The sequence below is a fragment of the Chenopodium album genome, chromosome 4, assembly GCF_948465745.1.
Source record: "Chenopodium album chromosome 4, dcCheAlbu1.1, whole genome shotgun sequence".
Taxonomy (NCBI): domain Eukaryota; kingdom Viridiplantae; phylum Streptophyta; class Magnoliopsida; order Caryophyllales; family Amaranthaceae; genus Chenopodium; species Chenopodium album.
The window spans coordinates 43022722-43094810 of record NC_137837.1 but is presented as its reverse complement, the minus strand read 5'-3'; the positions used below and the strand labels follow the sequence as shown (position 1 = coordinate 43094810).

Below are 72089 nucleotides of genomic sequence, written 5' to 3'. Positions count from 1 at the left end.
CCTGGCAGGCGTCAAAGTCTATTTTCCGGCATTTTAAGCATTTAATATGGTCGGATAATCGGCTTAAAATTGTGAATCATCTGCGGCCCATGTTCGGGGATAATCGAACCACCATACACTTACCAATTTCAGCAATCGTCGGCTTTCCTCAGGCTTGGAAAGCGTTATCGGTGGATTTTTCTTCAAGTATAGAAAACCGCCAAGTCGGCTTTCCTCAGACTTGGAAAGCGTTATCGGTGGATTTTTCTTCAAGTATAGAAAGCCGCCAAGTCGGCTTTCCTCAGGCATGGAAAGCATCATCAGTGGATTTTTCTTCAAGTATAGATTACCACAAAATTCCTTTGTCGGCTTTCCTCAAGCATGGAAGGCATTATCGGTGGAATTCTTCAAGCATAGAATGACACCAAATTCGTTCGTCGACTTTCCTCAGGCGTGGAAAGTATCATCCGGTAGCTTTCTTCAGGCTTAGAAAACTACCAAACTCTTCAGTCGGCTTTCCTCAAGCATGGAAAGCGTTTCAACAAATGTCACTCGGTAGATTCCTTCAAGCTTAGGAAGCTGCCAAATTCGTTTGTCACCGACACACTGGTGCCAGATACGTATTCTATCCCGTTACTCTTTTTATCTGTGGAATTAACATTTTTCTGCAGGTATCGGCGTATACAGAATGATTTAGGATCGCAGAACGTCTAAAATCATTCTCCGTCCCTATCGGCTACTTTGACTATCGTTTTCGAAACTGACGTTTCTACAAACTCAGTCAAAGTGGGGGCTTCTGTAGACACCTAAAAATGTCTCCCCAAAACCAAACCCGATGATAAATAACCTTTCACCGCCACTATTGGTCGGGTTTAGTATTTAATCCCGAGAGTGCTTAAAAAATCGTATTTTATTAAATTCATACTTTTGAACGGTCCATGGATTAGTCTTGTTGTTTGGTAAAAGCATAGTTTTAATTTCAGCCCAACTTATTTTAAGTCCAAACCTTTTTATTTTATTGTTTTATTATTTATTTTTGGCCCAAACATTTTATTTATTTTATTAAATTATTTTCTTATTTTAGCCCGAATAATAAAAGTCAGAAAAAAGCCCGAAATTATCAATCGGCACTTAAAAAAGCCAAAAGAAATTAGGGTTAAAATTAAATTTAGACGAAAAAATGGACTGGAAGTTCCCGCGCCACGGCAGACAGCCACCGTGTCACGGGAACCCTTCCCGTCTGACGGTGGGACTTCCCGTGACACGGGAGGTCTACCGTGACACGGGACGTTCCGTGTCCTTTCCGCGTAAACCCTTAACGCGTTTTTCATTCCGTTTTCTGAAAATTTCCCGCGTCACTCCAAAACTGTACCGTGTCACGGGGAAGTGTACCGTCCGACGGTACAGTCTGACCGTGTCACGGTACAGTCTGACCGTGTCACGGGATACTTTTTTAGGGTTTTCATCATTTTAGGGTTCCGTGTGCTCCCTCAGCACATTTTCCCTATAAATACCCCCTCATTTCTGATGTACGGGGCAACCAGAATTTTATTTATTTTTGTTTTCTCTCTTCTATGCCATTAACCTAAACACTAGCCTACCCTTTTCCCTTCAAAATTCCTTCTTCAAGCACTCAAAGGAGTCCATATTTTACTCGAGGTTTTGTCCTTAAGCCAAGGCGTGAAAGGTAGAATCGTTTGAGGGTTTGGCCCTAAAATCAACCTTATTTTATTTAAATTAATTTAGTTATTGTTTTATTATTTCCTTGAAGTTACTAACTCATTTATTATTTTGTAGTTGCACACAAACAGAATCGAAGTAAGGATCATGCTCCTTTTATTTCTATTATTTTTCTAACGATTTTATGTTGTTGGAATTGTTATTAAATTGGTTTTAATATTACTATTTGTTCTATTATATTTATTTTGATCACCATATTGCATGTTTAAAGGGAATATGTAATTGAAAATCACGCCTAATAAGATAATTTGGACAACCGGTTTAGGATCCTTTTAATCTTATTATTAATTGAAGTGATCACAATATTTTAGAATTATGTGTGCATTAATATTAAACCAATTTAGTTAAATAATAGTTTGGAGCGAATTGAATTATTGTTTGTATGCCTTTGAGATCACAGGAATGCTTTTCAATATAAGAATTGAGTAGAGGCCAATACGGGCGAATGTGACTCCATGACTCACTTCGTACCATCATCCCCGATCCTCCTTTCGTGGTTCTGAACCATATGGAGTTAGTAATCTCATGGATTATGAATGGGGTGTAACCTTTACGGGTCAATCGTTGTTGCTTATCGTTGTCCCTTATCGTGGTTGCCTTTTTATGATCCGTGAACGGTTTACAAGTTCCTTAAAAACTTGTTGGCGGCTCCCTACTTTATTTGTCCCTAATCGTAATGTCAATTCCCACTTCCTATGAGTGCCAAGCATATTCACAACATGCTTTTAACGTAGGCGCACTTCGAATGACGCCTACAGATATATAGGACTTTAACATCCCTTTGTTGGCCAGACGGTCCAACGCCCGTTGAAGGCTGAAGCAGTCGTTGGTGTCATGGCCAACTTCCTCATGGTATTGGCAGAATTTATTTTTGTTCCTTGATTGAATGGAACTTTTCATTGGATTCGGCTTCTCTAGGGACAACCGATCCTTGATCTCCATGAGGATGGAGTTGCAGTCCTTGTTAAACTCGTACTTTGGAACGTACGGTTTAAATTCTTTCTTCTTCTTCTGAGACGGCTGGTCAGAATCACTAACCGCCCAGATTTCTTTTCTTTTCTTGTTCTCTTCTTTCTTCTTGGCCGGCTGAGCAGGCCGGCTGTCTTTCTGTTTGTCAGACTTCTTAGAGTCCGACTAGTTACCAGGCGAGCAGAGGTCGGTCGCTTGAATATAGCTTTCCGCCTCCCTCAGGACCGCTTGTAAAGTGAAAGCCCCTTTTCTGACTAGGTCGAACTTAAAAGTCGGCCCGTCTCTCAGACCCTTGAAAAAGTCTGTAAAAGCTACCTCGTCAGACAGTCCTTGAATCTGAATTCTGATCATATTGAATCGCCTGACATAGGAGCGCAATCCTTCTCTCTCCCCCTGCTTAATGGTGCTCAAGTCAAGACTTGTTTTCTTCGCAGGGATGTTCATCGAGAAGTTGGAAGCAAACAGGAAGGTAAGCTTCCTGAAACTATCAATGGACCCGGCTGGCAGGTTGCCAAACCATTGTTGGGCAATGCCCTTCAATGTAGCCGGGAAGCATCGACACCAAGTGGCATTATCCAACCCTTGTAAGTACATGAGGTTGGTGTAAGCCATGAGGTGATCTTCCGGGTTGGTGGTACCGTCATAGGTACCTACCAACACATTTTTAACCTTGGTCGGCTATGCCGCCTCGGTTATCTCCCAGGTGAACGCAGAAGGTTGTTCACCCAGGTGGAGCAGACGAAGCTGCCAGTCCAGAGGTTGGACGTTGTTGTATGCCGCTTGTCCTCCAAAGAGGGTCGGCTGCGTGAAATAAGGAGGATACTGACCGTAGACCTGAGAAGGTACATACGGTACAGTCCCAATCATCTGAGGACCAGAATGGACGGTATTACCGCCTGTCTGGCTCTCATGCAAGGAAGGTGCATTCCCTGTAGAGGTGTTGTTGAAGCTGTCTGGAAAGTTCGACGTAGAAGGCGACTCAGACAACTGCTGATTTCTCCTGCGGGTGATGATCTCCCGAGCGTCAAGAGTTGATTTTTTACTTCCCACCGGTTGTTGAGTCCGGCGAGGATTGTTGGCATTCCTCTTAGGCAGAAGAATTTTGGACCAATCAATGGTCCCGGCTGCCTTCTCCTTTGGATGAGGAGTTGGCTGCTGATCTCTGACTGACTTCCCCTTCTCCAGAGGAGTCTTTTTTTTCGTCTGACCCCTACTTGGGCCAGCCCGGCTCTTAGAGATCAGATCTTTAATTTCACCCTTGAAACTTGTCATGAACTTCATGAGTTCGTCTCGGGTGACAGGAGCTGATCCACTTACCGTATGGGTTTCCCCTTTCGGTTGCCCAGGGGGTCTATTTGTACCCGCCTGGCTGCCACCCCGCTTTAGAGTGTCTCTGGGCCGGATGCGCTTGGTTATCAGAGAGCCATCATCAGCTATATAAGTTTCAACCTGAGGATCTTCATCCTCTTGGTTTGTGAAAACTCCCAGGTCGTCGCCCAGACGCTTAGGAGGTGGTACAGACTCTTGAACCATCTTTGAGGTACTCTCCCCACAGACGGCGCTAAATGTTTTGGGTGTTTTTTGTCCCTCGGGAGAGTTACGTCACAAAGATTGGTCCGGCTAAGTTGTACCTGCAAAAACAATGGAGACTCCGGGTGGTTGGAGCTCCGCCTCCGAAGATCAAGTTAGTAACTTGAAAGAGAATAAAGAGTACGGAAATTTAGGTGGGGATCTGCTTAGATTCCAAGCTCAGGTGTTTCTCTGATGAGAGAGAATGTAGGTGTAATAAATGATTCAATGTGTCCCCAAAATGGGGAAATATCTACCTATTTTTATAGGGTCGTTGGAGAATGTGCCCCTATCTAGGTCACTTGACCTAGATTTTAGTGGGTTGTGCCGCTTTACAGCGCTCCTAGGGATTTGGGCCCTTGAAGGCCGCCATTTCAGAGGCTTATCTAAGGGGGCCACGTGTCAAGAGGATATTGGGCCATCCTGAGCTTACCACGTGGCCTCCTCTCATTGGTTCACTTGTCTAGGGTATTTTTACCCTAAACAGGAAGCTACCTCCTGAACGGCGTCGTCTCGACGGCATGTAGCCACGTTCCTCATCCGGACGAGCTGGCTCCGGAAGGCATCTATGCATCGTTCCATCGCCGTGACCACCTCGCGTGAGAACTGTCAAAAAAATAAGTCAATAAACATGCATAACATATATGGTCAAAAGTTGCAAATGAATAAGCGTACCCGAGTCTGGTGACGAGGAATCGACCGCTCCACAAAGCGCTCGCCCTCAGGAGCCGTAGGAATCATCTCCTCAATCGACCCGTATGTCCCCTAATAGTGGATAGACATACAACGTGGCACGAACTCAGCAGGACCACCCTGACAAAGCAAGTCAAAATCAGTAAAGCATTACTTGGGGGCTACTTAACTTAAGGTAAGAACTGAAAATCATACCGCCACATCCTCAGCAAGTACAGGAACTGGATCTAACAACGGTAGTAGCTCTTCCTCATAGCATCGCCCAGGGATCGTGTAAGATCGCCAAGGGGTACCGGCTCCCTCTAACATGCTCACCAACCTCGCGGCGTTAAACATATGACGTGGTGGAGGAGCAAGAACGACAAAGCTATCTGAGGAATGTTGAATAGCAACCCTCTCTCCAAGATACGCAGCCGCTCTATAGGTTCCTAAGAAATAGCGACGCTCAGCAGAATACTGCGCGGCTAGCCCAGAGACTGCCAAGTCGACCCACGATCGATACAGCACATCAGGCTTCTGCAAAGAGTGTCTATCAGACAAGGATCTATCTAAGGCATCACAAAATGTTCAAATAAGAAAAGGATCATACCGAGATGATCCAATCTCGGACATAGGCAGTGGACATCCCCACACGGCGGCTTCCCCAGGAAGCACTAACTGGAAACCTGCGCGGCGACGGTCTCGCCGGCGCAGCTGAGGGGGAAGTACTCATAGAACCAGATCTACAAGAAGCATAAGTTATCAGCAAGTGCTAACTAAAATGTAGAGCTAAACTTTACAGGAAATAAAGTATACCTCTACGACCCTCCAAAAGCCGGATAGAGCAACGTTCCACGCGAAGGACCGATGTCGACACAAGTCCCGCAACGCTCGGATTAAATCAGCATAGGCCAAGCTGGCCCAGTCGTAAGTCCCGATCCGGTGTAGATCACGGACAGCAAGAAGGTAGTAAAGCAGCGCCCTACTATCCTTGTCAGGGGAGAGCGTCCCTGACAGCAAGATAAGTGCAAAGATGCGCACCCGCTGCTCTCGGGTAGTCGCACCATCATCAAAAGCCGCTGCTAGAGTCAAGCGGCGAATCCCCCTAACACTGAACTGAGTCGACTCCCCCTCAGCTCGAGCCCGAACAGCAATCGGACCCAACAGCTCCTCGACCTTAGGAGAAAAGACACTAATATCGTTGTCGAACGGTAGCGCCACAGAGCTAAACTCCAGTCCCGTAATGAGACTGAAGTCGGTCGGAGTGACCATCATCTCACCCCAAGGGAAGTGGAAAGTGTTGGTGGTGTCCCAAAAGAACTCCACCAGAGCACGTACTACATGGTGACCCCCGCTAGAGGAAATCATGGCCTCTGAGGTCTCAAACAGTGTAGCCAGTCCGCAAGACTCCCATAGAAGTCTCGTCTCGTCGTATTTGGCGATGTACATCTTGTACAGGTCGCCCAAACCGTCGCAACCGAAACCGTGACAACGTGTCCTCCCAACTGTGACGCCTCGTCTCACCCTCTCAGAGATATGATGGACGGGTGAGAAGTACAAGGTCCGCTCATCCCACTCAGGGAGTCGGCCGAGCAAAGTGGACGGATTAGTGTCGTCCTCTACAAACTCATGCTCCCGTTGAACGTCTCAGGACCGTGAACCAGAGCCTCACTATCTAGCCATGCTACATTGTGCAGAATCATTATAAATTAAGGTTCTATGGTATCTAAGGTTCGCCTAGCCGCATGATACTATGTTCGCAAAAAACAGAGTACGTAGTACTAAAACAGAGCACAAATTCAAATTGAGCATACACGGCATTTTCAAGCAATCAAACAATTTCTTGCAATACTATAGTAATTATTGTGACAAATTGGACAAGAATTTCTAGCAAAAATATCAAGAAAAAGCCATATTGTCTTCCCGACCTTAAGAGGTTCAACAATAATGATTTGTTTGTTTCTTCATCAAATTGAGTTAAACAAGTCTCAAATTACTCCTAAGGCAATATATAAACATAATCAAGCAATTTCGTGGCATAAAATTTGATAAACAAAGAGAATTTAGCAATTCTAATTTCGAATTTTCAAGAAATTCGTGAACAAATGCATGCGAAATTCATTAAAACCGGCGTGAGTTTGGAGGAAACTTACATAGATCGGGAAAATGGATGGAATAAGCTTTGATTTGTAACAAATTTGAGCGAATTTGGTTGAAAAACGAGCAAGAACGAATCAAATGAAGTTCTGAGAATTCTCGAAGCAGAAATGCGAACAACAGCAACAGAAATGAAGAAGAGAAGGGTATTTCTGGAAAACCCGACTCTAGCGCCAAGCGTCAGACCTTGGCGTTAGTCGATAAGGCTTAGCGCCTGGCGCTAGTTCCAGCGTTTGGCGCTACAGCCAAATAAGCGGCGCTAATGTTATTTCAGTGGCGTCAGAACGTTCAGCCACTCAGTACGGTTGTTCCAACCTTGTGCAATAGATTTTGGGTTCCTTGGTACGCCAGTTAGCCCCTCTAAGCAATTTGACACGATTTTTAGTAATCGGCTTGATTACAATTACATAAAGTGATCGACCTGATGAAAGATCGTCTCACTTAGCTTAAAGCGCCTGAGCATTGGCTCATCGCAAAAGGCACCGACATACTGGCTCATTCAGAAAGGCACCGACATACTGGTTCATTCGGCGAAAGGCACCGACATACTGGTTCAAAAACAACAAAAGCGCCGACATACAGGCATAGCGGAAACAAAGTTCAAGCAAGATTTTAAAGATCAACAAGCGTGGGTCTTCGGTAATTTTCTTTGGGAAATTATCGCAATAAATAAAGGTAGCTTCAAGCGAGGATATCTTTGGCAGCATTCCCTAGCTTGCGGAGAGTTGTCACAAACAACTGAAGGTGATTTCAAGCGAAGTTGTCTTCGATTGTGTTCCCTAAGATGTGGAAGATGGTCACAAAGCGGAAGAGGATCGTTTCAAGGGAAGCAATCTTTGATAGTGTTCCCTGGCTTGCGGAAGATTATCAAGGCGGAAATTGGAGGCAGTTACAAGCGTAGCAGTCTTCAAGGGGGATGGAATTCTCTAGCTTGCAGGAGGTCATCAAAAATACAGAAATACAGCAATGTAGTAGCAAATCGGTTACGTTCAGAGACGTGTGCTCGACGGTGCAAGATACGCGTTTCATAACTCTTTTATCTGTTTAACTAACGCTAGTTTGCATGTATCGGCGTTACAAGAGTGATTTAGTGTAACACCCCAATAATTCTCTCTTAAAACCTGTAAATACCCTGAACAAAATCCAAGAGAATTACTGGCGTGCTACCGCCACGTGTTCAAACGTTAAGGCTTTTTCAGAAAATAGCAGCGGAAAACTAAATCAAGTATATATAAGTTTCAAAACCAACAACCAAAACCAAATTAAATCATACAACTTGGAAACATTAAGGCCCTTATTCAAAACCCCACAAAAGTAGTAAATAAATAAAACCAGAGTTTAAATAAATTCAAACTTATGAAAAGGAATAAACTGTGAATGATAACCAACTCTCCACTCAAAATCCCACAACCCTGATGCGAATGTTGCGTGTGTAAGAACCTGTGGTTAATCTGCTCCCCAATATTACAAGTGTAAAAATTGGATCGTCACAGGGTCATTGAAAGGCAAAGGCCATGACCAAAGAAAGACATATAAAGCACGCAATCAGCAAAGCTGAGTACATACAAGCTGCGAAATGAATTAAGAAATACCTAACATGCTACTAATAATCAAGCATAAGCATCATTAAATTATAGACTTAGCACATGACTCAACTATCAAATTTATTAAGACTTCACTAGTTAATATTAACTAACTCATTTATTTATTTCATTGGATTTAGCAATAGACAAGGTTGTCCAACCCATGTCCCATTTAAAACATCACTAAAAGAAAAACCCCATGCCTCCTTTCGGAAACATCAATAAACAACCAACGACCACGGGCGCGACTCCGTGACCGTAGTTAGTATGAGATCTCACCTAACTCCTAGTTTTAAAAAAATATATTTGAAATAAGAGACTCGTAGATCAGACGGCCTCGAGAAAAGTACACGGCTAATACCCCATGTACCCCAACCCCTGATTGTCATTACTCCAGATGTGGACCAATCCAGAGTTTTATTGCTCATCCATCTTTCACTTTACGTGATTTACAGGTCAAGACTTAGTGATGACTCATATGCATAACAATACAAACATTCTAAACACAATTCAATCAAACAAGGCAAGTTTTCAATTCTTGATTTATTAGTGACAAACAACACTTATTATTTATTCCTTTACTACCTCGGTGTATAAACACCTTGAGTGCATAAGGCACCCCAAAACCTTAACCTCGTCTTATAAGACTTGAATTCTTCCTTTACTCATCCTGTTTGCATAATCATGAATGAGTAATAAATTAATCTTTACACCAATCACATACCTTTGCCTCTAAGCGCACCTTGCATAATTAGAGCACAAATAATGCTTGCAATATAAAATAGTGCACATCATTTGAAATTCACAATGTATAACCAGACAATTTAACTCAGTCAATCCTATACATGATACTAAGTTCTCGATCCGTCATTAAACATGCACCTATAAGCAAGGTTTCGTAACTTGTACGTACCTTGAGCAAACGAATTGGTATGCCACTTTACTAACTAGAAATCACCTTCAATAAACTCCTCTCCTAAGCCAAATAATAACATCTCAATCAATACCCAATCAATCAAATTTACAGCAATACTAACTTACTTTAAAACCTTTAAAATCCAAATCAAACAACACTTTAAAACCTTCTATTTAGTTAAAATTAAAGGCTTATATATAGTTCTTTAAATTTTCTTCATAAAAACCTTAAAATACACTCTTATACATGAAATTACAGCAAGTTTAAAGTTTAATAAAAATCTGAAAATTATTTAAAAACCCCTAATAATCTCCCTTTTTAATGGGTGATTAAACCCTCTTTATAAAACATCAAAAGTAATACTTAGAAACTATTTCCAGCACTTAAAACTTCTATAAAACATATATTTATGCTTAATTAACTTTAAACATAATTAATTTTATTAATCAAACTCAAGGATAATATTTTAAGTATAAAAAAACTTCGTTAAAATCAAAAACTGCCCGAAAATCATATTTAGAGGCTGAATTTGGCCACGAGAGGGTGGTTCTCACTACCAAAGGTAGTGAGTCTTTTTTAAAACTTTGTTTCCACAGGTACTCACTACCAAAGGTAGTGAGTTTTTTTATAAAACGTTGTTTCCACATGAAAAACACTACTTTTTCACCAAAATCAGATGAGTTCGGAACCTGATCGGGATTAAAACGGGATTAATATTAACGAACGGAAATCTAAAAATTAAAACCCGAATTTAAGTGTTCAAAATAATCTGAAATTAAGTTAAACTAATCATTAGTTATAATCACCAAAATTTCAAAACATCATTACTATAAAAACCCTAAATCAATTGTTCATAAAAACCCTAAAATCATTATTTTCAATAATTAAAAACCCTAGGTTATAAAATTTACAAAATCTGAAAATTATGACACTTATAAAATCTGAAATTATAAATTTTAATCATCAAAATACAACTTGATACTGATTAAATTACTTTCAAACAATAAAATCAAAATCCATAAATCAATGATTATAATTATACAAATTAATAAAACAAAGGAGAGGGAAAATAAGACTAACCTTTTTGTGTGGGAAAATTTTGGGGATTAATGGGGTATTTATAGGGGAGAATATTGTAGGGTAAGTAAGAAGATTGGGCCTCATAAAATTAATGGGCCAATTAGGTAAATGAAATAGACTAGACTTTGTTTGTATGATCATGAATTGTAGAACATAGGTTCATAAAATAGTTTGTGCTAAAATAATTTTTGACCAATATTAATAATTTGAAACTTTTGTAATTAAATTCTGGAAAAGTACAAATAAATATTATAAATAAAATAAAATTTCATTTATAAAATATTTTAAAATACAGGGGATTACATTTAGGATCGCAGAACGTTCTGAATCATTCTCCGTCCCTATCGATACTTTGACTTTTATTTTCGAAACTTGCGTTTCTCCAAACTCAGCCAAAGTGGGGGCTTCTGTAGACACCCATTTGTGTCTCCCCAAAACCAAACTCGGTGATGAGTATCTTTCACGTCGAGTCATAATCGAATGAAGTGAAAGTGTGGAAAGTCTGGTGTTGCGGATAGTTTTAATTTCTTTTCTTTTCTCTCTGTTTTTGAAAACCTATTTTAAGAAAACAGCCAATCCAGTTTGGTTGGTTCATGATATGGGTTCAATAGTATTGTAGTTGGATGGGGCTTGAAGAGAGCTTTCCGATGAATATTGAGGAAGTTATGGCCAAATTACTAAACTGGGCCCAGTTTGAGCGTTATATGCGGCCCAATGATCTAGAGAAGGGCCTAATATGGATTTATCATTTTTAATACAATTAGGAATGGTTTTAGTCTTCTAGATTCTTCTATAAGGTTCTTTTTCATTCCTAATTCAATTAGCATTGATAAATTGACTTTTGTTGACTTTTTTAGAGTTTTAATCAGAATAAAAGAATGTTTTTGAGGAAAATACGATTTTATCCTCCTGTACGGTTAATTTCTATCTGATTTTAGAAAACGCGTCAATAATTTAATTAGCGCCAAACGCCAGCATTAGCGCCTGACGCTAAGCTTGGCGCCTGGCGCTAGCGTTAGCGCTTGGCGCTAATGTCAGCGTCTGGCGCTAGCCTTGTTTTTGCGCGTCAGAACTCTGTTTCGATTTTCTATCTTTTTGGCTGATTTTCTCTATAAATAGCCTTCTAAAAACTCCGTTTTCATTCACCAATTCTCACGAATTTTCATTAACTCTCATCAAGAAATTCTTGATATATTCTCTCTCTCTTTTCTAAACTAGTCTTTTCTCAAATACAAAATTTCGCATTCACAAGACCTAGATACACCTAGACTTATTCGAAGTTGCCTTCGCCCTAGACGTGAAAGGTTTTAATTTCTGAGGGTTTGGTCCCTAATCTTTATTTCGATTATTTAATTTAATTGTTTGTTTATTATTTTCCTTAAAGTTACTAACGTGTGTATTTTTTTATTAGAAAGAGATACGAGGCATCCAAGTAAGTACTTTAATGGTTTTTATTGATGTTATTATGTAGAAATCATGCTTAGGTTGTTATTATGATTCCTAGTATCATGTTAGGATGTTTTCCTTAATTTGATGTTTAGGGTGACAACAATAAATTCCTAGTTTCATGTCTAGGGTAACTTTAATATCAAGTATGATTAAAAGTATGATGCCTTTTATGTTCTTCCTAATATTCATGTTAGGGCTAAAGTTTTGATCTTTATTGTTTAGCGACATGCTAGGGTTTGTTATTAATCTTGTTAGTATCATGCCTAGGATCTTGCTATTAATATTATGCTTTAATATGATTTTGATTATTATTATAATTGTTATGATTATTTTAATTATTATTATTATGATTATTATTATAATTGTTATTATGATTATTATTATGTTGCTTAATGCTTTTTTATTGTTATTGCTTGATCACACCTTTTATGCATGTTTAAAAGGAATTTGTACTTGTAATCACGCTTAATGAGATAATTAATAATCTTGTTTAGGGTTAATATGATTATAATTCAAGTGATCGCCAATAATAGTTTTATTTGTGCATTAATATTCAACCAACATAGATAAACAGGTTTAGAGTTAATCCTATTGATTGCATGTTAGTCAGAAAGCGCACATGAATACGATCAGAATAAAGTAGAGGCCTATTATTAGGGCAGGTTCAATCTCTTTTAGGTTGGATTTGTACCTTCATCCCCGAACTACCAATCATGGTTCAAGACCTATTGGAGTTGACGATCTCCTGGATCGTTAAGGGGTGTAACCTTCACCTCGTGAACGGTTTATAAGTTCCTAAAACTTGTTGGCGACTCTTTTGCTCTATCCTCCTTCCCTTTGGACGCCACCGTACTTTAGTGTATGATCACAGTGGGGTTCTATCTAGGGATAATGCTTGAAATATTCCCTACACCTAACTTAAAAGAGCATGCGGCAATTTGCATTCCGGCTGCTCTTGCCCCTGGACGGCTGTGTGGTTGGTTTCATTTCAATATTGATTGATTGGCTTGAAAACACTTGATTCTTGGAGAAGTTTGAGGTGTTTTAAGGCCAATCAATCACAATGGTGATTGCCCCAAACCAAGTGCACAGCCGGTCATTAAACGGGTGCTTCGAGCCTCTTACACAGGCGGTAATATTCCGTCTGGGATTATTGCATAGCCATTACACAAAACTCTTTTGCCCCAATTATGAGAGAGTGTGCAATTTTGGAATAAATAATCTAAGTAAGAACTTCAGCCGGTAACCGTCTGATGCCTTAGGGCATCCGGTATTCGAAAACTTAATCGTTCTTGTAGACTATTCTGGTCAGACGGCTATGAATTGACCAATTTGGTCGTTCAATCTTTACTGCCTGCATAAGTACGTAGAGCTAACAAAGAGTCTGCTCTCTGCAAAGATTGCACCCGAAGGGGTGTCGCCGGACGCCATTGTCCATGTCGGGACAGGCGGTTTTGTAAATTAAGCAACCATCCGGCCATTGGCCTTTGGTCTTGTTTGAGACCGGTTGTATAGCTACTAAGCGTTTTTGTGCTTAGTTTTTTCAATCTGGCAATTGGCCACGTGTTATTTGATCATTGAATTTAACACTAAGTATCGAACTTAGTTGGTTAAGCAAATAAGCCGTCTGGGTATTACCCAGACGGATAAGTAATTATAAAGATAACAAAACAATTTAGAAAACAAAGCCTGATTTCTCATTAATAAACTCTTTGTTTACAAAAATTTACAATTCTCAGAAGTAGTACTTTTTTAAGTTATCTACATTCCAAGTTCTAGGTAGGCGTCTGCCGTTCGGGGTTTTCAAATGGTAGGTGCAATCCCTGACTTCTTCATAGATCCAGTAGGGGCCTTCCCAATTGGGGGTTAGCTTTCCAAGCTTATTGGCCCTACCTGTTGCCTCCACTTTTCGTAACACAAATTCGCCAACTTTCAAAGGGCGCTTGTGTACTTTCTTGTTGTAGGCTCTCGTCATTATCAGACGGTATATCTCATGGCGCAGGGCAGCATTGCCCTGCGTTCCGGGACGGAGTCCAACGCCAGCCGCATGGCCTCCCAATTTGCCTCTTCATCATAAAGCAGGACTCTAAGAGTCAGCTCGTAATGCTCAATGGGCAAGACGGCTTCAACACCGTACACCATGAGAAATGGGGTTTCACCGGTTGCCCCTTTGGCAGTTGTCCGGATGGCCCATAGGACATGAATCAGCTCTTCTGCCCATAAGCCACCGGCTCTTTCAATTTTCTTTTTTATGTCGTCTGAGGTAAGCTTGTTGATGGCTTCAACTTGGCCATTTGCTTGGGGTCGGCCGACTGATGCAAAACAATGTGAGATTCCCTGATCTCCCAACCAAGTCTTAAGGTGAGGCATTTCAAACTGAGGGCCATTATCGAACACCATAGACATAGGTACCCCAAACCGGGTGATGATGTTCTTCCAAATGAAAGAGATGACATCCTTTGTCTTGATGTTCTTGACCGGCGCAGCCTCTACCCATTTGGTGAAGTAATACACAGCCACCAAAATATAACGTTTTCCGCCTGGGGCAGGCGTATAAGGACCCAAGATATCCATGCCCCACTTAGCAAACAGGACTAGGTTGTGGATTGCCGTCAGATCAGTAGCCGCACAATGTTTAAGCTTGCTTAACCTCTAGCATTTGTCACACCTCTTCACCAACTCTTTAGCATCTACTTCAAGAGTAGGCAAAAAATAGTGTCGCCTGGCTTTGACGGCTAGGGACCTGCCGCCTATATGAGAGGCGCAGTATCCCGCATGCAATTCTTCGAGAACTTCTTTACCCTTCTTTGGGGTAACACACTTCAATAGAGGTTTAAGGAAACTCGCCTTAAAGAGCTCTCCATTTCTCATCTTGAAAGTTGCTGCTCGTTTCTTTATGACGGTTGCCTCCTGTGGTGAATCAGGAAGCGTGTCGTCTGTTAAATATGCCCGAATGCAATCCATCCAGGTAGAGCTTCGGTGCAGGATTCCAATGGCTTCTTCATATATACTTCTTTTTTCTACAACTTCCAAAAAGACTGACCGAGGCGTAACATAGCAGGCGGAAGATGCCAGTTTGGACAATGCATCTGCCTAGTTGTTATCTGACCTGAGAACTTGACTCAGACGGAATTCTTCAAGTGCCTCAGCCACTTCTTTGACTGCCTGAAGATACTTGATCATATCCGGATGAGTTGCCTCATATTTTTCCTCATACTAGCTTACGACCAACTGTGAATCAGAGTAAGCGTCAATTTTTGTTGCCCCTGCTGCCTTACACGTGCAGATTCTGGCTAGTAGGGCTTCGTATTCTGCCTCGTTATTTGAGGCCTGGAACTTAAACCGTAGTGCATATTCAAATTTTTCCCCCTCAGGGGACTTATATATTATTCCTGCACCGCAGTCGTACTTTGTCGAGCTCCCGTCTACATACACTTTCCAAACCTGATCAATAATATCTGGTGGTACCGGTCGTGTCATTTCAACAATGAAGTCAGCAAACTCCTGACCCTTCACTGCCTTTTTGGGTTCAAACGTGATTTCAAGACTTTGCATTTCAATAGCCCATTTCAACATTCTGCCGGATGACTCCAAGGTAGACATTGGCCGCTTGAGGGGCTAATCGATGTAAATTACAACCGGATGTGCTAGAAAGTACGGATTTAATTTCTTAAATGCCATATATAGAGCAAGGCCAAAATTTTCAACCATGGGGTACCAGAGTTCGGTATTTTTTAGCACGTGACTAATGAAATAGACCGGGAGCTGGATGTCGTCTCTCTTAGCAAGGATAACAGCACTGAGGGCATGGTCTGAGACGGCTAGGTACATATATAACGTCTCTTTGGGCAGAGGGCTAACAAGCCTGGCAAAGAGTGCAAGTGTTCTTTCAGCTTTTGAAAGGCCGCCTCAGCATCATCCCCCCATTCAAATCTGGTCTTCTTCCTGATTGCTTGGAAGAAGTAAAGGAATTTGTCACCTGACCGGCTGAGGAACTTCCCCAGTGCCGCCAGGCAACCGGTTAGTCTCTGTACTTCCTTAATAGTGCGGGGTGACTTCATGTCAATTACCGCCTGTATCTTCTCAGGGTTAGCCTCTATCCCCCTTTGATCAATAAGGATTCGAGAAACTTCCCAGACTCAACACCAAAGACGCATTTCTTGGGATTAAACATGACCTTATGCCGCCTGAGTGTGGTGAAGGTTTCTCGGAGATCAGCAAGGTGATCCGCCTGCTGCTTGGATTTGACTATCATGTCATCAATGTAAGCCTCCACATTCCTCCCAATTTGATTAATGAATACCGTATTAATCATCCGTTGGAATGTAGCCGGCGCATTTTTCAAGCCAAACGGCATCACAATGTAACAGAATAACCCCTGATCAGTGACGAAGGCCATCTTCTCTTGATCTTTTACCCACAGGGGTATCTGATAGAAGCCTGAGTAGGCATCCATAAAACTCATCAAGGCATGCCCGGCTGTAGAATTGACCAAGCTGTCGATCTTTGAAAGCGGATAACTGTCCTTTGGACATGCCTTATTGAGGTCTGTGTAATCAACACACATACCCCAGGTACCATTCGGCTTCTTTACAAGCACAACATTTGCCACCCAATCGGGGAAATTACATGGCCGAATGAACCCAGCGTCCAACAGCTTTTTTAGTTCGGCAGATGCCGCCTGACTTCTTTCCTCGCCGTGATTTCTTTTCTTTTGCCGGAGGGGCTTCTTTTTAGGATCCACGGCGATCTTGTGGACAGCAAGATCCGGGCTAACGCCTGGCATCTCCTCCACTTCAAAGGCAAAAATGTCTTTGAATTCTTTTAGCAATAGGTGCAGGTCTGCACCCAACTTAGCATAAGCAACCGTCTCAACCTTAACAGTACACTCTGGACGGCTGTCGTCCAGAGGTATATCAATATGTTCTCCAACCGGTTGGGGACGGAGCTCATCTGACCGTTCCCTGGTCAATGATTGCTATTTTTTCTCTTTCTTCACCTCCACCAGCTGAGGAGCCTTTCTTTTCTTCCAGGATGCTGGTAGGGCTGGGCCGGCGTCCTTGACATAGTCAAGGTCTATTGGTTCCTGCCATTGGCCGTCTGGGGCCACATGATCCTTGACGGCTGAGAGGTAGCACTCCTGAGCCGTCTTTTGATCCCCATTCAAGGAACCGACAAAGTCATCATCCCTCTCATACTTAATGAGCAGGAGAGAAGGGATGATCACAGCCTTGGCTTCGTTGAGGGTTGGACGGCCTACGATAATGTTATAGGCGGTCAGTTTCTCAACGACCAAGAATTTGACGACCAGATGTCATCCTTTTCCCTTTTCACCCAATCAGATAGGTAAGTCAATCCTACCGGCTGGGTAAACCATCCCACCCCCAAAACCAACCAGGGGTGGGGTAACCGGATGCATATTCTGAGGTAGTTTTTCAGCTTTTGCAGGCATCGGAGACTGATGATGTTCGACAAGCTGCCGGTGTCAATAAGGATCCGACCAACCAGCTGGTTGGCGACCTCACATTCAATGACGACCGGATCGTCATGCGGATGACGGACAGTGCCCCTGTCCTTCTCAATGTTCAGAACTTCTGGGAAGGAGGAGCTAGCTGCCACCTACTCATCATCATCATCATTATCCATCTTTCAAAGATGGCTCTTAGTGCCCCGGATGGTAGGGCCACCGCATGAGAACCCGCCTGCTATGGTGTAGACCAGCTCCTTATCGGTGTCCGAACTACTAGCAGGCTAGGGTGTCTTAGATGACTGCCCCGGGTTCTGCTTATTAGTCCTTTTGGACTAAGAAATGTAGGACTTTAACATCCCCTTTGTCAGTCAGACGGTCCAACGCCCTTTGAAGGCTGAAGCACTCGTTGGTGTCATGGCCAACTTCCTCATGGTACTGGTAGAATTTATTTTTGTTCCTAGATTGAATGGAACTTTTCATTGGATTCAGCTTCTCTAGAGACAGCCGGTCCTTGATCTCCATGAGGACGGAGTTGCAATCCTTGTTAAACTCGTACCTGGGGACGTACGGTTTAAATTCTTTCTTTTTCTTCTAGGACGGCTGGTCAGAATCACTCACTGCCCAGACTTCTTTTCTCTTTTTACTCTCATCTTTTTTCTTGGCCGGCTGAGCAGGCCGGCTGTCTTTTTGCATGTCAGACTTCTTGGAGTCCGACTGGCTACCAGGCCAGCAGAGGTCGGTTGCTTGAATATAGCTTTCCGCCTCCCTCAAGGCCACCTGCAAAGTAAAAGCCCCTTTTCTGACAAGGTCGAACTTAAAGGTCGACCCATCTCTCAGACCCTTAAAGAAGTCTGTAAAAGCTACCTCGTCAAACAGTCCTTGAATCTAAATTCTAGTTAGATTGAACCGCCTGACGTAGGAGCGCAATCCTTCTCTCTCTCCCTGCTTAATGGTGCTCAAGTCAAGATCGACTTGTTTTCTTCGCAGGGATGTTCATTGAGAAGTTGGAAGCTAACAAGAAGGCAAGCTTCTTGAAACTATCGATGGAGCCGGCTGGCAGGTTACCAAACCTTTGTTAGGCAATGCCCTTCAATGTAGCCGGAAAGCATCGACACCAAGTGTCATCATCCAACCCCTGTAAATACATGAGGTTGGTGTAAGCCATGAGGTGATCTTCTAGGTTGGAGGTACCGTCATAAGTACCCACCAACACATTTTTAACCTTGGCCGGCTGTGCCACCTCGGTTATTTTCCGGGTGAACGCAGAAGGTTGTTCACCCAGGCAGAGTAGACGAAGCTACCAGTCTAGTGGCTGGACATTGTTGTATGCCACCTTACCTTTGAAGAGGGCCGGCTGCATGAAATGAGGAGAATACGGACCGTAGACCAGAGGTGGTACATACGGTGCATTCCAAATCATCTGAGGGCCAGAATGGACGGTATTACCGCCTGTATAGCTCTCATGCAAGGATTGCACATTCCCTGCACATATATTCTTAAAGATATCTGGAAGCTTGATGTAGAAGCTGACTTAGACAACTGTTGATTCCTCTTGCGGGTGATGATCTCCCAGGCATCAAGAGGTGATTTCTTGTTTCCCACCGGTTGTTCACTCCGGCAGGTATTGTTGGTGTTCCTCTTAGGCAGAAGAATCTTGGACCAATCAATGGTCCCGGCTGCCTTCTCCTTTGGATGCGGAGTTGGCTGCCTATCTCTAACTAATTTCCCCTTCTCCAGAGGAGTCTTCCTTGCCGACTGACCCCTCCTTGGGCCAGCCCGACTCTTGGTGATCAGATCCTTAATTTCACCTTTGAAACTAGTCATGAATTTCATGAGTTCGTCTTGAGTGACGGGAGCAGATCCACTGGCCGTATGGGTTTCCCCTTCCGGCTGTCCAGGGGGTAGGTTTGTTCCCGCCTGGCTAGCACCCCGCTCCAGAATGTCTCTAGGCCGGATGCGCTTGGTTATCAGAGAGCCATCACTGGCTATATAAGTTTCAACCTGAGGATCGTCGTCCTCTTGGTCAGTAAAGACTTCCGGTTGGTTTACTAGACGCTCAAGAGGTAGTACAGACTCTTAAACCATCCTTGAGGTACTCTCCCCACATACGGCGCCAAATGTTTTGGGTGTTTTTGTCCCTCGGGAGAGTTACGTCACAAAGATTGGTCCGGCTGAGTTGTACCTGCAAAAACAACGGAGACTCCGGGTGTTGGGAGCTCCGCCTCCGAAGGTCAAGTTAGTAACTTGAAAGAGAATAAAGAGTGCGGAAATTTAGGTGGGGATCTGCTTGGATTCCAAGCTCAGGTGTTTCTCTGATGAGAGAGAAAGTAGGTGTAATAAATGATTGAATGTGTGACCAAAATGGGGAAATATCTCCCTTTTTATAGGGTCATTGGTAGGTGTGCCCCTATCTAGGTCACTTGACCTAGATTTCAGTGGGTTGCGCTGAATTACGGCGTTTTCTTGGGATTTGGGCCCTTGAAGGCTGCCATTTCAGAATCTATCTGAAGGAGCCACGTGTTAGATGGCTAGGGGGCCACTTGGGTCAGCCTGGTTTTGACACGTGGTCTTCTCATATTGAGACACCTGTCTAGGGTAATTTCCACCCTAAACAACTGTGGATGGTCGTCAGGTTTGTGGCCGGACGATGGATCAGCTTGCCAAACTTTTGACACTTGTCACATTTTTTAACCATCTCCATAGCATCCGACTCTAGGGTCGGCCAGAAGTAATGCCGCCTGGCCCTAACAGCTAAGGATCTGTCGCCTACATGAGAGGCGCAATATTCGGCATGCAATTCTTCGAGGATTTCTTGCCCCTTTTCTGGGGTCACACACTTCAAAAGAGGCTTCATGAAACCTGCTTCGAAGAGCTCTCCTTGCCTTATCTCAAAGTTTGCAGCCCATTTTTTCAGCACGGCCGCCTCTTGAGGTGAATCTGGGAGGGTGCCGTCTGTTAGGTATGCCCAGATGTTATCCATCTAGGTGGAACTTCGGTCAAGTACTCCAATGGGGTCTTCATCAGATATACTTCTCTTTTCCATGACTTCCTAGAAGACTGACCGAGGCGTTTCACAGGAGGCGAATGAGGCCAGTTTAGACAGAGCATCCGCCTGATTATTTTTTGATCTGGGCACTTGGCTTAACTTGAAGTCTTCAAGTGTCCCAACTTCAGCCTTGACCGCCTGCAAGTATTTGATCATAACCGGATGGGTGGCTTCATAGACACCATTGTATTGGCTTACGACCAATTGAGAGTCAGAGCAGACATCAATTCTTGTTGCCCCTGCCGCCTTACACATCCGAATGCCGGCTAACAGGGCTTCATACTCGGCCTCATTATTTGAGGCTTGGAACTTAAACTGTAATGCATATTCATATTTGTCCCCCTCAGGAGACTGACAAATTACGCCTACACCACAACCGTTCATCGTGGAGCTTCCGTTCGCATACACTTTCCAAACCTGATTGATATGATCCGGCTCAGCCGGCCTTGTCATTTAAACAATAAAGTCGGCGAATGCTTGCCCCTTTATTGCCTTCCTTGGTTCGAAAGTAATTTCCCGTCCCTGTAGTTCAATAGCCCATTTGAGCATTTGACCAGAAGACTCCAGGGTTGTCATTGGCCGCTTGATCAGTTGGTCAGTGTAGACCGTGACCGGATGTGCCAAGAAGTATGGTTTCAACTTCTTGACAGCCATGAAAAGGGCGAGACCAAATTTTTCAACCATGGGGTACCGAAGCTCTGCGTTTCTAAGAACGTGGCTAATGAAGTAGACCGGGAGTTGGATGTCGTCTCTTTCAGCTAAGAGTACAACACTGAGGGCATGATCTGAAACTTCCAAATACATATAGAGCACCTCTTTGGGCAAGGGACTGACCAACCTTGGCAAAGAGTTCAAATGCGTTCTCAGCCTTTGGAAGGCGGCTTCAGCATCATCCCCCCTAGGGGTGATAGTAATTCGGATTAAAACCGAACCAAAAACCAAACCGAATTAGTAATTTGGTTTGGATTTTTTTTGAATTCGGATTGGATCGAATTGGAAAAATTAAAAAATATGGATTACGGATTGGATTCGGTTTGGGGTTTAACAAAACCGAAAACCAAATTACAAACCGAATTTCGACCCAATACTTTAAGCCCATTTTCTTTTTCAAAGTATCCAACCACTTTCCCCTTTCATATATAAACTTAAAAAAAGAACCTAATTCTTAATTCTCCTTTATCAATATCTTACTCTCTCACAAAGAATGTAGTTAACAAGAAATGATTGTAGGAATTTTCAGGGTGAAGTTCGAGTTTCGGATTTGAATGTTGCAAAAGAAGGGAACAAATTTCGGTTTGGATTGGATTCTAATTTGAAAAACCGAATTAATTCGGTTTGGATTGGATTGGATCGAATCATAATTCGGTTTGGATTCGGATTGAGATTTACGAAACCGAATTAATTCGCATTGGATTCGGTTTTTGTTATAATCCAAACTGCAAACCGAACTTTCACCCGCTAATCCCCCCATTCAAATCTAGTCTTCTTCCTGATCGCCTAGAAAAAATAGAGGCACTTGTCACCTGATCGACTGAGAAATCTTCCAAGAGCTGCTAGACAACCGGTTAATTTTTGAACTTCCTTTACAGAACGGGGCGACTGCATGTCGATTACCGCCTGTATTTTATCAAGGTTGGCCTCTATCCCCCTTTGGTCAATCAAGAATCCAAGAAACTTCCCAGACTCAACACCAAAGACACACGTTTTGGATTAAGCATGAACTTGTGTCGCCTGAGTGTGGCGAATGTTTCTCGGAGGTCAGACAAGTGATCCGCCTGCTGTTTGGATTTGACTATCATATCATCAACATATGCCTCTACATTCCTCCCAATTTGATTAATGAAGACTATATTAATCATTCGTTGGAAAGTAGCAGGCGCATTCTTCAAACTAAACGGCATCACATTGTAATATAATAACCCCTGATCAATGACGAATGCCGTCTTTTCTTGATCTTTTTTCCACAAGGGAATCTGATGAAAGCCTGAATAGGTGTCCATAAAACTCATCAAGGCATGTCCGGCTGTAGAGTCGACCAGACTGTCGATCTTTGGAAGTGGATAACTATCCTTCGGACATGCTCTGTTCAAGTCAGTGTAATCTACACACATGCGCCAGGTGCCATTCAGCTTCTTTACAAGCACAACATCCGCAACCCATTCAGGGAAGCTACATGGCCGAATGAACCCAACGTCTAACAACTTTTTAACTTCGGCGGCTGCCGTCTGACTTCTTTTCTCGCCATGGTTTCTTTTCTTTTGCCGAATGGGATTCTTTTTGGGATCCACAGCGAGTTTGTGGATAGCAAGATCCGGGTTGATGCCTGGCATCTCTTCCACTTCAAAGGCAAAAATGCCTTTGAATTCTTTTAATAGTTGGTGCAGACTTGTGCCCAACTTAGCAAAAGCAGTCGTCCCCACCTTAACAGTTCGCCCTGGACGGCTATCGTCCAAAGGAATATCAATGTGCTCACCAGCCGCCTAGGGACGGAGGTCATCTGACCGTTCCCCGGTCAGTGATTGCTATTGCTTTTCTTTTTTTACCACCACCAGCGGATTAGGCTTTCGTTTCTTAATGGGTGATGGGGCCGGATGGTCATCCTTAACCTCATCAATATCAATTGGCTCTTTGCCCTGTACGGCTGCAGCTGCCGCAGGCTTGACGTTCGAGAGATAGCATTCTCGAGTCGTCTTCTGGTCCCCGTTCAAGGAGCCAACAGTTCCATCATCCCTCTCATACTTGACAAGCATGAGAGCTGGAATGATGACTGCCTAGCACTCGTTAAGAGAGGGTCGGCCAAGGATGAGGTTGTAGGCGATTAGCTCCTCAACCACCAGGAATCGGATGGTCATGTGTCGACCGCTACCTTTTTCTCCCAGTCGAATGGGCAAATCAATGCGTCCGACTGGATGCAAAACTCCTCCCCCAAAACCCACAAGGGGATGGGAGACATCCGTCGTACTATCCGGCCTATATTTTAGGCTGGATAGACATTTGTAGCTAATGATGTCTAAGGAGCTTCCTGTGTCAATTAAGATGCGACCAACCAATTGGTTAGCCACTTTGCATTCTATGACCACAGGGTCATCATGCGGCCGACGGACTTTGTCTCTGTCCTTTTCGGTGATGATGACTTCAGGGAAGGCGGATGTGCTAGCCGCCTGTCCCTCATCAACAGAATGGACCATCTTTCTCAGATGATCCTTGTTTCCCCAGATGGTTGGACCACCACCGGCGAATCCGCCTGCTATCGTATAGACTGGTTCCTCATCCGTTTCAGAGCTGATAGCAGGCCGAGGAGTCTTTTTGCTCGACTTCCCAGGATTCGATTTGGAAGCCACTTTGGACTTCACATAGGATTTCAACGCTCCTTTGTCGGCCAGTTGGTCAAGCTCCCGCTTGAGGCTGAAGCAGTCGTTGGTGTCATGGCCGACATCCTCATGGTAGTGACAATGTTTGTTCTTGTTCCAATTTTCAGCGGAACCTTTCATAGGAGTCGGCTTATCAAGAGTCAGCCAATCCTTAATCTCCATGAGGATGGAGTAGTTGTCCTTGTGGAACTCGTACCTTGGAACGTACGGCTTCCACTCTTTCTTTTTCTTCTAGGCCGGCTGATCGGAGTTATCAACCGCCCAGATTTGTTTTTTCTTTTTGATCTCTTCTGGTTTTAGAGACGGCTAAGCAAGCTGACTCTCCTTCTGTCGGCCAGACTTCTTAGAGTTTGACTGCTTATTAGAAGAGCAGAGCTCGGTCGCCTGTATATAAGCGTCCGCCTCCATCAAAGCTCCTTGGAGGGTGAAGATTTTCTTACGGACGAGTTTGAACTTGAAAGTCGACCCGTCCTTCAAACCTTTGAAAAAGTCTGTGAAAGCCACTTCGTTAGAAAATCCTTATATCTAGATTCTCACCAGATTGAACCGCCTGACGTATGATCGCAGCCCTTCTCTATCTCCCTGCTTCACATGGCCTAAATCAAGGCTCGTTTTATTTCAGGGATGTTCATAGAGAAGTTAGAAGCAAACAAGAACGCAAGCGTCTTGAAGCTATTTATGCAACCAGCCTGCAGATTGCCAAACCACTGAAGGGTTGCCCTTCAGGGTGGCTGGGAAGCATCGACACCAGGCGGCATCGTCCAACTCCTATAAGTACATGAGGTGGGTGTATGCCAAGAGGTGGACTTCGGGGTTGGAAGTACCATCATAGGTTCCAACCATGACATTTTTAACCTTAGCCGGTTGTTCGGCCTCAACTATTTCCCTGGAGAACGCAGAGGGTTGCTCCCCAAGGTTTTGTAGCCAAAGCTGCCAGTCCAAGGGCTGATAGTTATATGTCGCCTGTCCTCCGAAGAAGGCAAGTTGGATGTAAGGTAAAGCAGGCGGTCTGTATGGTGGTTGTGCTACATACTACGCCGAATTGATTAGGTGAGGTCCCGACTGTATGAGGAGGCCGCTTGAGGGAGTCCTTGGCCCGAAAGGGGAATTCCTCACCGAGGTGTTCTGAAAACTGTCATGATAAGTCGACGTTGAAGCCGACTCTGACAGCTGCTGATTCCTTAGCTGGTCGATGTACTGACGAGCATCAGGAAATGTTTGTTTGCTACCATCCGGCTGAACATGCCGGATGGCTTTCCTTTTCACCGTTTCAGGGAAACGGAGTCTTAACAAGTCGAACGGAGGCCGAGCCTTCTCCGAGTGAGGAGTCGGCTGTCGGTCTCGGACCGACTTCTGCTGCCCAGACTTGGCAGGCCTTGTGGTCTACTGCTCCTTTCTAGGGCAACCGTTCGCTTGTTGGTTAGTCCTTTGATTTCACCCCTGAGGCTACTCATGAATTTCATGAGCTCGTCACGGGTGACTAGGGCTGATCTAGGGATTAGGGCACGCCGTTTTGCGGCGCCCTCAAAGTTTGGGCCTTGAAGGCCGCCTTTTGATAAGGGGTATCTGAGTGACACGTGTCACACATCTGGAGAGGCCATTTGGGCGCCTCCTTGGGCGACACATGTTGCTCTCTCATTGGTCCACTGGGGGTTATTAAATACCCCAAATCAGGAGCTATATCTGCTTGACACGTGTCACCATCTGGAAGATCCGAGTTGGCGCCCCTTCTTGTGACACATGTCAAACTCTGATTGGGCCACTTGGCAGGGTATAAAATACCCAAAATAAAAATAGGGAGTTATTTATTTGAACCTCTAAGTTTAAAAACTTTTAGTTGATGTTGCATTAGGAAGAATGTTAAAAAAAACATATATATATATATATATATATATATATATATATATATATATATATATATATATATTAAAAAAAAAAAAAAAAAAAAAAAAAAAAAAAAAAAAAACTTCATTCCATTATAGTCATATTGAAATTGTTATAAATAAGGATCTTATCTTGTTCGCATAAGATTTCTCCCGAAATGTTTTTACTAATAAAGCATAAGATGGTTTTAAGGGAAAAAAAAGGAAGCATAAGCTAAGATGAGAGATTGTAAGCAGCACAGTACATAAGCCACTAACATAAGTTAAATACACATGGGATAAAATAGACTCTATTTGTGTTCCCAGTAAACCAGAACATGATTCATTTGATCCTAGTTGACTACAAATTAAAGGTAGATTATGCATAGATTAACAAGGAGAACAAGAGATATTTAGACGAAAGTGGTGGCACTAAATAAGTGCCCTCCTTTGCTTCCTTCACTTCCCTAAACGCTGCATTCTACAGGTTCAACTTTAGCTGGATGAAGAGGAGACCCACATATATTATTTCTGCTATTTTATATCAACCACGCAATAATAATCACTCCCAGTCTTGTTTATCATCTTTAAACACCACTCGAGCCACTCAAGCACATTTCCAATATAATATTCATCTGACAATTCCACTAATAATCTTGAGCTCGTTTAAACTATAATGGTGTCTCCAAATATCATGCATATAGCATATTCACCTCTTCCTATGCTTTTACAACATAAACAATTATATTACTCAAACTATACATTTCCTTCACTTTTTTAAAAAAATTTGAATTGCCATATAAGTACAAGCCAAGGGCATATTTAGTCAACAACCCATAATTCTATAAGCAAACGCTTGATCACCAAATTAAAAGGCCTTATAAAACTTGGAAAATATGTTTAATTTAAAAAATATATATTAAGCTCTGCAATTTAAGAAATTAACTTCAAAAACATTTAGCAACAATCCAAATAAAGCCAACACAACATGATCCAGACAATAATATTCAATTTTTAGTATATTCATCTTTACACCTTGAAAGCAGAGAAATAACAAACTTGATATATATCTTGAAAAAACCTAGAGTTCTTGTAAATGCAAGATTGTGTCGATTAAATTGATTTATGGAAATGTCATGATAGGTTTAGAGAAGCAGAGCTTACTTTAAATGTGATAAGGTTAATTAGATTGTTCTAGCACATATATTCACATGAACTATCATTCTATATGAAACTTCGGTAGCAGATAAATTCTAAGCACATATTATATAACTTTTCACATTCACATGTTATCTTAAGCCAACAAATATTGATTATATTCTTCCTCATACTATGACTCATACACTCCTTCAACCCAGGTTTGGTCTAGAAGATGAAAACTAACATTTATCTCATTACAACTAGCATACATTCTTCAATTATATGGAAAACAATAAGGGGGCGTTTGGTATAAATTCCGTAAACGGAATGGAAAGGATTTATATAAGTAAGGGAAAGGGTAATGATATACGTTACCTTTGATATATGTTTGTTATCTTTATAAAATGGAAACAAATTGAGGAGTTTATGATTGAGGAGGGAAACACATTTTGTTTCCACTAGTTGGATAAGGGTAACAATTTGGGGGATTTCGTTACCCTTTGGAAACGGTATTTGTTACTTATACCTCATACCAAACTAATAGAAACGGAAACACTTATTTGTTTACGTTTCCTATGTTACAAATTTTCATACCAAACACCCCTAAGAAGGGTATTTATCCCAACAACCAACACAACTATTAATTCAATGCAGAGGGAGTACAAGCAACGTCAAACATAAATTTACCAAATTTTTGTTTAAGGATTTACAAAAACATATTGTATATTCAACAAGAAGTCACCTTAATGCAATTCTAAGTTCTTAAACTGTCGCATTCTCCAGCTTTCCTGAGTCATTTTTTATGCTCAAAATTTCAGCTAATTTGATTCCAACAACATTTTCCTGCACAAGTTCACAACAAGCATTAATCAGCCCATCAACCAAAGATTAAAAACCCCCCAAAATGAAAACCCCTAATTTTTAATTATATAGAAAAAAAAAACAACATTTAAGACATATTTTTTTAAGAATTTGGATTAACATTAATCGAGAATTTTGCTGCTTTCTCGTTTTTACCGAACCCATTGCTCGTACTTAAATCGCAAATAACCCTTGAAGAATTTAATTTTGATATCCTTCGTAAATTTAGCAATCTGGCTAGATTGAGACATTGCTATTCAATAATTTTTTTTTTTTTAAAAAAAAAAAATCACCTAACCTTATTGTAGACACCTAAAAATGTCTCCCCAAAATCAAACCCGATGATGAACAACCTTTTACCGCCATTATTGGTCGGGTTGAGTATTTAATCTTGGAGTGCTTAAATCCATATTTCCATTTCATAAATCAACCCAACTTCTAGCCCATTTCCCCAAACCATAACTTATTTTCCTCTTTTCGTGCCTTTAAACCCAAAATAATTCATTTCGTGTCCTTTAAAATCATTCATTTCGTGTCCTTTTTATAAAAACGTTTAATACAGTTTATTTTGGTCCATAATATGGGTCCAATGATTGAATAGTTGGATGGGGCTTTAAAAGAGCTTTCCAACGATATATTATAAGCCCAAATCCGAGTTATAACGAATAAGTTATGGCCAAAATATTAAATAGAGCCCAAACCGAACCTAAGCCCACCTTACCTACGACCCAATGATCATGTGGAGGGTCCAAATTATTTAATCCCATTCCTAAACCAATTAGGATTAATTAGAGGCTTCTATAAGTTTCTAAAAGATCTTAATTATTCTTTTTGAAAAGATAAGATTAAAGAGTTTGAAATTGAATATTCGAATTGAAAGACATTAAAAAATAGACAGATATGATTTACGTGCCTCATTTTTTTATCCAAATTTTATATGGTTGGATATCCCTTGAAATTATCTTTCCAATTATATTTTATAATATCAATTCCGAGCTATAACGGAAAAGATATGAATGAAATGTCAAACTCTATCCAAAACTGACACCATCTCACTATTTCGGCCATATCTTTTATTCTATAAAATACTTTAATCTGATTATAATTGAGTTAGAAAGTAGACTTCAAGAGCTTTCCAACGATATCTTACTCATCTTATTCCGATTTCTAGATCAAAAGATATGATAAAAACAAAAACCGCAAAAAACTGTTGTCTATCGCAAGAGTTTTAATCCGATTCGAACTTGATCTTTTCTTGATTCTTCGACCCTCTTTTTCCCCTATAAATAGAGATCATATCACCCCTTTTTCAATCATCAACAAGCTTGATCATCAAATCCTTCTCTCTTCCTCTCTTTTACACCAAAATTCTTCTCTCTCTCTCTCTCTCTCTCTTATTCTAAACCTTAAACCTATATTCCTAATTACACCATTCTTCCATTAAGCACTCCAAGGAGTCCATACAATACCTGAAGTTCTATACTTTAACCAAGGCGTGATATGTATAATTGACTGAGGGTTTGGACTAAATCAATTCTACCTTTATTTAATTTAATTTCCATTAGATGTATATTTTTTTTTTTATTGAAGTTACTAACATTTTATTCATGATGTAGCAATTTATAGGAACGTGCGGAATGTGAGTAATTAATTAATTTAATTACTCTTATTTTATTTTTTTATTGCTAGTATCATGATTAGGTTAATTTTATATTTGATCTGACTAACGTTATTATTGTTAAATTGCTTCCAATATTGATTAATTCTATTATATTTATTGATCACCATATTGCATGTTTAAAGGGAATATGTAATTGAAAATCATGCCTAATAAGATAATTTGGACAACCGGTTTAGGTTCCTTTTTAATCTTGTTATTTAATTCAAGTGATTACAAATATTTTAGAATTATGTGTTGCATTAATATTCAACCAATTTAGCTTAATAATAGTTTGGAGCAAATTGAATCTTTGTTTGCATGCCTTTGAGATCGCAGGAATCATTTTTTCGCTATAAGAATCGAGTAGAGGCCAATACGGGCGAATGTGACTCCATGACTCACTTCGTACCATCATCCTCGATCCTCCTTTCGTGGTTCTGAACCATATGGAGTTAGTAATATCATGGATTATGAATGGGGTGTAACCTTCATGGGTCAATCGTTGTTGCCTATCGTTGTCCCTTATCGTGGTTGCCTTTTTATGATCCGTGAACGGTTTACAAGTTCCTTAAAAACTTGTTGGCGGCTCCCTACTATCCCTGTCCCTAATTGTATTATGTCAAATCCCACTTCCTATGAGTGCCAAGCATATTCACCACATGCTTTAACGTAGGCGCACTTCGAGTGACGCCTACACTTATAACCTGAAGCAATGGAGGAGAGAAAGCCCAGTTTGTGCTTTAATGGAGAACTCATAGGTTGCTTTAATTGAGGAGAGAGACAGAGGATGATAGAGAAAAGGGCGTTAGTTTAAGAATGAGAAATTGGAAAAGATTAAATTTAAGTATGAAATATTAAAGAGCGAGGGGGTATATGTAAATATACATTTTGAAGGATATAGTTGGAAGAACACTATTTATAAGTGTACCTTCATAAATTTAGCAATCTGACTAGATTGAGAAATTGCTATTCAATATTTTATTTTTTTTTTATAATAAAAATCACCTAACCTTATAACCTGAAGCAATGGAGGAGAGAAAGCCCAGTTTGTGCTTTAATGGAGAACTCATAGGTCGCTTTAATTGAGGAGAGAGACAGAAAATGATAGAGAAAAGGGCGTTAGTTTAAGAACGAGAAATTGGAAAAGATTAAATTTAAGTATGAAATATTAAAGAGCGAGGGTGAATATGTAAATATATATTTTGAAGGATATAGTTGGAAGAACACTATTTATAAGTGTATTCTTCCACTTTTTATAAGGTAGGGATGTTATATGCAGTCATAAATCCCTTTTGATAATGCAAGATGTTTAACATACTGAAATAAAATTATATTTTATTAAATTAAAATTATTTTTTACAAAAACTAAATTATTTTTCTATGTGAAATATTAGCGGTATATCAATAATAAAACTCTATACAATATTAATATCTTTAAAAATCTATCCAAACTTTATAAAGTGAATTTGACGATGGAAATAGAACATAGTTATAGGATATTTATATAGATTTATGTGTGTGTCTATATACATATATATTATAATTCCATCATAAAACTAGAGGTGTCCGTTTGTTTTTTGGTTTGGATTTAATCTAAATTCGATCCAATCCGAAATATAATTTGACTATCAATTTTCCAATTCTATTCGATCCGAATTTCTCTCCCAATCCAATCTAAATTAAAATTTGGTTATTTGGATCCGATCTGAAAATCTGAGTTATAATATATTATTTTTTTAGCGCCTAATAATATTATAAAAATTAAGGTTTAATATAAATACAAGTTTTCAAAATCATGATTAAAATAAATAGTTCAACATCAATTAATTAATACAAATTCCCCCCTAATTAATTTTATGTAGTAGAAAGTATTTAAGTTAAACTTCAAAATACAAAGAAATCCATATTTATACAATCAAAATTTTACAATTCGGTTTTCGGTTGATCCAATAAGGGCCAATCCGATCCAATCCGAAAATCAAAAATTTCAAAAAATCTCAATCCGATCCGATCCAATTTAAAGTTCGGATTCGATCTGAATTGATGATTCGGTTTGGATTGGATTGGATTTCGGTTTAAATCCAAATTATGGACACCCTTATATACAACAACTTTATCTTAGAAAATATATATACAAAAATCGCTTACTTAATATATGTATCACAATAATACCTATTTTTCACCTAAGTGGCATGACACTTGGCGAAAAACTGAATGTCAAGTGTAACAGTCTTATGGCCTGACTGCGAGACCGGTTTTATATATTAGTGACTAGTTATGTGCCTGGGCGATACCAGGATTGTTCTAACCTTTTTAGCTTTAATACAATCATATAACCCTTTTTGATAATGTAAATATTTAGACAAACGATATCATATTGCTTATTTATATAATAGTGTATGTACTTTTGTAGTTTTATTTGTAAATTGAAATCTATGTTATTATTACTATTAGCTTGATATTTTTTTATTGCACTTAAATTATTTCTAATGAACAGAAAGTATTTTTTATCAAACTAAATTTAATTTTTTGATTAAATCTTATTTAAAATGATTTTAAAATTTTTATTAACATATATTATAAATGGATCTCATTTTAAAGAACTTTTTAAAAGAAATTTTATGATGGAAATAGTACTAAAATTTATGATTAATTTTGTATATATGAAATATTAGAATTCTATCGATAATAAAACTTTATACAACATCTATACTATATATTACAAGGCGTTCACTCTTCAAAGTATGTGTGCTACGTCACAATGCCACGTCATCTTCCAAAGTATATATGCCACGTAAGCTAGCCACTTCATTTAACAAAATAAAATATGCTTTGAACAAGATTCGAATCCATAACCTCCAATACATATAAGTAATACATTCACCATCTCAACCAACTATTATTCATGTTTCAAGCTGCACATAATGTTATATATTCCTTTCATTTATTAAGTAAAATAAAGGTAATATAATTTATTTATTTTTTACAAGATTAGAATATAAAAACACATAATGTAAAAAAAAAAAAAGTGACATCCGAGACAACGCCCGAACCACTCACACACTGTAACACCCCAATAATTCTCTCTTTAAACTTGTGAGGACCCTGAACAACATTCAAGAGAATTACTGGCGTGCTACCGCCACGTGTTCAAACGTTAAGGCTTTATCAGAAAATAGCAGCGAAAAAACTAAATCAGTTATAAATAAGTTTCAAAACCAACGAATGAAACCAAATTAAGTCATACAACTTGGAACCATTAAGGCCCTTATTCAAAACCCAATAAAAGTAGTAAGTGATTAATTCCAGTGTTCGAATAAATTCAAACCCAAAAGAATTAGTGTCAAATAAAATCGAATTAAAATAAATTCAAACTTGCAAAAGAAATAAAATGCAAACAATCAACTCTCTACTCAAGATCCCACAACCCTGATGAATGCTGCATGTGTAAGAACCTGTGGTAATTCTGCTCCCCAATATTACAAGTGTAAAAATTGGATCGTCACAGGGTCATTGAAAGTCGAAGGCCATGACCAAAGAAAGACACACAAAGCACGCAATCAGCAAAGCTGAGTACATAAAAGCTGCAAAATAAATTAAGAAATCCATAACATGCTACTAATAATCAATCATCATGCATCATTAAATTATAGACTCAACACACGACTCAACTATTTATATTACTAAGACTCCATTAATTAATAATAGGTAAATCATTATTTTTATTCATTGGATTACGCAATAGACAAGGTTGTCCAACCCATGCTCCATTTGGAACATCAATAAAAGAAAAACCCCATGCCTCCTTTCGGAAACATCAATAAACATCCAACGACCACGGGCGCGACTCCGTGACCGTAGTTAGTATGAGATCTCACCTAACTCCTAGTTTTGAAAAATATTTGAAATAAGAGACTCGTAGATCAGACGGCCTCGAGAAAAGTACACGGCTAATACCCCATGTACCCCAACCCTTGATTGTCATTACTCCAGAAGTGCACCAATCCAGAGTTTTATTGCTCATCCATCTTGCACTTTACGTGATTTACAGGTTTAGACTTGGTGATGACTCATATGCATAACAATACAATCAATCCAATATCAATTCAATCAAGTAAAACAACTTTTCAATTTCAATTCTTGATTTATTAGTGGCAAGCAACATTTATTATTTATTCCTTTACTACCTCGGTGTATAAACACCTTGAGTGCATAAGGCACCCCAAAACCTTAACCTCGTCTTAGAAGACTTAAATTCTTCCTTTACTCATCCCGCTTGCATAATCATGAATGAGTAATAAATTAATCATTACACCAATAATATACCTTTGCCTCTAAGCGCACCTTGCATAATTAGAGCACAAATAATACTTGCAATATAAAATAGTGCACGTTATACGAAATTCACAATGTATAACCAAACAATTTAACTCAGTCATCCCTATACATGATACTAAGTTCTCGATCCGTCGTCCTTAAACATGCACCTAAAAGAAAGGTTTCGTAACTTGTACGTACCTTGAGCAAACGAATTGGTATGCCACTTTACTAACTAGAAATCACCTTCAATAAACTCCTCTCCTAAGCCAAATAATAACATCTCAATCAATACCCAATCAATCAAATTTACAGCAATACTAACTTACTTTAAAACCTTCAAAATCCAAATCAAACAACACTTTAAAACCTTCCCTTTAGTTAAAATTAAAGGCTTATATATAGTTCTTTAAATTTTCTTCATAAAAACCTTAAAATACACTCTTATACATGAAATTACAGCAAGTTCAAAGTCTAATAAAAATCTGAAAATTATATAAAAACCCCTAAAAATCTCCCTTTTTAATGGGTGATTAAACCCTCTTTATAAAATATTAAAAGTAGTACTTAGAAACTATTTCCAACACTTAAAACTTCAATAAAAACATATATTTATGTTTAATTAACTTTAAACATAATTAATTTTATTAATCAAACTCAAGGATAATATTTTAAGTAAAAAAAAAACTTCGTTAAAACCAAAAACTGCCCGAAAATCATATTTAGAGGCTGAATTTGGCCACGAGAGGGTGGTTCTCACTACCAAAGGTAGTGAGTCTTTCTTAAAACGTTGTTTCCACATGGAAAACACTATTTTTTCATCAAAATCGGATGAGTTCAGAATCTGATCGGGATTAAAACGGGATTAATATTAACGAACGAAAATCTAAAAACTAAAACACGAATTTACATGTTCAAAATAATCTGGAATTAAGTTAAACTAATCATTAGTTATAATCACCAAAATTTCAAAACATCATTACTATAAAAGCCCTAAATCAATTGTTCATAAAAAACCCTAAAATCATGATTTTCAATAATTAAAAACCCTAGGTTATAAAATTTACAAAATCTGAAAATTATGATACTTATAAAATCTGAAATTATAAAGTTTAGTCATCAAAATACAACTTGATACTAATTAAATTACTTTCAAACAATAAAATCAAAATCCATAAATCAATAATTATAATTATACAAATTAATAAAACAAAGGAGAGAGAAAATAAGACTAACCTTTTGGTGTGGGAAATTTTTGGGGATTAATGGGGTATTTATAGGAGAGAATGTTGTAGGGTAAGTAAGAAGATTGGGCCTCATTAAATTATTGGGCCAATTAGGTAAATGAAATGGACTAGGCTTTGTTTGTATGATCATGAATTGTAGAACATAAGTTCATAAAATAGTTTGTGCTAAAATATTTTTTGACCAATATTAATAATTTGAAACTTTTGTAATTAAATTCCGGAAAAGTACAAATAAATATTATAAATAAAATAAAATTTCATTTATAAAATATTTAAAAATACGGGGGATTACACACACTTACTATACAAATAGTCGAACATAATTGCAAAATTATAGCAAGAAGTACACAAACTAGCAACGCTGGACATCGCCCGGGGTACACACTAGTTTTTATGTTAAAAAGTTTATCTAAAATTTGTTTACTTAACATTATATATGTCACAATAATACATATTCATGTCTTATATGGCTCGACACTGAAAAACTAAAATGTCAAGTGTTAATGTCTCGTGACCTAACGGTGAGACCGAATTTATATAGGTCAATTAGCCAAATTGGTATAAAACTTAGCACCCTTGTGACATATTAGTATAAAAGTTATCGCCGGTGACAAATTGGTATAAAAGTTAGCAAGTTGTGACAGATTGGCATAAAAGTTAATCACCGATGACGTATTGGTATAAAAGTTACCATGTGATGACATATTGGTATAAAAGTTTATTAGTGATGACAACCCTCTTTCTTCTTAGAATAATAAGCGTATATTGTACAAAAGATAATTCTTATTTGTTGTAGCTTAAATCTATTGTTTTCCTTTACCTTTTTTTTGCTTTAAATATTTATTTTTGGAAACTATTAAAAGCCCCCAAAATAGTTAAAGAAAAAAAAAAAATGAGAAAAAAAAGGAATATATAGAGAAATATTCAAGATTATGCAGAAGAATTAATCAAGAAAATTTACAAGATCAAACTCTTTGATTAAATACTTTAAGATTATATCGAGCTTTTTTGTTTCAAAAATTCAATTTTATATAAATATATTTTCTCCCAACTTCATTAATATCACAACTTATTACATGACAATTTTCACTTTTGAGACACTAAATTATAAAAATGTCTCTTTCCATTCATTTTTTGAGATTTTTTTTGAACTCACGATTTTTTTGTTATTATTTATCGATTATCTTAAGTGAATGAGCATGAAGGAGAGAATTATTTATCATAAAATGAGAATTAACAACAAATTTATTTATTTTTTTATTTAAAAAAAAAAAACTCATTCGGCAAGAAAAGAAGGGTGAAATGTCACAGCTTGTTAATTTTTATACCAGTTTGTCGCAATTTGTTAAACTTTATACTAATATGTCGCTGGTGGCTAACTTTTATACCAATTTGTTACAAATTGCTAAATTTTATACCAATATGTCACCGACGATAACTTTTATACCAATATGTTACAAGGGTGCTAACTTTTATACCAATTTGGCTAATTGGCCAATTTATATATTAGTGAAATTATATGATGTGGAATTGAGATGGTACCATGGTGTGACAAGGACACATGGTTATTATTTAAATGTGATCGTGTCCCAAGCTCCTTAAATTTTTGAAAAACCCAAAACAAATTCCCAAAATTCAAAATCAACACTAACAGAGAGGAGAGAGGAGAGGGGTAAATGACGATGGACAGAGAGAAAGAGAGAGAAATAGAGCTAGAAAGCGCAATGTACACTAACTGTTTGCTCTTAGGCCTCGATCCATCCATCATCGGTCTTGCTCCTTCCAACACTACTCCTCGTGTTGGTCTTTTCCGGCATTCCAATCCTAAACTTGGCGAACAACTTCTCTACTTCATCCTTTCTTCTCTCCGAGGTCCTGCTCAATCTGCCAAGGTTCTAAATCAATATTCCTCTTTTTTTTTTTTTTAAACTTTATTATTTCTTCTTTATTTCGCCTAATTTTGTTTTGTTTTGTTAGGATTTTGACAAGGTTTGGCCGATTTTCGATTCTGCTCAGTCTCGCGATTTTCGTAAGGTGATTGATTCTAGTTATTTATTTATTTATTTATTTATTTGTTTTGATTTGGAATTGTGAATGATGGGAATTGTTTCACAGGTTGTTCAAGGGATTATTAGTGAACTTGAATCTCAAGGTGCTCTTCCCAGGAGTAATTCAAGGGTTTCGTCTCTTGCAACATGTTGTGGACCCAGGTTGGTGGCCAGTTCCTTTTCATACTCGTACTTTTTTTTTTTTTTTTTTTGAATTTTGCTCTTGTAAATGTGTTTTTGGGAGAAAATGATCATTACAGTACGAATCACGATTTCGGATCAGTGTTTAATTTGTGGTTTTTCAAAAAAATGAACCGAAAATTTAAAGTATAGGTTGAATTATCCTGTCACTTTCAGTTTTTTGATTTATTTGTTCTAAAATCTCTACATAGCACAAAAGTAAGAGACTCTAGATAGTAAAATGTTGAATTTGAGTCAAAGGCAATGGGTTCAATCCTTTTTAATAAGATGATAGTTTATGTTCTTCTTTCTTGCCTACTCATTTTCTATGTTCTTCTAGTCACCAATTTCATTTGAAAGGCTTTTGTCTAGATTCTAACATTATGTAAGTTTTAATGTAATAAAGCAAATGCTAGCTCTCACTAGAAGTTGTTTATTGAGTCAAGCTGCCATTGTGTCGTTCTTGCTTACTTCGTACAATGTGAGGTTATACGCTATAATAGGGGAGGAGCTGGTTGTGCATTGGGAGTATTGGTTTGCTCTTACTTATTGGAGTGCTCAAAAGTACCAAGGATAAGCTGTGCTTTTAAGGATATATTGTGTTTTATGTGGTTTGAACTTAGAATATGATTCTTACACCTCCAAATGAACACTTTATCGTGCAACTTAACATAGTAAATGGTTGCTCGAGTGGCATTGGTGTATCCAGGAGTTTAATATAGGATGTGCACAATTAAATACTTTGTTAAGTAACAATGATTAACACCTGATTTGTTAAGCTTGTTTATTTTTCCATGAAGACCTCTTGCCATCTTTGATTTAGATTGGTGATATTATGTAATCTATATAATTTTTGACTATTTATATGGAAATAATCAAGATTAAATCACAATATTGTCTAGTTGACGATGTATGAATCGAACATCAGACTCACATTAATAAGATAGAGCTCTATTGTATATTAGAACTAACCAAAATGCTACATTTATAATCTTGCATCAAGTTGCTTCAAATACTTTTTGTTAAAGCATTGAGATTGTACACTTGCACAACCTTGGTTTGTTATGGTTTTCCTCCGAGTGGTTAGATGAAGATTCTTCGCATTACTTGGTGATTATTTTTCTACTTTGATGACATCATTTTATTATATCTCAATTTTTATAAAAATTTGAGCTATGGAATGTAAAAATATCCTTTGACGACAATGCCTTTACTTGAATAGATTTCTTGTCAAGGTAAATTTGTGATGTTTAAAAATTTTACTTGAAAAAACATAGTTCAGATGCAATTAATTTTGTTTATATTGCTTTAGGATGTGTATGTTAGTAGGTGTCTCTTTAGGGGTGTAGTAACTTCAATTAACAATCTATCAAATTCTGTACACCTCTTCTTATAGCTCTAACCTTCTTGTCAAGTTTTGAGATAAGTTCATTTGTAGCATTTCTCTCACTGTCTTGGGTATCACAACATGGAAATTCCTTAATGGTGTGTTTGGATTCTAGAATTTCATTTGAAATTTCGGAATTGGGACAATTATAGTGTTTGGATGTCAAAGAATTTCAAATGAGGAATTTGCCCAAATTATACAACTACCAAGTAATAACCCATGAAGGTAAGGATTTCAAATGACAAGGTAAACCATGTCATTTGAAATACTCAAATTCAATAATTCAAATGATGCATTTGAAATGAAATCTATCTTCCCAAACACAACCTAATGGTGTTTCAATCATGTTGATTATTCTGAAACAATGAAGAGGATAGGATCCCAAGCTTTTATGAAAATCAGAGTACAAATAGTCTTCATGGGAGAACTTTAGCTATTTCATTAAGGGGTGGCATTGGCAATCGATAAGAATTGAGATAGTGTTAAGTCTATTATGCAACGTAGACTTTTGTTTTTGGCCGCTAACCTAACAAATATTGCGATGATGAGACATGAATTGACTTCTTCCTGGATCGACGCTATATTTCTATGAACTATGGAATGTGAAGGTAGAGATTAAGCCTAAATAGATTATTTATCCCTAAATGAACCAACTCTGTTTATTAATTAGGCTTAGAATACACTACCACATATTAGGCAGCCGTTAATAATGTATAAAAGCTTGTTTAAATACATCACCTTGCTTTATGCTTGCTTGCGGAATCAAGGTTGCACATAAATGTCAAGCGCAACTGTGAATGTTAGATCACGCGCATATATCTTAGAATATCCAATAAATTAAAAAAAGATCTTCTTGAACGCCTTAATCTCATAAGCGGGGTCAACTACATGAACTAACATGAGAACTTGACTTCCTAGGAGGTCGCCCATCATAGTACTACTCTCAATCATCGTGGCTCATGTTAAACGATGCGATAAAGTTTTACATTGGCTATCACTGGCCTACCGTAACCCTCCTCCAGCGGAAAACCCACTAACCCACTGGTGGAGTTTAAGCAAGCAAAATTGTGATTTAGAAAAAGTCAGTAACAATTAATAACAGAAAAATAAAATTTATATCAGCTTCAATCTGTATAGCCAACGAAATATGTAAATCATGTACCCATTGACCCTTCTTATTAAGCTATGAAATCCAACTGCCCTTATTGATATGGGACTCTTTTTTTTTATATGCAGCTATGTTACTGCCAGAACACTCGATTTAAGAAATTGAAAAGTAGCAAAATAATAAGCTTACAACTAAGAAAGAAGTATCAACACCATCAGCTTCCAGCTCTTTTAGTATTCCTCTCTACCTTGAGCATCATCAACAACAAAAAAAAATCTCGGATAAAAATAAATAAATATATAAAACGATAGATGCTTTGAGCACGAGTTTCATCCTTGCATGTAGGTGTTGCGTGTGACCTCAAGGTCTACGCGCAACATCCTCGTAAGTGGCGGAGCTTGATGACTTGTAAACTCTAATTTTGCATCTATATATACAAGCGTTCATTCGTTCGTAACAGAGGGCCGAACACCTAGAAAATACCCTAACACTTTCGAGGATTTCACAACCTTGACATTGTAATATCCTCTCATGTCTACATCTTTTGCTAAATCAATTTTCCCAATCGTTAGAGATTTTGATGTAGGAGTCCTTAGATGCGTGGTGCATAGATCTAGCAATGGAGAAGTGGTATGTTCCTTAATTGATCTAACGATGGAGAAGTGGTATAATTAGTAACAAAGATGTGTAGAGGCTTTGTTATTTTTAATGTTGGACTATAATTTTGGGTCACCTTGGCGGAAAAACCTTCCTAACTAATCTCTTTTTAATCAACTTTAAATCTTGCTTTGAGTTATTATTGAGGGGTACATGTGATAATAACAAAAGGGTATCAGAAATTAGCAAACTTCAATTAATGTAGCCCATTTACTATTACATGTCCCCCTCTTGTAAATAGGCGTACACCCTTTTGTACTTGCTCCGTCAGACCTTTTTTTTTTTTTTTTTTTTTTTTTTTTTTTTTTTTTTTTTTCTCTCTCTCTCAAATGGAAACGTAAATTTTAGAGTATAAAGATCTACAAATCATAGCTATGCTCCTTGTTTGTTAGAATTTTCCTGTATATAATTATCAATTCCATAGTATCTAGTGGGTTTGCACCTTATAACTTGCTTTTTTCTGATTGGGTTGGAAACTTGTTTGGTTTGTCTTAGCTCTTCAATTGGTGGAGTATGGATTTTTTTTTCAGTAACTGCTGATTTAGCAAACTGCTATGGCAACTTTCTGTGCATGCTTAGAGAATTGTTTGCTAAAAAGTCTTTGCTCTTATCTCAATTTACAGTTCTTAAGGATCTATTATTTGAATTGTGTGCAGTTCCTTACAAATTTGATATATTTGGTTTAAGAAGTTTTGGACTTAAACTTGAAACCCTCATTGCCTCCTAGTATTGCACGGCTTTGTATTTTTATGATGCAGAAAAGGGCACTATTGTTTTGTGCTATTTTCCTAGTGCCTTTTTTTTTTTCCCTTATGTCTGGGTGGTGGAGGCTCTTCTTGGTCTGTTCTCAGTTATGCCCTTCAGTTATTAGATAACTGAATTTATTTATTTATCATTATTTTTTGGCTTTGTGTATGATTTCAGATTCGTTGAATTATTATGGCAACTTTCTTTGCATGCTTTACGTGAGGTTCATCGACGAACTTTTCCAGCTGACGTTGCTTCTAATGCATTGCCCAGTTCCCTAACTGATGTGGCATTTTCTCATGCTGCTGCACTACTTCCTGTGACCAAGGTATCTTTGTAATATATATGCTTTTCTGTCATGCTTAACTCTAGTGCCTAGGATATTCGTTGGTGTAAGCGAATATGTAATTTACCTGAGTGGTGGATATGACACCCCTCATTTCATTAGGCCAGGATAGCTCTTGAACGACAGCGATTCCTGAAAAATGCAGAAACTGCTGTCCAGAGGCAGGTGATGTGGTCAGGTTTGGCTCATGAGATGACTGCAGAGTATCGGGGTCTCTGTGCAGAAGAGGTACGAATTGCTATTATATGAAACACTTGGAGGCCATCTTAAAATTACAAAAACTCATTTTCTTTCAATTTGCTGGTTTAGGCCTATCTGCAACAAGAGCTTGAAAAGCTTCAGGATTTGAGAAACAAAGCCAAGATGGAGGCTGAAATATGGGATGAACGTGCTTCTGGTTCAAGTCAAAGTTCTCATTTGGTCTCTAAGGCTACTCGATTATGGGAGTCCTTATTATCTCGTAAGAGTAAGTGGAGCTACTGTGAATATATTTTCATCTAATTTCTGTATGTGCTTCTTTATATGTCTTTTGCTATGCTTGAATTGAGATTTACATGGCTTATCGTCAAATATTCCCTATCTTGTGTTCCCTTGGAAATAAGACTTCTGTATATTTAGGCAAATATTGAATTCTTGTTAAATTGTTGATTTAGCTTTGCAGAAGGAAAACATTTTATACCATGATGTCCTGTCTAAGATCATATTATATTCTGTATATAAAATACTTCCTCCGTGCCATAAATATTGCAACAATTACCATTTTAGGAAGTTTCACAAATATTGCAAAATTTGCCTATTTGCACACGTTTTCACTCTTTCTCTCTCCTCAGCACATGGTTTATTCCTCTCTCCTCTTCTTAAAATTTGTGTCCCATCCCCATGTTGCAATATTTAAGGAACGGAGGTAGTAGTCAGTAGAATTAGCCCTCCGAATCTTTTGTGTGATATTGATTAGGGGCTTGTTCTGTTGACTTGAATTTATCTTATTGGACTTAATTAGACCTTATTTTCATGTTATATGTACACCTGATAGGACCCGATTAGCCCTGATTAGACGTGATTAACCCTGTAACTTATTTGACAGAACACACCTTACTCTTTCTACAACAATATCTAAATGATGTTTGTATGCTAATATTTATAAGTAAGAATTACTAACATGCACTTGTTACTAATTTAAAATTCAGTTTTGATATAATTGCTCTCTTCTAAGCATTAAGCTCATGCCATACCTTCAAAGTGGCTAGTTTAAAAAGTACTCCATTAGTCTTCTCCTTGTATGGAAGTGGACTATTTTTAAAAAAATTTGTGGTTCTTAACAGGTGTACATAAATTTCAATTAAAAACACAACTCTGATTTATATTGATATAATATATTGCTCACTAGAAGCATTAATCGGTAGCATGATTACCTAATTTGCAGCATTTCATGTTGCATAGCTCACGGGGAATTCAATTTGTCATATGCTATTAATGTGCTTTCCTTGGGACATAATACCCCCCACCCCCACCCCCAAACGCCTGCATACCTGCGAGGCCACTTCATATTTCCTTCTTCTATGTCAGTTAATGCTTTCAGTTCTCTGTATTTAAATCTATGATTTTATCCGCATAGCAATATTAGAACAGAAATCATCTTGATGGCTAATATCTTTTCGCTTTAATCAATATTGTGCTATGTTACCTTACGCTAGTGCTGCATCTTTTCATGTTGTCTGTCTAATTTCAAATATTTTCTTTTCAACTCTCAAATATGTATGACTCTTATTGGCTTTAGCAAGTTCTATGAGGTTTACTTAACTTCGATGGAGGTAATGTTCTGCTATATCATAATCACCTTATATGCTGCATTTAAAAAAAATAAAATTGATCTGCTGTGTCAAGAACAATTGATTTTGAATTTTCACCCAAAAAAATAAAATAAACAACACACTTGATGTTATAACATTGTTACTGTCGTCAGGTCAGCATGAAGTACTTGCTTCAGGGCCTATAGAAGATCTAATAGCCCATCGAGAGCACAGGTATATTTGGTTCTTTGCAATCATTATTGATTAGGTGCTCTAGTGTCTGAAGAATTGCACTGATTTATGAGTTATTTAGGTATCGCATCTCTGGTTCAGCTTTACTTGCTGGTGTGGATCAAAGCTCACAGGTCTTGTTAGGGAAGCTTGGTGACCAAGCTACAGCTCATCCAGATAAGAAAGAGCTGGTTGATGGGTCATCTGCCAATTTGAACAGAGACATGCCAAGAACAAGTGTGGATTCTTCCCATTCACAAACAAATGAAGAAGGCCGAGTGGACGACAGAAGTGGAAGAGGGAATCCCACTGTTGATGTTGCGGAGATTCTTAGGCGCTGGACACATGCTTTACAACGAATCCATAAGCAATCACTTCAGTTGGTATACTTTTTAATTTAATGTTGTCTTACATTAAATTTACGATAAAAAATGTCAATCTTGGTAAAATTTGTCTTTGAACATTTGGTACGACTATTATTGGGTATTTTCTAACTATATTGTATGCTGCAGGCAAAAGCTAATGATGGAGAGGGTCCAGAAATTCTTCGAAGCACACAAGTTGGTGGAACTGGTCATGCTGAATGTTTGGCAACAACCCTGGTTGAACATCGACAACACTTGGCCAGTATACAGGTGTAGTATTCATGGGCCTGTTAGTAATTTGGTGACTCGGTCCAAATTAAAGTTCCCACTTTTTCTTTCCCCTCTAATCTACTTCCTCTGTTTCCATTTAGTTGACACGTTTGATTTAGGCACACATATTTAGGAGAAGTGAGATAGACATGTGAAAGGCATATGAGCCACCACCAGCCCACCCCAACTCCACACCTATATCTAGTTATCTACTAATTCTACTCCACCACCACCATCGCCACCACCCAGATCGGCCAGACGTACTTCTCCGGCACCGCCTCACCTTCGTCACTACCTTCATCACGTAAAACCCACAAAATTACTCAACCTTAATAAGTATCTAAAAATTCAAAAGCATTCACAGCCCAATAACTGCTATTACCTTTAGGGGCTTTAGATCTCAATTCTCAAATACCCCGTGTTAGAAGAAGTAGACGACGATGACGAAGGATGACAAATATGATGCTGCAATCAAAGTTCAAGTAATTCAATATAAAAAGTTGAATCAAAGAATCCCAAATCTTCACCTTGTTAGTTTGTTATGTGGGGATGAAATTACTAGTCCCGCCAACGACATGATTGATGAAATAGAGATCTTAATCTAGTGGGTTCGATGATTTGAGGGTTTTTTGATTTATTGAAGGCGGAGGAAGAAGAGAGAAAGAGGTGACGACTGACGAGTGGTGGTGGTGGGGATGGTGATGAGGTATGATACTAGTATGTGGCCATGTGGTTGGTGTGTTCATTGGGTCAGGAGGAGGTGATAGAGAGAGGAGAGAGATTGGTCTAATAATCAGATATGAGCAGGAGAGAGGTAAGGGTACAATTGACCATTCATAATAGAAAATATGTCCAAAATAGAAACGTGTCAACTTAAAAAAAACTTCCCAAAAAAGAATACGTGTCAACTAAAAAAACGGAGGTAATATTTATTTCCTCATTTTCCATTCATATTAACGTTACTCTATCCATCACATCAACACTGTTTTCTTTCTCAATTTTAATACTTTTTTTTAGTTTTATATGTATTAATTGGTTCATTTTAATTGACACATTTCCTTAGGCAAGTTTGCTATTGTATGATTTCAAACATAAATATCTTCAATCGTCAAAAAGTAAAAATAAAAGGCTTATATTTATACATTTAGACAAATTTAACAAGACCAGGCAATGACTTTATTTTTAAAAAATAAATCACAAAAAAAAAAAGGTCAAAGTTACCTGTGTAAATAGTGTCCAAAGTCAAAATAAGTGTCAACTAAAAAGAAACGAAGGACAAGAAAAAGTAAAAACATTGAGCTTCTCCAATGGAGGACTCAAATAGGGAACCAAGATTTATGTCGAAAGAAGCCCTCCATTGGATGTGTTAGGATTAGTAAGAACACTTAATAAATTTCAGAACTTTTTAAAATAGCTCTCTTTCTACAAAATGGAAATTGTTTATGTACAGTGTACTACCTATACTTTTTATTTGTTTGACTTGCTTATTCCAGATACCTAGTTTACGAAAACTTTGAAAAAGATGACGGGGTGTAAGAAAAAGTAAAAAGGTTGTGGGTGTAAGATAAACTCTGAGTGTGTGTATGCGTATATGAGAGAGAAAGAAAGAAGGTGGGTGGTGTCAGATAATGTAAGAGAGTGTGAAAATGTGTAAATATTGTGGAGTACTATGGGTATGATGGTGAAAGGAGTATCCAAAATGGAATTATGGAGTCACCAGTGGACATTTTGTCTCTAAATATTGACGTGATTTTGAGTCAGACCATTGGAGCTTATAAGTTACCATTAAAATTCTTTGAAACGCAACTTGAATAGAGATACAAGCTTGGTTAATTAGTTTCAAATTTGGAAAGATGCATTCAATTTTTGTTGATAAAGTGCTAAGTATGCCTCCTTAGATTCACCCACCATTTAGCTTATTGACTTTTCCTCTGTTGGACAAAGACTTGTAAATGTGCTTGTGATTGGAATTGAAAAAGTGGCGATGTGGCATATAAACCTTTTCCATGGCTTCCTTTTCATGAAACTCATTGAGAATTTCGAAATACCGTTCTAAACAATAAGCTGCAACCCATCTCTTGTCAAATGGATTCAAGCACTCTTACGAAATCTCTTTTTTTAGTTTTAGCCGGCCCATAATATTAGAAAACAGACCCACTTAGTGGATAAGCATTAAAATATACCAATTAACCGACTGTGATATATATTTTTATTTTTGCATCCAAAGAGTTTGTATATATTTTCTTACTACAGAAGTTCCCTTGATCTCCATGCTCAAGTCAAGTATTGTATCAAGAAGGTTTATCTCTGCCTAATTTCTAGTTGTGAATATTTAACTAGAAATGTTTCTATTTTTCCGTTTTATAAAGCATTGACTTATAAATACTCAAATACTATAGAACAGTAATGATAATTATAATTTTGACCACTGCGGCGAGATCATTTCTATGTGAGAACATTTCAATGACCAACCGTGACTAGAGATCTTTTCTCTGCGAGAACATTTCAATTAAAGTGTATACCCAATTTTGGCAAAGTCATATTTGCAAGAATGAAGGGGTCTCTTCAGTTTACCAATTTGACATGGTTGTTTTTAGCCTCCATCCGAATAGGGTGGTACCTAGTCTTTGAGAGAAGGCGATAAAGATAAAGATGACTTGAGATTTGGTATTAGTTAATGACTTAATGTTACGAGTAATACACTATTCTTGTCAATCCTGCTTTAGTTATATAGCCCCCTGTTTGTATAATAAGCATGCATCCCATTTTCTTAGCTAATATTATGCCATCCCATTTTCTTAGTTTGCATTTAGAAGAAAGTGTATTATTGTTTTTCAGATAAAGACTCATTTATCTCTTATAGGGTTGTGACTTGGATTCATGGTCGCAAAAAAAGTTGACCTAGTTGTTCTGTTCATTTTGTTGGACATCTGGTTAATATTAAAAGTAATATATTTAAATTAAGGTACCATGATTGTCAGGTTTTAATAAATCAACTTAAGGAAGTTGCGCCTGCTATTCAAAATTCGATAGAAGAACTCACAGAAGAAGTTAACACTGTTTCTTCCAGCCTTCCTTTAATGAATAAATGTCCTGGCCAGTCTAGTTTGCCTATGCAAGCTCAAAGCAGTGGGAAGGTAATGGTAATTTTGTTTTGGTTTCCCAGTATATGTTAAAGAAGCTGATTTAAGCTTAGATGTTTTAATGTTTGATTCTTTGTACTTTTTCTTTATTAAGATTGGTAAAAGTGATGATACTGCTGAAGTTACGTCAAAAATGTCCAATGTTCAACTTGAGAAGGCAGTTGCAAGCCCTACTTTAAAGCTTCCTCCATTGTTCAATCTTACGCCAAACTCAACAGCGAAAGGGGGAAATTTACAAAAAAGTTTTACTTCTTCTGTCAACCATGGAGATAATTTATCTGAAAGGAAGAGTATTGATAGTGCTTTTTTGAATAATGCAATGGATATTCTGCCACAAGGTTTGCAGCAAGTCTTTTATTTTATTTATTTATTTTATATTGTTGTTTCTGTTTTTGATTTCTGCTATCTAATATGGCCTATATCTGAATAATTTACTTCTGCAGACTCAGAGTCTTTATATGTCCAGAAGTTTAAGCGGTCAGTCCGAGAAGCAGCTTTGGCTACAAAATCATGTGATTATGAATCATCACGTGATAGCCACTCAGAAGATGGTTCAGAGCACTTCTTTGTTCCTCTTTCAACTGCTGGAATTCCTTCTGTGGGTGTCGAACAGAGGGGATCTTCAGTTAGGAATAACCGATTTTTTTCTGAAGCCGAGTCCTTGTTACTTGGGAATTCTATTGTTGACAATTGTGGAGGCAAAAAGTTTGATGAAGTATCAGATGCTTTTAATGAGTTTGATTCACTTTCAGAGTATGATCGAGTAAATGGGTTTCTGTCTGCTTCCTGTTCAAATTATGCAGCTTCTGAATCGCAAACATCTTTTTATGACCATGATGAGGCGCCGGATCAAGTCTTCTCTCCACCTTTACTTATGGAAACATCATTGCTAGCAGATGCATATGAAGATTTACTAGGTATGTATTTTTAGTTTGCTGAAAGATTTGCTTCATCTTTCTTCCTAATGATTTTCTCCTATTCAAATATATTTCCTGGTATCAATGGTTTGTTTCATATGTTCATACATGTATGTACTTTGTTCAGTTAGTATGTGCAATACATATCTCAAAGGAAGTTGTACGTCTTCTGCCATACCCTTTTGTGTATATGAGCAATCTTCAATTTTTAAGTCTACATGCTACTAAAGTCTCTCATCATTTTGGCTGAGAAAATTGTTGGAACTTTTGACACTTGATGAACCTTCATTTTGTATCAATTACGGGTCTCCTAAATTATCCTCTACAACAGTCTCTTATTATATTGGAAAATTTGTGAATTACTACCTTAAAAATAGCGTCTTGTCAGTTACTACCCTAAAAATAAAAAAAGTTAAATACTGCCTTTAAATAAGTAATTAATTTGTAAGATTTACTACCCTTGTCATTTATTTTGGTGACCTATTAAATAATTTATCAACTGAAAGACGTAATTTATGATTTAGGGTCAATTGAGAAGCTCCTTAAAAATGAGAAGTATTTTATGTGTATAATCTTTATACTAAATGTGCATATATTTTGAATCAAATGTGCAAAAAAATCAACACAAATTTGACGTGCATAAAATTTGTACATTATGTGCACAATTTCTGTTCTTTCCAGAATATTGAAATTTTTTATTAGCTCAAAAATCAAATTTGCACATCTAATGAAGAAAATATGAACATTTATCCTTCTCATCTTTCTCATTGGATCCGAACCCTTTATATCATGTTATCAAGCTCCTTAAGGGTTCATCAATTTAGGTAACATTGCATAATACTTCGTATATACCACCTCCGCTTCGAGTTACTTGCAACAAAGTACAAGTTTGCGGAGGCCGAGGCAAAAGATTGAAGTGTAGTTAATTAAGGGGTGGTTATAGTATTAGGAGAGATAAAATGGAGGGAAAGCAAGTGGTCCCTTCTTTACTTTTTGGTTGCATGTGGGGGGAATCTTTTTAGTGGGTCTTCCCCCCCCCCCCCCCCCCTTTTTTTTTTTTTTCTAACTTTACAACAAGTTTCCCACTTGTTTTGGGAACTTTGTTTTTCCCTCCTAATTTTTCCACGAAAATTTAAACATTCACCCAAATTCAAAATTTTTCATTTAAATCAAACAAAATGACCTCTTTATAAAGAGGTCACCCCTCCAAATAAACCCATCTTTTTTTCACTTCATTTCAGATGGGATAATATGGGGGGGGGGGGGGTGATAATATCAAACTATTTTTCACAAAAACCAACAGTATTTAACTTCACAAAATACAGGCAGCCCTAGTAAATTACAATTTCACTAAGATAGTTGTTAATAATCCTAATTCTAAGTGATGAGTTAGTTCCAGCAGCATCCATATTTACTGAATTAGGCTCCATTGAAGACCGCTAAAAAAACCCACAGCCGCCACTTCATCACCTTCACTAGCTCTGCAAAAAAAAAAAAAAAAAAAAAAAGGGGACTCTTGGAATTCTTTAAATCTGATTTTTATGGCATGCCTCAATTGTATGAAGATGAATAGCAGCAATGGGACAACAACATGGGACTTCATGTTTCAGTCCATGAAGAATCAGAAATGGAAACTGAGCAACAGAATGGTGAACAAACAGATGGTGGGTATGATGCAGATCTTGATGATACACAAACACAGAGGGGACTCCAAATGAAGAAGTAGATGATGGCAGAAGGGCAAACAGAGAACTAGAGACAACTAGTTGATGAAATTTTGGTGAATATAGAAGGGGACTCATTACCATTTGGATTTTTATCCAAAATGGCCAGAAAACGCAATGTTCACAGATCAACAACTAGATAGTTCCAGGTAATTAAAAAAACATTTAGGGGAGGGGACTTCTATTGATGTTAGAACTAAAAAATTAGGTAAAACAGGGCATAAACCCGAAGAATATTCTGATGAGTGGTTAGTGTATGTCCCTCTGTATAAGAGGAGGACCACTGAAAGGAGCTATGGTGCTTCCCTTCATGAGTCTTCCTCAGTGATACACAGATTAAAGAAAAAAGGCAGACTTAGAACACACACATCAACTAATCACCCAGCACTCACAGATAATCACAAAATTGCAAGACTTAAGTGGGTTTTAAGCTATGTTTACCCTTTTCCATCTGTTGGGGATCCAACTTTCAGAGATATGAAGCACACAATACACATTGATGAAAAGTGGTTCTACTTGAACCAAAAAACAAGAACATTTTATCTGCTATCAAATGAAGACAACCCATATAGAGCTCAACAGTCTAGGAGGTTTAAATTGAAGGCTATGTTCATGGGCATGGTTAGGAAGCCACTCTATGATGAAAACAAGAATCTCTTGCATGATGGGAAGTTTAGGTTGTTTCGTTTTGTAAGTATGAGATAGCAAAAAAGACAAGCAAGAACAGAGCCAAGGGAACATTGGAAACTAAGGCTGTCCAGTCTGTGAACAAGGATGCTATAAGGGACATGCTACTCAACCATGTAATTCTAGCTATACATGAGAAATGGCCCCCCCATTTACCAAAGGATATCCTAATACAGTGGGATAATGCTAGGCCACACCAAGTCCCTAAGGATATAGAATTCACATAAGCACGTCAAGCATATGGGTTCAACATTGAGTTTGTCTAGCAACCAGCACAAAGTCCAGACTTAAATGTCTTGGATTTAGGTCTATTTAGGGTCATACAGTCCATTCAGTATCAGTCTTTCCCCAAAAACCTTAATGAATTACTAGAAAGGGTGAAATAAGCTTGGGAGGAATTTGATCCAACAATGAACAAGTATACATGGATTATCCTACAGTCATGCTTGAAATACTAGAAAGGAAGGGCAACAACAACTTTGTTCCACCACACATGAAAAAGAGACATTTGGACAGTCTAGGGCAACTACCAGACTTCCTACAAGTAGACAGAGAGCTTTTGAACACAGTGGTGCAGTATCTGTACACAATTGAAGTGCCAACAACAAGCAACCAACAACAAGATGCCAACATGGAGGTAGATGCAGACTAAGTAAGCAAAGGACAGTGAATATGCTTTTGGGACTCATAGACTGCCACACATAACCATGCAAGCCTAAACTTTTTTTTTTGTTTTAGTTTAAGTATTGTTTATGTGTATTTTGGTAAATTCTTAGTCCTCATTTCTAGGCAGTCATGTATTAGGGCTCAAAGGATTAGTGTCCTAACTTTTGTAAGCTTCACATGTTTTTGATTGAATGAAAATGCTAACAAATTCCATCAGGGTGTTTTTTCATTCAAAGCAATCTTGACAGTGGGCACCTCAACAGCAACCTCAAAAGAAGTCACTAGAGCCTCCACACTGAACAATAAGCTATCAGTTGAGTCCCTTCATCATTTGAAACATGTCCCTTCATCATTTGAAACATAATAACACTGATGCATATGAAAGGGGGGGGGGACTAAATGCATCTAATAGGGGCACACCAATGGGACTCATATGTCACAAGCATCAGTGACTTCACAAGGCTGCATTTACAACTTCAAACAAGTAACTAAGTCCCAAACCAACATACACAAGAAACAGAGAACTAACTTGTATTCAAGCAACCAAACATGCATCTTATACAGATCAAACTAAAAAAAGGACTCCATGAAGGGAACATAGCCATGTATCAATCAATCAATCAAAGCCTTAATCCCAAAAGTGGGGTCGGCTAACATGAACCAAATTTGATTATTCCGTGTAGTCATCAACATAAATCTTTCTCCTCCATCCCTTACGATCCAAAACTTCATCCTCACGTAAATCCATGCACTTCATATCCTTCCTCACTCCTTCCAACCAAGTCATCTTTGGTCTCCCTCTTCCTCGTTTAATCCCTCCATGGTCCCACTCTTCCACTCTTCGCACCGGTGCACCCTCGGGTCTCCGTCTTACATGTCCAAACCAACGCAGACGATTTTCCCTTAATTTATCTACAATGCCCGCCACACCTACTTTCTTGCGAATAACCTCATTTCTGATTCTATCTCTTAAAGTGTTTCCACACATCCACCTTAACATGCGCATTTCCGTAACCTCCATCTTTTTAATATGCTCTTTCTTAGAAGCCCAACATTCTGTACCATAGAGCAACACTGGTCTTATGGCAGTCCTGTAGAATTTTCCCTTCAACTTTAAGGGAATGCTGCGGTCGCATAGCACTCCCGTGGCCGCTCTCCATTTAAGCCACCCTGACTTAATCCTGTGGGTCACGTCTTGATCAATGTCACCATTCTTCTGGATGATCGACCCTAGGTACTTAAAACATTCACTCATGGTCAAATCCTTTCCATCCAAACTCACCACTTCATTGCTTGTCCCCCTCTGAGTGCCAAAACGACATACCAAATATTCAGTCTTACTCCGACTTAGCTTAAACCCTCTAGATTCCAACCTTTGCCTCCATTGCTCCAACTTGACATTAACCCCATCCTTAGTCTCATCCACCAAAACGATATCATCTGCGAACAGCATACACCATGGAACCTCATCTTGAATTGGTCTAGTTAATTCGTCTAGAACCGTTGCAAAAAGAAAAGGGCTTAATGCAGACCCTTGATGCAATCCGATTGTAATAGGGAAATCTTTTGTCAACCCTCCGCATGTCCTCACATTTGTTGACACATCCCGATACATATCCTTAACTAGGTCTACATACCTTCGTGGGATACCTTTCTTCAACATTGCCCACCAAAGTATCTCTCTTGGCACCTTGTCATATGCCTTCTCTAAATCAATAAAGACCATATGAAGATCTTTCTTCTTTACCCTATAAAACTCCATCATTTGTCTTATCAAATGGATTGCCTCCATAGTAGATCTCCCAGGCATAAAACCAAATTGGTTATCTGAAATGCTTGTGCATGCCCTCAACCTTTGTTCAATCACCCTTTCCCACAACTTCATAGTATGGCTCATAAGCTTAATTCCTCGATAGTTAGAACAATCTTGAGCGTCTCCTTTGTTTTTATAAACCGGGACCAAGGTGCTCTTCCTCCAATCTTGTGGTATCCTTGTAGCCGTCCATATCTTGTTGAAAAGGTTTGTTAACCAATCAATACCAATCTTACCCAAACACCTCCACACCTCTATCGGTACCCCATCAGGGCCAACCGCCTTCTTAGGTTTCATCTTCCTCAGTGCAATCTCCACCTCTACTCTCCTAATCCTTCGCACATACTCCATGTTGATTTCTTCATCACTCATAGAGGTATCTCCTATCACAACTCCATTACTTCCATTAAATAATTCATCGAAGTACCCCTTCCACCTGTCCTTGATGCCCTCCTCTTGCACTAGGACCATTTGGTTCTTATCTTTGACACACTTCACCATGCCAATATCCTTCCTTGCCTCTTGTCTTCTCTTTGCCATCTTATAAATGATCCTTTCTCCCTCCTTGGAATCAAGCTTTTCATAAACCTCCTGATATGCCTTTTCTTTTGCTTGGCGAACAGCTGCCTTTGCCTTACTCTTAGCCTCCTTATACGCTGCAAAGGTTGAACATAGCCATGTATGAACACCAACAATGCCACAACTTCAATCCAAGGCAACAAATCAAATCCAGAATAAGATCAATAACAAAAACAAGACTTAAACAGGGAACATAGCCAACAATCAACACCCACCAACATAAGGAAATCATAAATAAGCTACAAAAAATTAAATTAAAAGGGTTTAAGAGTTTACGCTGCCCCATTAATTTGGGGGAATGTAGTACTGGGAGTAGTAGATCTTTGAAGATAAGCCATGTACACATCATCTGGCTCAAGACCATTAGGCAGATGCGCTTCGCACCAGAAGTAGGACCTCCTCCGCAGTCAGCTCCATGGGTTGAGACTACCAGTCTCAGATCCAGTGTCTGGAACCACATCAACAGGTTCAGCAGGGACAACAGCCAAAGGAGGATCGGCTTCAACAGGGTTTTCCACCAGATCGACCACCGCAACAGGGGTTTCGACCAGATCCACCGTTGCAGATATGCAGCTGCAGCCACAAAAGGGGGATTTACTTTTTTAGATCGCTTAGGCTTCACCACTTTCTCCTCCTCGTCACTGGAGATGTACTCCACGAGTTTAGCCCCCCTATCCTCCTTCGAGCTATGATTGAAGCTCTTCGAAGAGGTTTCATCTCACCCGTACCACATCGAGGAATGTACCTCGTAAAGGAAGGACGAGGAGAAGTGAGCCTAGTAGAAGCAGAAAGGGACTCATAGCATTGAAGATATGGGTTTTCTTCGTCTGAAGAAGCCATTTTTAGTGTGAGATTAAGTATCAGGGAGGGAAAAACCAAGGATGAAGGAGAAAGAAAGGAGAAAAACCAGTTGAACAAGAGAGAGAAACAGAACCACTAGGAGAGAGAGAGAGAGAGAGAGAGAGAGAGAGAGAATTGGGTATATGAACAATTAGGGTTTAGGGGTGTGAATTGTGGGAAAAATAAACCTAGAATTAAATGCCTTAAACCATATTCAAGATGAATTGAATGTTGAAGCAATGAATGAAGGTAGTTGGGGGATTGGGGATTTAAAAGAAATTGGGTAAATTTGGTGGGAGTGGTTAAAAAAAGTAAATTGGAGTTAAGTTTAACAAAATTAGATTAAGAGTAGTAATAAGGTGTTTAAAAAATACAGTAAGGGTAAATTGGTAAATTTGTAGGAAAACTTTACTAAAAAAAGGAAAGAAAATAAGTTGTTGCAAGTAATGTGAAGCACCCATTTAAGGAAACTGTTGCAAGTAATCCGAAGCGGAGGTAGTATAAGGGGTTTTGGCCTTACTTTCCTTCCCCCCGTGGGATGAGTGGGGGATGGAGTTTGGTAGAGGGTGGGGTGGTGAAGGTGGAGGTGATGATAAGTTCGTTTCTTAAGGTTCCTTAATTGTAGATTGTACGAAATTTGTCAATTACTACTCTTAAAAATAAAAATTGCTAATTATCACCTTTAAAGTGATTAATTGTACGATTATTACCTGTAGCCATTTTTCGGCAAATTAGCCTAATTATGATGTCACTTATCGCTTTAAATCTATTTATATGAAAGCTAAGGGGAAAATGATTGATAAATAGTTAAATTGGGACTAAAGTGCCATTAAATACATGTTCGGCTAATAAGTGAAGTCATAAATTACGCTTTCCAACTAATAAAGTGACTTAGAGGTCACAAAATGGGATTAAAATGATATATTTAAGATAATAAGTGACATCATAAAAAGGCTCATTTGTCGGAAAATGGTTGAAGAGAGTAATTGTACAAATTAATCACTTTTAAGGGCAGCAATTAACAACATATTTGACTTTTGAGGTTGTAGTTAACAGTTTTGTTTTTTCAGGGTAGTAATTGACTAGGTACCTTTATTTGAGGTAGTAATTGACAAATTTTCCCATTATTATCTCCATTGTAGCATATATAAATTTGTCTTTTCTATCTCTATGGTGCAAAAAAAGCTCTCTTGGTACCAGAAGCCCTCTAACAATTTGAGATCATGTTATTTAATGCAGCACCGCTTTCGGAAACAGATGCTGCTTTGATGGATCATTAAATGGGTGTCATCCTGTTTTGTGGTTCTTCAATATGCTGTCTTTTCATCCCTACATCTGAATGCTGTTCGGTTGAAGTGTTGATAATACTTTTTTCTGCACATTATGCTAATTAGTGAAGATATGAATCCACAGATGTGGGAATGTAAGTTTCATTAGAACCCAAAGTCTGCCTATAGTGCTAATCAGTATGACCCCGATAAAGCAAACCAAAGGAACAATAGGGTCAGCCTAGTTAATTTTGACATATGTTACATGGTTGTAAAAGCCTAACAGTTGTAGCTGGTAGCTGGTGCACCATATTCAGATATATCTTTTAATTGTTGGTTTGACACTGAGGATTATTTACAGATATCTTCCATCATGCAGCATAGTTGTTTAGCTTTTGTTTGACTGAAGTTTTGCAGATGGACTAGACATGGAGCGAGCCATATATTGTTTTTTTTTGTAAGGATGTTCAATTGTTCATAATGGATTACCTTTGGGGTGGAAACTTTCGGGTTTGATGATATAAGGCAGCTGGACATCATCAAAGTTAGGCTGTTTATTGGTTTCAGAACATATTCTTCACCGTGGTTGATGTGGCTTTGGGTTTCTGTTTGTGTCTATATGATGTTTGTACACTATTCTGTTGCATAATGATATTACTTTCAAATTTTTCTTGTGTATGAATATATTGTATAACATTTGTTTAGAAATGTAACTGTACTGGAGTTTGTGTCCTATTACACTTTTGCTGATGCTAGTTTAAACAAACATGGGTTATGTTGAAGATGGCACGAAGATGTCTGCAATTAGAATAATGGTCATTGCTATATAGTTCTTCATTTTGCTTCTCTTTGTAAGCATATTTGAGTATGTCCTTGTAATATATAATCTTTGTTGAGAATGATTTTACAACACAACGTCAAGATGTAAATTGATTTATTTTTTGACGAGCCCACAATGAACCACTGCCAAAAAAGAAGCTTTTGTGTACAATGTTTTTTATTTATTTTTTGGCTGGCAATAAAGTCCCTCATCTTCTAACAAATACTTTGTACAACCTCTGGTCTAAATTACTTGCAACTTAGGGGGTATTATTTGTGAGATATAAAATATTCCAAAGTTGCAAGTAATTTGAATTGGAGGTAGTATAATAAGAAGTGGTTATATATTGATATATTAAATTGATGACGGAAGTTGTGAAAGAATAATATGAATGAATTATGCATGAGCACATGAATAGGTGAAAAATAGAATGATTTACAAAAATATAGCTTTTTAAAAACTTATTTACGATTTTGCATTAGAATGAAACTTATTACAAAAATACAGTCCACGTAGGCTTGAGAATACATTTGGGGTATATTTTCCTTTAGAGACAAACCGTTAGTTTAAGTAGCGGTATTCCTTAAGTAGCGGTTTTAGTCTAATATCTGTAGGGAATATTTCAAGCATTACCCCAAACTTGAACCCCATTGTGATCATACACTTAAGCATGGTGGCGTCCAAAGGGAAGGAAGCTAGAGCAAAAGAGTCGCCAACAAGTTTTAGGAACTTGTAAACCGTTCACGATGTGAAGGTTATACCCCTTAACGATCCAAGGGATCGTTAACTCCAAAAGGTCTGGAACTATGACTGGTAATTCGGGAATGAAGGTGCAAATCCAACCTAAAAGAGATTGAACCTGCTCTAATAATAAGCCTCTACTTTATTCTGATCGTATTCATGTGCGCTTTCTGACTAACATGCAATCAATAGGTTTAACCTTAAACCTATTTATCTATGTTGATTGAATATTAATGCACAAATAAATCTATTATTGGTGACCACTTGAATTATAATCAAAATAACCCTAAACAAGATTATTAATTATCTTATTAAGCGTGATTACAAGTACAAATTCCCTTTAAACATGCATAAAAGGTGTGATCAAGCAATAACAATAAATATATATCAAGCAACATAATAATAAACATAATATGCATAATAATAATCATAAAAATAATCATGTTAAAGTATAATAATAATGGCAAGATCCTAGACATGATACTAACAAGATTAATAACTAACCCTATCATGTCACTAAACATCAAAGATCAAATATATAGCCATAACATGATACTATTAGGAAAGACAATAAAAGACATCTAAGAAATCATAATTGACATTATATTCTTTACCCTAAACATGATACTAGGAACTTATTGTTGTCACCCCAAAAATCAAATTAAGAAAAACATCCTAACATGATATTAGAAATAAAAATAACAACCTAAACATGATCTCTATATCATAATATCAATTAAACAATTAAAGTGTAAACCTCCGTATTTTTTAAATATTTTATAAATGAAATTTTATATTATTTATTTGTTATTTTTCGGAATTTAATTTCAGAAGTTTCAAATTATTAATCTGGGTCGAAAATTATTTGAACAAATTATTTTATGCACCATTAATCTACAATTTATTTCCAATCAAACAAGCCTAACCCATTTGTTTACTTAATTGACCCATTATTTTTATGAGGCCCAATCTTTTTATTTAACCTACAATTCTCTCCTATAAATACCCCACGAATCCGCAAAAATTTCCCACACAAAAAGGTTAGTCTTATTTTCTTTCTCCTTTGTTTTATTAATTTGTGTAATTATAATAATTGATTTATGGGTTTTGATTTTATTGTTTGAAATTAATTTAATTAGTATCAAATTGTATTTTGATGATTAAAATTTATAATTTCAGATTTTATAAATGTCATAATTTTAAGATTTTATAACCTAGGGTTTTTAATTATTGAAAATCATGATTTTAGGGTTTTTATGAACAATTGATTTGGGGCTTTTATATTAATGATGTTTTGAATTTTTGGTGATTATAACTACGGATTAGTTTAACTTAATTTCAGATTATTTTGAACACTTAAATTCGTGTTTTAAATTTTAGATTTCCGTTCATTAATATTAATCCCGTTTTAATCCCGATTAGGTTCTGAACTCATTTGATTTTGATAAAAAAAAAGTATTGTTTTCCATGTGGAAACAACGTTTTAAAAAAGACTCACTACTTTTGGTAGTGAGCACCACCCTCTCGTGGCCAAATTCAGCCTCTAAATATGGTTTTCGGGCAGTTTTTGATTTTAACGAAGTTTTTTATGCTTAAAATATTATCCTTGAGTTTGATTAATAAAATTAATTATGTTTAAAGTTAATTAAGCATAAATATATGTTTTTTTTATTGAAGTTTTAAGTGCTGGAAATAGTTTCTAATTACTAATTTTGATGTTTTATAAAGAGGGTTTAATCGTCCATTAAAAAAGGGAGATTATTAGGGGTTTTTAAATAATTTTAAGATTTTTATCAAACTTTAAGCTTGCTGTAATTTCATGTATAAGAGTGTATTTTAAGGTTTTTATGAAGAAAATTTAAAAAACTATATATAAACCTTTAATTTTAACAAAAGGGAAGGTTTTAAAGTAAGTTAGTATTGCTGTAAATTTGATTGATTGGGTATTGATTGAGATGTTATTGTTTGGTTTAGGAGAGGAGTTTATTGAAGGTGATTTCTAGATAGTAAAGTGGCATATCAATTCGTTTATTCAAGGTACGTACAAGTTACGAAACCTTGCTTTTAGGTGCATGTTTAAGGACAGATCGAGAACTTAGTATCATGTATCTTAGATGACTGGGTTAAATTGTTTGGTTATACATTGTGAATTTCATATGATGTGCACTATTTTATATTGCAAGTATTATTTGTGCTCTAATTATGCAAGGTGCGCTTAGAGGCAAAGGTATGCGATTAGTGTAAAGATTAATTTATTACTCATTCATGATTATGCAAATAGGATGAGTAAAAGAAGAATTCAAGTCTTATAAGACGAGGTTAAGGTTTTGGGGTGCCTTTATGCACTCAAGGTGTTTATACACCGAGGTAGTAAAGGAATAAATAATAAGTGTTGTTTGTCACTAATAAATCAAGAATTGAAATTGGAAAATTGCCTTGTTTGATTGAATTGTGTTTAGAATGTTTGTATTGTTATGCATATATATGAGTCATCACTAAATCTAAACATGTAAATCACGTAAAGTGCAAGATGGATGAACAATAAAACTCTGGATTGGTGCACATCTGGAGTAATGACAATCAGGGGTTGGGGTACATGGGGTATTAGCCGTGTACTTTTCTTGAGGCCGTCTGATCTACGAGTCTCTTATTTCAAATATATATATATTTTTAAAAACTAGGAGTTAGGTGAGATCTCATACTAACTACGGTCACGGAGTCGCGCCCGTGGTCGTTGGATGTTTATTGATGTTTCCGAAAGGAGGCATGGGGTTTTTCTTTTATTGATGTTCCAAATGGAGCATGGGTTGGACAACCTTGTCTATTGCTTAATCCAATGAAATAAATAAATAAGTTAGCTACTATCAACTAGTGAAGACTTAATAAAATTGATAGTTGAGTTGTGTGTTGAGTCTATAATTTAATGATGCATGATGTTTGATTATTAGTAGCATGTTAGGGATTTCTTAACTTATTTCGCAGCTTGTATGTACTCAGCTTTGCTGATTGCGTGCTTTGTGTGTCTTTCTTTGGTCATGGCCTTCGCCTTTCAATGACCCTGTGACGATCCAATTTTTACACTTGTAATATTGGGGAGCAGATTAACCACAAGTTCTTACACATTCAGCATTCGTATCATGGTTGTGGGATTTAGAGTGGAGTGTTGGTTACTTTTCACTACTTATTTTGCTACTTACTTTTGAATTCATTAAACTCAATTTCATTTTATACTATTTTAACTAATTTGGGTTTTGAATAAGGGCCTTAATGGTTCCAAGTTGTAAGATTTAGTTTGGTTTTGGTTATTGGTTTTGAAACTTATCTAAAATTGATTTAGTTTTTCCGCTGCTATTTTCTAATAAAGCCTTAACGTTTGAACACGTGGCGGTAGCACGCCAGTAATTCTCTTAGATTTTGTTCAGGGTACTCACAGGTTTAAAGAGAGAATTATTGGGGTGTTACATAAAGCACTTACTTGGATGCTTCGTACCTCTTTCTAATAGCAAAATACACACGTTAGTAACTTCAAGAAAAATAAAATCAAACAATTAAATTAAATAATTGAAAGAGAGATTTGGGAAAAAACCCTTAGAAATATCAAACCTTTCACGTCTAGGGCGAAGGCAACTTCGAACTTGGCTAGGTGTGTCTAGTGCTAATGTATGAGGAATTGTGTTTGTAAAAGGCTAGGCTAGAAAGAGGGAGAGAGAGAATAAGCTTCAGCTTAGAGAGAGAAGAGAATTAGAGAGTTTTGGTTGAGAGTTGATGATTAAAAAGGGGGAGATATGACCTCTTTTTATAGAGAAAAAAGAGGGTCGAAGAATAAGAAAAGAATCCAAATTCGAATCGAAATAAAACTCGATGGACAACAGTTTTTACGGATTTTGTTTTTATCATATCCTTTGATCCAGAAGTCCAAATAAGGCATATAATATGTCGTTGGAAAGCTCTTGAAGTCTACTTTCCAACCCAATTAGAATTAGATTAAAATCCTTTGTATATAAAAATATATGGCCAGTTTTGGATAGAGTTTCATATTCCATTAATATCTTTTTCGTTATACCTCGGATTTAATATTATAATATATCATTGGAAAGATAATTTCAAGGTCTATCCAACCATGTAAAATTTGGATAAAGATTATGAGGCACGGAAATAAAATCTGAATATATTTCACTTCGTACAAAACAAGGATTCTAAAAAGGAGTAGTTTTATTCAATTTCAAACTCTTTGAAACATAATTATCGATCCTAACTCCATTAGGATTTAAGAGAACCTTTTAGAGTATTCTAGAAGACTATAATCAATCCTAATAGCTTTACGAATGATAATTAATAATAGGCCCTCCTTTAGATCATTGGGCCGCATATAAAAACCAAATCGGGCCCAGTTTAGTATTTTAGCCATAACTTCCTCATTATTCATCGGAATTGGGCTTATAATATATCGTTGGAAAGGTCTTTTCAACCCCATCCAACTACACTATTATTGGACTCTTATCATGGACCAAACTAAACTGGAATGCATGTTTTTCATAAATAAGGTAAGAAAAGAAATATTTTCAAAAGCAGAAAGAAGAGATATTTTAATAAAAACATCATAATCACTAGACTTTTCACACTTTCTCTTTGTTCGATAATTAAATGACATGAAAGGTATTCATCACTGGGTTTGGTTTTGGGGAGACACAAATGGGTGTCTACAATACCGCTACTTAAGGTAGCGGTTTGTCTTCAGTACTCCAAGTAAAGATACGGAGTAGCAATTTATAAAGGGTTTAACTGCTACCTTAGGTAACGGTTACATAAACCGCTACTTGAGGTAGCGAAGGTAGCGGTTTTAGTACATAAACCGCTACTTGAGGAAGCGGTTTTAGTACATAGGTAGCATTTTTACTCTAAAAAATTAAAAAACAAAAATAAAATTATCTAAGCCTATGTGGACAGTAGTTCCGTAATTAATTTTATTCCGACACAAAAATGTAAATAAGTTTTCAAGTAATCATATTTTTGTAAATCATCTTGAAAATATGGAATGGCAAGATCATATTCTAACCACTCGAAGTTACTTCATGTTAATATTGATAAGTACTATTGTATTGATATTTAAAGTAAAATACTTAGGGCTTGTTTTGTAGCAAGTAATTAAAACGCAGTAATAATAGGAAAGAATTTTTTTATTTTTTATTTACAAAGGGAACTAAAAAAAAGAATAAAGAAACTCCCTACGACGCGCAACACTAGCTAGGGAGTGAGCAGTAGCCACTGAAGACCTTGGAACATTCTGGATATAGCAGTCGACAAAAGAAGACAGGGTGTGACGTATCTCATCAAGAATCCAGATAACCGAAATATCCGATGGCCCAAAATCCAAATGCAATTAAGGAATAGCCATACAATCAGTAAGCAACATAATCTGAATAAACCCCGCTGATAAGCATGCTTAAGGCTCCAAAGATAAGCTAGTAATTCCGAATGAAGAGCAGAGCTAGCCCAGGCCCCACCACCAGTATATTGAGAAGAAGAACTCCATAAGCACCAACTTGTCCTAGCATTGTAACTCCCCTGCTCCCATGCACCATAAAAAGTAGGGAAACGTTATAACCGTCCCGTAGGTTACCTCGCACAACATGAACTAAGGGACGAGAGGTGAACCCCGGAGGAGGAGAAACTGAAACAACAACCAACTTGCGAGCCTCCTGACTTTTGTTACTCCAACTAGAGGCTAAATCCATAATAGACTGGGGGAAGTAAACCTCCGAACGAAATCTAACAGTATTCCTTGTCATCCAAATCGTCCAACATAGGCCAAAGAAATTATCCAAATAGCACCAGTCCTTTGAAGATGAATAACCCATCACAACATCTGCAAACCATAAATGAAACGAACTAAAAGCTGTAAACCCAGACACCAGGGAACAGACACCCGAAGCATCTTTGTGATATGGCAAGATGTTCTACCGATTCAGAGGCAAGGCCACAAAAGACACAAGTTGGGTCAATGGGAAGACCCTTAAGCACAAGCAAAGCCGCAGTTGAAAAGGCATAGGTAACCAATCTATAAAATATACCTTAAGTAGCAACCGCTGACATCATATGTTTCGGGATTTTTTGTGATCTCCTAGGATACTGGTCGCGCTCTTCAGGCAATTAGACACGGACACCTGCAAAATGAACAAATATTCCTTTACCGGAATATTCGCCTCCGACGATCAAGTTAGAGATCGGAAAACAGAAAGTTTAGAGAGAGAAAGTAGAGAGAAATTAGAGCTCTTTAATGCTCTTTTTAAGGTTATGTCACCATCCACCCCTCCCATCATAAATGATTAAGGTATTTATAGGGGTGGGAGTTTGTGCCCCTTTAGGGTTTGTACCCTAGAATTACGTGACGTGATTGGCTGCGCAATCACGCGATGCCACGTGTAACATGACGACGCCGTTTTGCGGCTTTCAGGGATATCTCTCGGGATTTGGGCCATGATGTAATAACGCCCCTTTTTGTGCTGATTTCAAGGGTTTTATGTGCCCTAAACACGTAGCGTCTTCCCGTAGTGACACGTGTCACCCTTTCATTGGGCCACATGTCGCTACAGAATTGGCCCACGCACTGGAGTGCTTTTAACCTGAATACGTGGCATCTTCCCATAGTGACATGTGTCACCCTCTCATTGGGCCACGTGTCGCTACGAGACTGGTCCACGTATATGGGGTATTTTTATCCCAAACATTTGCCCCTTAGAGGGGGTGGCTCGAACGATATCGGCCGCCTCCTCTGACTTTTACTTGCTTTGATGCGTACGAGTATAATAGGATTTTGACAGACGACTTTTGTCCGCCTAAAAATTCAAGCGGACGCCTATCTTTGCGAAGGGAGCGGACAAAGTAAGCCGCCTCGATTTTCAGAGAAAAGCGGACGTCTATCTATTGAAGAGGAAGCTTTAGCTCCGTCTTTTTGTCTGTTTATTTTTGGACGCGCCGTCATTAGGCCGTCTTCTTTTCCGTTCATTCTAACGACGTTGTCCTTTTGCCCCCTCAAATTCTAGGTTAAATTTTCAAATCATAACCGTTCATCTTTTTTAGGCGGGAAAGGTGAATTTACCATCTTACCCCCATAAATTTTGCCTATATATACAAAGGCTTTGACCTCATTTTCACACTTTGGAACTTTGCATTTTCTAGAGAGAATTCAGAGCTTTTAGAGAGAGAAAGTGCTGTTTTCTTTGAATCTTCAAGAGCTCTGCCGTGCCTTTGTGTTTTCCGGTCAACCCTCAAGATTTTTCAAGTTTTCTACACGTACAGAGGTAGGCCGCCTGCTTTCTTTCCCTTTACTTGTATTTTTATTTTTTTTTTTACTTTTCATTTTTTAAATCGTGCTCAACACTCGGCTTCGTCCGTTTTTCCTCATGAGGCCGGCCGTTCACCTGGGAATGAGGAGTCTAGAGTGGACGGAGACGAGTCGTCTCCTTCATGGAGTGGGTCCATTTCTAGTGCGTACCAACTCACCTCCACCTACTCTTCTCTGTCCTTGCAGTAAAACATGGCAAGAACAACACAAATGCATGACCTTCATGCGGTTAGAAACCCTAGAACTCCTTATGACCCCAACAATATAGACTTAGAAACTGCTTCCACCACTCCTACGACCGCTTCCATGGGCACTCATTGCTCGGCCGTGGAAGTAACTTCTTCTTTTGAGGAGCGCCAACGTGCACAGGGCGTCTCTTCTGCTGTTGGGGTGTCCGGGCCAACCCCTGAACCAAGGTCCTCACAACCAACCAACTCGGCCAGACAAGCGGCCGGGTTGCGATCTCGTGAGAGACCTCCTACCTCTTCTAGGGCAGTCGTTTCTAGGTCGCCCTCCTCAACTCCCTTGCCATCCCATCTCCAACATAGCAGGTTGGACAGGCCAAGAGTTGGAGTCTCAATTAACGAACCGTCCGACCTGCCCCCTCGTAGTGGGCCTTCTTCGGAAGCCAGGGCGGCCGCTGCTAAAGACAAGGGTAAAAGTCCCTTGGTTTCAGAAGAGCCTCCCTCATCTGGGGGCGCCCGCATCTCTGGGAGCCGAAGCTCGGCCGAGGCTGCAGACTTGGACAGAGTGTTGTCCTCTGAATTTGGCACTACCCCTCACCAAGAAAATGAGGAGGCTGAAGAAGAGGCCGAGGCCGAAGGCGAAACGGCCGAGAGAGAAGAGACGGCTGAGGCTCCGGTCGCCAACATTGACAACTTCAAAGATCCGTACGCCTGTACAGTGGGTAGCACAACCTTGTGCTACCTCAATGACGGATTCGAGGAGTACAAGGAGTTCCTCCACTTGGGAGACGACTTCGAGCTGGTTGCGCCATGGAAATCTCACGCCGTGGCCGCATGGGAGGATGAGCGGCCTCGACGCAAAGCCTTCTGCATCTATAGGGGCGCCTTCGATGTTGGGCTTTGCTTCCCTCTTCACCCCTTCGTCCGCACTGTTCTGGACGAGTACAACATAGCCCTCTTCCAGGTGATGCCGAACAGTTGGCTGAACGTGTTTGGGTACCTTGAGACGTGCATCCGTAAGGGTTTTAAGCCGGACTTTCCCGTTTTTTGTGAGATGCACTCCATGACTAAGCTGGAGAAACACACGCACGACTGGTTCATTCTTAGTACAAACAAAGACAATATGGTGGTGGTCGACCGTGTCTCCAAATGGCAAGAATGGAAGATTGGCCGTGGGGTCCACAAGCCGTACAAGCCGCCCGTCCACCCTAGCCAAGCATACCAGCTTGAGTACTATGGGGTTAAGAAGGTGAACAAGGATGGCAAGATGGTGGCCGTCCCTAAGAACTGGGTCCCTTTGGCCAGTTGGCTTAGGGATCCAACATTTATGTCGGCCTACGGCCTATACAAGAACTTGCCCCAAGAGTGCCGCCCGACCAAAGAGGCTGGCGCCCGGAGGCGCGCCCGGCCGGGCGAGGGAAGCAAGGCTGACGCCCGAACTCGCGCCCGACCTGGCGCGAGAAGTGTATCTGAAAGGAAAAATCTTTACAAGTAAATTCTGGCAGATTATAAATCATGCCATTCGATCCTGAGATCAAACGATCCTTCCATAGATCAGGTTACATCCCATTCGATCCTGAGATCAAACGATCCTTCCATAGACAGAAGAAGATTTATAAGCAAATTCTGGCGGATTCTGGCGATAATAATAATCACCGAGATTCTCCAACTGATTCTAGCGATTCAGAGGTATCATCAGATCCAGAATCAGAGATGACGGCTCCAAAGAAGCTTAGTGATTACTCACAACCAAAGCTTACAGATTTTCCACACCTTACTCCCACTCCAGCTCTTGATGGGGTACAGTTTGAGATTAAACCCCAATTTATAACGATGATAGAAAGGAAGCAATTTAGTGGAGCTAAGGGTGAAGACCCAGATCTTCATATTGCAGACTATTGTCAGTACTGTAATACCATCAGGCAAGCTGGGGTCACACAAGACCAAATCAGGGAGATTCTCTTTTCTTTCTCTTTAATTGGAAAAGCCAAATTATGGTTTAATGGTTTAAATAGAACCGCAGTTGGTATAACTGACTGGGAAACTCTTGTTTTGAATTTTTATAACAAGTATTATCCTGCAGAGAGAACAGCTGTACTACGGAGTGCAATTCAAAACTTTGCTCAAGAAGCTGATGAAACTTTATATGAGGCTTGGGAGAGGTTCAAGGACCTACAAAGAGAATGCCCCCACCATAATTTGGCACAATGACAGTTAATCCAAGCCTTTTACAATGGCATTGGAAATTCATCTAGAATAATCTTAGATTCTGCAGCTAGTGGGAGGTTTATGAACCTTGATGTTGATGATGCAGGTCAAGTTATTGAAGATATGGCGATACATAATTCCCAATGTGGAAATCCTAGGGGCTTTGCTAACAAGGGGAAGCATAGTGTTGAATCTGTATCCTTTTTGCAAGCTCAATTAATCTCTATCTGCCAGAAATTAGATAATCTTAGCACTGCTAATGTAGCCAATGTTTCTGCAATTAATAATAATGCTAATGAGGCTTTCTGCGAAAATTGTGGAATTTTAGGTCATTGGGAACAAGATTGCCGGAGTTCCGTGGAGCAAGTTAATGCCTTTCAAGCTTATAGGCAGAATAACCCATATTCCAACACCTACAATCCTGGGTACGGAATCATCCGTACCTTTCCTACCGGAGTACCAATGTTCAAAATCCACCACCACCACAAGGTGCCACAACAACAACAGAAGAAATATTACCACCCCAATGCTGGCCAGAAGAACCAACCACAACAACCCTCCTCATCTTCCGACCCTTCTTTGGTAGAAATTAGAGCGATGCTGGTTAATATGCAGAAGCACATGGAGAGTAGAGATGCCAAATTGATTCTATCCTAGCACATAATAAAATTGTAGATAATCAAATTGCGCAACTTTCCGCTACTCTAGAAGCCTGCCAACAGGGAGCTATGCCAGCACAGCCGACCAGGCCTACGGATCAAGCCTATGCAATTACTCTAAGGAGTGGTTCAAACTATGAAGGGCCCCCTATGCCCAGAAATGATGAACCTGTTTTATTAAATAATGCTAATCTTGATTTTGTTAAACCTGACAATGTAGCTAATAGCCCCGCAAGGCTAAAGAGTAAAACTAATATATCTAACTTTACATTGTAGGGTATGACTCCAGGAGAGGTGGCTACTCCAAATAAGAGCAATAATGCTCCAAAGAAAGTTATCAAAATTCCATTCCCCAATCATCACTTGAAAACAAATTTGGACAAGCAGTTTGGTAAGTTTCTGGAGATGGTCAAAGATTTGAAGGTAACAGTTCCCTTCACTGAATTAATCACACAAATTCCTGCATATGCAAAATTTATGAAGGAAATATTAACAAGAAAAAGGTCTATTTGTGAGGTAGAGACAGTAGCTTTCACTACAGAGTGTAGTGCCGTACTTCAAAAAAATTTCCACCTAAATTAAAAGATCCGGGTAGTTTTTCTATCCCTTGTCATATTGGCAATCTAATGATTGATAATGCATTGTGTGATTTAGGTGCTAGCGTTAGTGTTATGCCATTATCTGTGTGTTCCAAGTTAAATATGGGTAAATTAAAAGCTACTAATATTACTCTACAAATGGCCGACCGTTCTTTTAAATACCCCCTAGGTGTTTTAGAGGACGTTCCTGTTAGAGTAGGTAAATTTTATATACCTGTTGATTTTGTTGTTCTTGATATGGCTGAGGATATGCAAACTCCAATCATTTTGGGTAGACCATTCCTTAACACTGCAGGAGCAATTATAGATGTGAGAAGTGGCAAATTAACACTATCAGTAGGGGACGATAAAATTATTTTTAATCTTAATAATACCCCTAAAAGCCCCATGACAGAGGAGAAGTGCTTTAGTGTTAATGTGGTACATAATTATTCTAACAAGCCCCAAGCTCTTGTAAAAGATCCCTTGGAGGCGGTATCTTGTGTTGCATCCTTTTAAGATGAGATAGACAAATGGCAGAAGGAAGTTAATGCAATAGAAAGAGCTCTCTACACTGTCGGTGTTGGCTTTGAGGATGAAAAGGTGGAATCAATCAAGCAAGTTGTGGAAATTGAGCCTACGGTGAGTGTTCCGCCAGATCGAGTTGCAATTGCTAAATGTAGTGACAATTTGAAGCAACCCTCGATCGAAGAGGGATCTTTAGTGCGTAGCATTGAAGAACCCCCAGTCCAAGTCAAGGAGGATCCACCAGATAAGGTGAATTGGCGTCCCACATGGTATGTCAGGAAGCCGCGTCGTAGCCTAAACATCGCTCGACCGGGTGAGAAACCACCCGACCAAGCGTTAGGTCAAGGGTCCTAGTTCTTGTACTTGGTAAGAAGGTCGTGCGGGACCTAGATAAACGAGCGCTTTGCGGGAGGCAACCCGTATTTTAATGCTTTTTAGACTAGTATCTCTTTCTTTTTCTTATGAGAGGAGAGGTGAGGGAATTTAATGAGTTTTATGAGTTTTTGTACAGGTTTGAAGGAAAAGAGTTGGCCAAAAATTGAATCAAAGAAGAAAAATTAAAAAACGATATTATGGCCTCGGGCCCGATCGGGCGAAGCTCGCCCGATCGGGCGCGAGAGTGAGTCCAAAAAAACTTAATTTTTGCTCGACCGGGCGCGAAACTCGTCGTATACGGACATCTTTGATCGCCCAATCGGGCGAATCTCGCCCGACCGTGCGCGAGAAGAGATGAAAATTTAAGCACCAGATCGCCCGATCGGGCGAAGGGCGCCTGACCGGGCGCGAGAGCATAGCAGAATAAAAAAATTCAGATCGTCCGATCGGGCGATCACCCGCCTGACCGGGCGTGACAGCCTCCGGGTTATTTCTTCTCCTTTCTTCTTTCTTTTCTCATTCTTATCTCTTTTCTCCATAACTTTCTCTCTCTAAAAACTTAAAACCTCTGCTTTCTCTCTAAGATTCTCTCTTCATTTCTCACCAAAATCCAAATATTTTTACATATTCTTAATCCTCTCTTCATCCTCTACAATCCTATATATAAATTTTCAAATTCCATTCAAATTATTTTTCATACCCATTTTACATTATGGCTTCAAAGAGGGCTCGATCGATTTTCGGAAGGAGTTCTAGATCGAGGGAGGAGTACGACCCGGATTTATAACTCCCCTACTGGCCAACGATTCGTATTGCTAGCCAGGAGCAAAAGGAACGGCTAGAACACCTAGCCGGGCGCGAGGTAATTCCTTCACGATGGTTACACCGCCCTACTCTAGAAACTTATGGTTTGTATGATTTTGTTAAACGATTTTTGAATGACATAGGAATGAGAAAATTAGTTGATATGCATTATCCTATATACCGTGAACTAACTTGTGAATTCTTGTCTTCTTTGAAAGTTGTAAATAGTAGAAATGGACCGAATTTATATTTTAGGTTGAACAATAGGAATATTAGTTTAACATATGTGGAATTTTGTAAATTATTTGAATTAAATTCCGAATTACCATTCCAATGGCATGCTGATTACAAAATGGGTGATATTTATCATGCTCTGACTGGTTTGCCTACCCCCGACCCCCAACATGCTAGTATAAAACCTATCCATCACCCTATCCCAAAAATCTGGCAAAGATTTGCGGGTTTGTGTTTTCTGGGTAGGAATGAGCCCCATAACGCCCAAACCAATGAACTAGCTGTTATAGGACACTATGTGTATGGGTTTGGGAAACTGAACATGGGTAGGTACATCATCCACCATCTGAGCAGACATGCCACAGCCAGTACCTAGTCTCGCACCCCCATTCGTATAGGAGGCCTTATCACTAGGATAGCAGTGAAAAAGGTCGGTTTTGTTTAGAGTGGACCCTACCAACTTACTAATTGTGGACCGAATACCTATATGATTGCTAGGTATTTTGAGGAGTTGGGGTGGGTACGACTGGATAGTGAGCAGACACCCCACTGGTGTATTAGGACTGGGACCGAGCAGCCATTGCCCATCTTTTCTCTACCTAGTCCTGATTTGACCGCCTTTCCCCCCGGGAAAGTGTCCTACACATACGACCTTTTAGTTTCCAACGCTAGGGGGCAAGCACCACCAGTCCCACCACCCCAGCCTGAGCCCGAGGTAGCGTTTTCTCCACCTCGCATGTCTCATTCTGTCCCCCATGTTGACTCTGACCTAGTTTGGGACTTTCAGAGTATAGGTCAGGCTTTAGGCCGTATCGAGCATTCTCACACTGACCTTAGGAGGATGGTAGGCTCCATTGACCAGAGGTTAGGGTACCTTGAGAGGAACCAGGGTAGAGCTCTCTACCCTATGTACAATGATTATGCTCGTCGGGGCGACATTCCCGACGATGCTATTTACCCTGACTGGTTTCAGCCTCCACCCCAGGGATACGATAGGGATCCCACTGCCCATGTCATTTATACTGACTATTCTACCTTCCATGGGTACGACCAGGACATTCCTTTCGGGGGACCGACGAGGGGGGGGGAGTTTTCTTGCTGATTATTTTGGTGGTAGCTCCTCTGGTGCAGGTGGCAGTGGAGGTGGAGGTTTCGGCTCCATGGATGAGGATGATGAGGACTAGCTATGCTGGGCTAGTTCCTGAGCCAATGAGGACATTGTCTGATTCTGGCTTTGGGAGATTTTGGATTTGGTATCTTTCTTTTTCTCTTTTCTTTCGTTTTGGTGTGTTTTCTTAGTTTAGATTTATTGCTTTTTAGGTTAGTTTTATTGCTTTCCTTTATTAAAAAATACAAAAAAATTGAAAAATAAAAAATTTCCAAAAATACGTTCCAATGAATTATAAATCATGCTTCACTGTGCCCCTTACTTGAGAAAATTGTTTTGATTCTCGGTATATGATGATAAGAATTGTGGATTAGTTGATCATGATTTGAATTTTGATTGCTTAGAAACCTTAACATGAGTCAATTTTGCCCAACTGCTTGTGGATATAGTGCTTGACTAGTTGATTTGGTTAGGAATTGTGTGATAGTTCCTGGTATGTCAAGGAATTTGAGTATTGGTTTGCAACTATTAGTAATGTTGGTATGGCTCAATATTATGCACATTGAGGAGGACGAAGGCATTTGTTCTCTTAGGTAGCTTTCAGACGATATTAGATACATTTGTTCCCTTCTTGCTACCCATGTTGTTGC

General features: G+C 38.6%; 1 protein-coding gene and 1 non-coding gene across 2 annotated transcripts; one reads left to right on the top strand and one right to left on the bottom strand.

Moving 5' to 3' along the window:
* Positions 1 to 36712: 36712 nt before the first annotated feature.
* LOC145626955 (AUGMIN subunit 6-like) lies at positions 36713 to 56572 on the top strand. The gene is made up of 13 exons (XM_081679393.1): positions 36713 to 36980; positions 37066 to 37122; positions 37204 to 37298; positions 41393 to 41543; positions 41664 to 41789; positions 41871 to 42027; positions 43525 to 43585; positions 43665 to 43965; positions 44095 to 44217; positions 47199 to 47354; positions 47455 to 47698; positions 47804 to 48277; positions 55826 to 56572. Exons 1-13 carry the CDS (start codon positions 36765 to 36767, stop codon positions 55864 to 55866), a joined length of 2202 nt encoding a protein of 733 aa, XP_081535519.1. The 5' UTR covers positions 36713 to 36764; the 3' UTR covers positions 55867 to 56572.
* Positions 56573 to 67039: 10467 nt separating this feature from the next.
* Positions 67040 to 67146, bottom strand: LOC145629548 (small nucleolar RNA R71). Its single transcript, XR_014111714.1, has one exon. It is a non-coding gene; the product is annotated as a small nucleolar RNA R71 (small nucleolar RNA).
* Between the last annotated feature and the right edge of the window lie 4943 nt (positions 67147 to 72089).

Coding starts and splice junctions, on each gene's coding strand:
- LOC145626955 (XM_081679393.1), top strand. CDS start 36,765: ATGACGATGGACAGAGAGAAAGAGAGAGAAATAGAGCTAGAAAGCGCA. Junction 37,299..41,392: donor GCAACATGTTGTGGACCCAG/GTTGGTGGCCAG, acceptor GTATGATTTCAG/ATTCGTTGAATTATTATGGC. Junction 48,278..55,825: donor TGCATATGAAGATTTACTAG/GTATGTATTTTT, acceptor TATTTAATGCAG/CACCGCTTTCGGAAACAGAT.